Source organism: Mobula hypostoma, unplaced genomic scaffold (assembly GCF_963921235.1).
Source record: "Mobula hypostoma unplaced genomic scaffold, sMobHyp1.1 scaffold_130, whole genome shotgun sequence".
In the NCBI taxonomy this organism is placed as follows: domain Eukaryota; kingdom Metazoa; phylum Chordata; class Chondrichthyes; order Myliobatiformes; family Myliobatidae; genus Mobula; species Mobula hypostoma.
The window spans coordinates 1-72,089 of NW_026948240.1; the positions used below are offsets into that span (position 1 = coordinate 1).

General features: G+C 52.4%; 1 protein-coding gene and 1 long non-coding RNA gene across 3 annotated transcripts; one reads left to right on the forward strand and one right to left on the reverse strand.

Annotated features, from left to right (window-relative positions):
- The first annotated feature begins 711 nt into the window (after positions 1-711).
- Positions 712-41,366, forward strand: LOC134342144 (NACHT, LRR and PYD domains-containing protein 3-like). Of its 2 annotated transcripts, XM_063040118.1 has the most exons (11): positions 712-827; positions 2,926-3,210; positions 4,086-4,252; positions 11,069-11,240; positions 11,350-11,415; positions 37,702-39,439; positions 39,956-40,042; positions 40,198-40,368; positions 40,524-40,694; positions 40,850-41,017; positions 41,182-41,366. In XM_063040118.1, the coding sequence occupies exons 1-11, from the start codon at positions 818-820 to the stop codon at positions 41,267-41,269; spliced, it is 3,123 nt and encodes a 1,040-aa protein (XP_062896188.1). In that variant the 5' UTR covers positions 712-817; the 3' UTR covers positions 41,270-41,366. The 2 variants fall into 2 exon arrangements, with proteins under 2 accessions (XP_062896188.1, XP_062896190.1); XM_063040120.1 differs by lacking the exon at positions 40,524-40,694.
- Positions 11,423-41,454, reverse strand: LOC134342145 (uncharacterized). The gene is made up of 4 exons (XR_010016960.1): positions 41,366-41,454; positions 15,031-15,082; positions 14,317-14,385; positions 11,423-11,908 (listed from the first exon to the last, which is right to left on the reverse strand). It is a non-coding gene; the product is annotated as an uncharacterized LOC134342145 (long non-coding RNA).
- Positions 41,455-72,089: the final 30,635 nt, after the last annotated feature.

Here is a 72,089-nt window from a genome sequence, read left to right on the forward strand (position 1 = left end):
TCCGAAGAGAGCAAGTTGGACTTATTCAAAATTAGCTTCAAGGTAGCAAGCAAAAAGTGCTGGTTGAAGGTTACTCCTCGCAATGGAGGCGAGTAATCAGTGGTGTGCCGCCAGGCTACAGGTTGGGACCTTTGATATTCGTTGTTTTATTTTATAGCAATGATTTGGATGCGTTTGACCAAGGCTTACTTGACTGGTTAGTTCGTAGAATGCACAAAATTAATAGTTGCTGTTTACAGAGAAGTTTATCGTAGCATATAGGGGATATAAATGGACAGGGGGTGGTAAAGAGATTATAAAACCAACCAGAGCAGCAACGGATTCATGCAGATGTTGGGGATTACGTGGAGGAAACAGCCAGGGGATATGGATGAGGCAGGCACAGTCGCATAATTCAAAAAGCAACTGGGATGTGTAGATGGAGTAAAAAGGCCAGGAGGGAAATGGGCCCATCACAGCAAATTGTGACCATCTCGGTGGGCACTGTGGTTGGCATTGTCTCATTGGGCTGAACGGTCTGTATTTGTGCTCTATTGCCCTGTGACTCTTTCAGTAGATGCGCCAGGTATCACTGGACAGACTTACAGACATGGAGTGGGTGTTGTTGTTAACGGGGAATGTTTAGTCCCCAAGCCAACTGCTGCTCTGATAAAGGGGATGGAAGTACTGTCATATTTGCTGAGTAATCTACTCTCTCTGAGTCACTGTCTGCTTGCTGTGTGTAATTCAGGGCATCACCAGCAGGTGGAGCTGTCCTGAACCGCGACCAAAGTGTAAACAAGACGACGACAATCAACAATCGCCAGTCACAATCAGAATGGACAAAGGTATGATCACAGGGATCTTTGAATTAAACTTTTGTCACGTTTCTACACAGTACTTCAGATGAAGAAACTGACATAGATGTTAACAGGGCATAGAAAAGTTTCATCAAGCAGTATCACTTATCCCACTGGTAAAGCGGCATTGAGTAATTCATCAACCTAACAGATCGAGCGCAGGGACCTGACAACAGTAATGGTCGAATCACTCCACTCACCATGCAAAGCTTCAGCTGAGTGAAAGGAACAGGGACTCCTGAATCAGGTGGTTGTGAGTGAAACACAGACAGGAATGTGACAGCAGTCTTGTGGTTTATGTAAATATTCAGGGTCAGGGTCCGTTTCACTTCCAGACAAGTACTGAGGTGTAAGATATCTCCAACTTCCATTTATAAAATATAGAACCAGATAATAGGAGCATTTCCTGGATTTCAGAAATTCTGTGATAACACAGCATTTCAGAATTTGGAAGGAAAGCTATCAACTCCCCCCTGGTTTTCCTTGCCTGCTGCACAAAGAAGAGGGGTGTTTCCAAAATCTGTTTTCTGTAGCAGAGCCGTGGATATTGCCAGTGTTGGGAATGGTTGAGGATCAGGAGGCAGCTTATTGTAGATACATTTGTGTGATCTGCTTCTGTGTTTTAATACCCCAGTGAATATCCGGGCTGTGGAGAAATGGTGAATGTGAGTTTCTAAATATTTCCCACTTGAGTTGATCTTCTACCTGAATTTAAATTCCCAGGATCTCTGCTGGGAATCCCGGCATAACGAATAACCAAATGTCTCTGTCACCTGTAGGCATTGTGATTGTGCTCAAATCTGTGATTCCAGGTGGAATAAAAATATATTACAGCCTGGAAACGGGTCCTTCGGCCCATCTAATTCACGCTGATCTAAATGTCTAAGCCTGTCCTATTTTCCTGCAGCTTTTCAAAAATTCCCTTTGTAAACTTCTTCTTCCTGTCCACATGCTCTCAACTTTGTAATTTTATCTGTGTTTGCAGCCTTCTCTGACTGCACGTAATTTATACCCTTCACCCACCACATGAAAAAATACCCCTTTGGTCCCTTTTAAATCTCTGCCCTCAAGTCTCAGACTCCCGCACCCCGGGAAAAAGACTGTGACTATCTACCCTATCTACGCCCCTGATTATTTTATGTTCATATACGTGTGTAAGGTCTCCCTTCAAGCCCCTGAGCTCCAGGACAAACTGTCCTAGACGAACCATATAACACAAAAAACATCACCCTAGCCCAGAACCGTAGTGGTCATTCTCCACTACACACATTCCAGCTTAATCACTTCCATCCTTTAGATTAACAACTGCAACTACACGCAAAGCTCTCTAAACGAGACATTGCCAATGACTTGCATAGTTGTTACATGATGATCATCAGGCGGGGGATAAGAAGGCAACCAGGGGAGCAGACAGCATAGATCTCATGGTAATGGTCAGCCTGCGACCCAGGGTACCGGGCGATGTGCGTCTCAGGGGAATGGTCAGTCTGTGACCGAGGGGACTGGACATCGTGTGACAAAGCGATTGGAGAATGTGTGATCCAGCAGACCGGACCATGTGTAATCCCGTTGCTGGTCTGTGTGTGACACTGACTACTGGACAGGAAGTGACCCTGGGAGATTTTAGCATGTCGAAGATAATCGCGGTGATATTTCCCAGTATCACCGGACACTGCTGCATTAAGATCCCGTGGTCATCCGTGTGTTCAACTGCTGTGAATTCAGTGATCAGTATTACTGTGTCTCTCCTGTTATTTTACTGGGAGTGAATGTGCTCAGACACCGGCTTATTGGGATGGTCAGCTGGCAAGATGTATGGTTGACATTACCCAGCACAGTTCCACTCCAAATCTGGTCAGCCAGAGTCTCAGTTTTACTGTGTCTCTCCTGTTATTTTACTGGGAGTGAATGTGTCCAGTCACTGGCTTATTGGGATGGTCACCTGGCAAGATGTGCGGTTCACATTCACCAGCACAGTTCCACTCCAAATCTGGTCACCCAGAGTCTCGGCTCCATTGCAGTCTGAATCAGTTTTGCTCAGATCTAAATCATACTCGTATAACCTGCAATTCATCACTTATTTCAGGTAGGAAATGGAAGGGAATAGGGAAACTGAAGAGGATTTTACCAGGCGGATCATCGAGGGAAGATGATCGGGACACGGGAAACAAGGTACCAAAGCAGGGTCAGATTGAGAGCAATGTCCCAATGGAATGCGGTCCGGCCGCAGCGGAAGTGGAGCAAATTCAGCCCAGAGACAGTGACGTCAGAGACACTGAGCAGGACCCTGGAACCGGTACAAGTGAGGCGACTGTCTGTCAACTCGGAAGCTCATTGGACACGGAATTGTCAAGTGTCCAACAAGGAGCAGGTGAGTGAAATATGAGGGTGATGGGTTCGTAAAATGTGGCAGGGAGGAGGGTAAAGGTGAGGCCTTGTTGGAGGGTTGGTCAAAGGAGAGGGGGAATGTGTGGGTGTGGTACATGTGATGTAGTGGGCAGTTTGCTACCCCACTACAGGAAATGTACTACCTGCTCTGATGAGTTCCGGGATGTCTATTGGAGGAAATGCAACTGTCCAGATTAAGAGAGTATGTCCAGGATATGTGTTCGCCAGGATGGTTTGTATTAAATGTGGTCCTTCTGGTAAGGTAATGCCCAGAACATTGTTGGGTCGGTTTTAATGCCAGTATTTGGGGATAAGCATGACGTGTTCACAGAATGTGGCAGGGAGGAGGGTAAAGGTGAGGCCTTGTTGGAGGGCTGGTCAGATGAGATGGGAAATGAGAGGTACATGTGGTGCAGAGAGGCACCCGCTACCCCATTACAGTAAATGTACTACTGGCTCTGAGGATTTCCAAGATGTGTATTGGAGGAAATGCAGCTGTCCAGTTAAGGAGAGTATTTCTGGGATGTGAGTCAAGGGAAGTGTATTCGCCAGGATGGAGAAAGGATTTCTGGGAAGCGAATATTACCCACAGTCCCAACATTTATTGCTTATCCAGAATTGAAATAGGTGAGTGGGCGGGATGGGGGATTGACTGGTTTGCATTAAATGTGGTCCTCCTATTAATGTAATGACCAGAACATTGTTGGTTCAGTTTTTAGTCCAGTATTGGTGATGGGGAATTAATTCATTTTTGTCTGTAGGCATGTTCAAGACACATTTTGTTGTGGAGTTGCATGAGAGCGGTGGAGACGAGGGATATCTGAGTTCAAACCTACATTTTCCTTTTTATATTAACAGAGCCAGGGTTTACAATCTCTGACCTCCTGGCAGAGGGGGAGGAATATCGACTGTACCAACTGACAAATTTCTACAGGGACAGACTCCAACAAGCGATTGAAGAAAAGGTTGAAAGACTCGGCTGGATGTTGACAAAGGAGGGACATTTCAGTAGAGAAGAAAATGAGGTGAGTGTAGTTTGTGTATTGTCACAGAAATGCTGGGAATAGTGACCAAAGTTAACCTCCTGCACGTTCTAGAAGTTCTACATCGGAATGGAGACTTTGATCTCTGACTTGTCTCTCACAGATCTGGTCTCAGCTGTTAAGATGGGGAGCACTGGGAACTACAGGTTCAACGTCACCTTTTCCTCTCACACCTGCTGTATTTATCAGTGTGATATAAGAGCAGTGGCTGCATATCTGGACCTTGAAGAGGCATTCAGTCTTAAACTAATTTCAAATCTTGTCTGAACAGTCAGGCAGATTCACCTCAGCTCATTAATCCAGGATGAATATTAAACTGTCAGATTGTAAATTGGGACAACTGGCTTCACTGCGGTACTTGAGGGAGGGAAACCTGCTAACCACAGCTGGTCTGGTCTCCATCTGAGTTCCCAAACAATGTGTGGCTGACTTGTCATAGTCATAGAAAAGTACAGCACAGAAACAGGCCTTTTGGCCCATTTATTCCATGCTGGTCTACTTAAACTACCTATTCGCATTGACCTTCACCGGGCCATGGCGCTCTATCCACTCATTAAACATTTATCTATCCAGACTTCTCTTAACCTCTTGTACTACTTGCGCTGCTGGCTAGTTTCACACTCTTAGCACCCTCTGAGTCAACATGTTACACGTTTGAACCCTTTGAATTTTTCACCTTTCACCCTTTACTGTTGTTGTAGTACCTCTTTACCTCAGTACAAAATGCCTGCTTGCATTTATCCTCTCTATACCCCATGTAATTGTGCACACTTCTGTCAAATCTCCCCTTAGTCTTCCATGTTCCAATGAATAAAGTCCTAACCCGTTCACTCTTTTCTTATAACTTAGGTCTTCCAGTACCGGCAACATCCTTGTAATATTTTCTGTATTCTTTCAAACTTATCTCCATCTGCGCTATAGGTAGGTGAGAAGAACTGCACATAATATCAAAATTAGGCCTCACCAACGTCTTATACAACATCATATCCCATCCACTGTACACAATATTTTCATTTATGAAGTTTAATGCGCTAAGAAACGTTCTTTCAGAGCCTATCAACATTTGCCGCCAATTTCAATGACTTATGCATCTGTATTCCCAGATCACTTTGTTCTACCGGTCGCTGTGTAAGATCGACCCTGCTTGGTCCTCCCAAAGTGCAGCATCTTGCACCTGTCTGCATTACATTGCATCGGCCCATTTTAAACCCATTCTCCAGTTGGTCTAGGTCTCATTGCAAGCTCTTGTAGTCTTCCTCTTTGTCCACTGCACCATCCCAATGTTGGTGTCATCCGCAAATGTGCTGATCCAGTTTGTTGTGGGGTGGATGAAATCTCCGGAAAGACAGAGTTACTGGTAGATACAATGCAGCTCCTTTATTCGACAAAACAAGGTACGGCAGGCATCATACGGATGGAGGCACTTCCGGTGGAAAGGTCTGTTAGCCCAATGTGGGCTCGATTTTTATATGCTAAACACAAAGGGCAATCCCTATTTACAAAGTTATAGACAATGCATAGACAATGCTTTCTTTAGAAGCCACATACAAAACATCACATCTTCTGACTTCATCCTCTCCTCCTGACGCCCACATGTCTGGGTTGGTACTCACAGCCTTCAGGAATGCAAGTTAAATCCACAATACATTTGTCTGGCATTGTACGTGCTAACATAGAGGACAATTAATATTTATATAGTATAGATAAGACTGTCTTCAAAACTACCTGTAAACTTCACACTTCCACCCGCAGCGTCTGGGCTGGTATTCCAGTAAAACCTTTCCAATTCCCTGCCGGTAACTTTTCGAGGAATCAATCATTATAAGCCTAGTCGATCCAGTCTTTCATCATATGAAAGTCCTTATTTCTCAAAGTAATTTGATTGTTTGCCGTAGAGGGAGTACAAAGAAGGTTCACCAGATTGATTCCTGGGATGGCAGGACTTTCACATGATGAAAGACTGGAGCGACTCGGTTTATACTCTCTGGAATTTAGAAGATTGAGGGGGGATCTGATTGAAACGTATAAAATCCTAAAGGGATTGGACAGGATAGATGCAGGAAGGTTGTTCCCGGTGTTGGGGAAGTCCAGAACGAGGGGTCACAGTTTGAGGATAAAGGGGATGCCTTTTAGGACCGAGATGAGGAAAAACTTCTCCACACAGAGAGTGGTGAATCTGTGGAATTCTCTGCCACAGGAAACAGTTGAGGCCAGTTCATTGGCTATATTTAAGACGGAGTTAGATATGGCCCTTGTGGCTAAAGAGATCAGGGGGTATGGAGGGAAGGCTGGTGCAGGGTTCTGAGTTGGATGATCAGCCGTGATCGTACTGAATGGCGGTGCAGGCTCGAAGGGCTGAATGGCCTACTCCTGCACCTATTTTCTATGTTTCTGTGTTTCTAATGTCCTAAGCCCATCCATCTTCAGTTGCATCCTCGATTACCTTAATTGCATCATAGGTGTATGTTGCTTGAAGACTATTCAATGCTTAATTCATAACTTCTCAATTAATCAGGAAGCCCATGCCTTCCTTCAGAAACTGATCATCATTTTACAGCGTGAGCTCCAGGCAGTAACCGTCTGCATCATGAGGCAGCCGCACTGACATTCCTTAATGTTCTGTTGCCTTTACACATCATAAGACCATAAGGCATTAGAGCACAAATGGGGCCATCGATTCTGCTTCGCCATTACATCATGGGTGATTTACTATCCCTCTCAACTCCATTATCCTGCCTTCTCCCAATGAACTTTGCTGACCTAATTAATCAAGAAGGTACCAAACTCTGTTTTAAATACACCCAATGACCTGGTCTCTGCGGCTGTCGGGGTCAATGAATTCTACAGATTCACTACTCTTCGGCTGAAGAATCTCCTCATCTCTGTTCTAAATGGGCATCCCTCTATTCTGAGGCTGTTCCATCTGGTTCTGGACTCCCCCACTTTGAAACATCATCTCCACATCCTCTCAGAGCCTATCGATATTCCACAGGTTACAAGTAGATCCCTCCCCCCCCCCCCCGCCCCCCCATCCTTCCACACTCCAGCCAGTACAGGCTCATCCAGGAATCATTCTCATCAAAATCAGGTTTAATATCTCCAGTTCTGTTAGTTTTGATTCCTCCCTGGTCTTTCCACAATGCCATTACATATTTTCTCTCATCAGGGAACTAAAACCGTTCACGATATGCCAGTGCGAAGTAACCAGTGCTTGTTCTTATATTCTAATCCTCTCGAAATGAAAACAAACATTGTTTTTACCTTTCCTAACACCGACTCAAACTGCAAGGAATCCTGTACTCATTCTCCTGAGACTCTTTACAACTCTGATTTCTGATTTTTCTCCCAGATTCAAAAATAGTCTATGTCTTCATTATTTCTGCCAAAGTGTATGGCCACCTACCTCCCTATACTACATTCTAATTGCCACTGATTTGTCCATTTTTTTATTGGTCTCTGTCCTCAGGCAAAATCCCTGCCTCCTCAACGCTTCCTGTCCTTCCCCCTATCTTCGTAACACGTGAAATCTTGGCCATAAAGCCTTCAAATCATTGACATAACAGAAAAAGAAACTGTCCCTAAACCAACCACTCCAGAACACCAACATCTGATAAGAAAAAGCTCTATTTGTTCCCATTCTGTGTTTCCTGACAGTCGGACAAAATCTGTCTGGAGAAAAACATGGATTCTCTTTCCATGCTAGTGTCTTTCTTGTCCTACTGTCGGCCCCTGTCTTGTTAAACGGTGTCATGTGCGGCACCTAGTCAAAGGTCCTCGGGAGGTCCAAGTAAACAACTTGCACTGACTCTCCGTTCTCCACCCAGCATGCTATCTTCTCCAAAAATTCCAACAGGCCTATCAGGCAAAATTCCCTTCCATGGATTTTGGCCTTTTTTATCATGTGCATTCAAATGCCCCGAAACCTTATCCTCAATTATCGACTGCTGACATCTTCCCAACGTTGATCAGACTAACTGGCCTACAAATTAAAATAGTCGGTCCTCCGGAACCACTCCAAAATCTAGTGATACTTGAGCAATCATTACTAATGTCTCCACAATCTCTTCAGCCTCCCCTTGCAGAAGCCATCGGGTGCGGTTGATCTGGACTCATCAATCTTAAGATCAGAAGACCATAAGACAAACAAGCAGAAATCGGCCAGTCGGCCCATCGAGTCTGCTCCGCCATTTTATCATGAGCGGATATATTTTCTTATTTAGTCCCAATCCCCCGCCTTCTCACCATAACCTTTGATGCCCTGGCTACTCAGATACCTATCAATCTCTGCCTTAAATGCACCCAATGACTTGGCCTCCACTGCTGCCTGTGGCAACAAATTCCATAGTTTCACCACCCTCTGGCTAAAAAAAATTCTTCGCATCTCTTTTCTGAATGGGCGCCCTTCAACCCTTAAGTCATGCCCCCTCGTATTAGACTCCCCCATCATGGGAAACAACTTTGCCACATCCACTCTGTCCATGCCTTTCAACATTCGAAATGTTTCTATGAGGTCCCCCCTCATTTTCTAAACTCCAAGGAATACAGTCCAAGAGCGGACAAATGTTCCTCATATGTTAACCCTCTCATTCCCGGAATCATTCTAATGAACCTTCTCTGTACCCTCTCCAACATCAGCACATCCTTTCTTAAATGAGGAGACCAAAACTGCCCACAGTACTCCAAGTGAGGTCTCACCTTGTACAGTTTCAACATCACATCCCTGCTCCTTTACTCTATTCCTCTAGAAATGAATGCCAACATTACATTTGCCTTCTTCACCACAGACTCAGCCTGGAGTTTAACCTTAAGTGTATCCTGCACGAGGACTCCCAAGTCCCGTTGCATCTCAGAACTTTGAATTCTCTCCCCATTTAAATAATAGTCTGCTCGTTTATTTCTTCTGCCAAAGTGCATAACCATACACTTTCCAACATTGTATTTCATTTGCCACTTATACTTTTCAGAACTTTCAGCTTCCCGAGCGCCTTCTCCTTAATAATTGCAAATACACTCAATTCTGCCACCTGACGTTCTCAAATATCTGGCACGTTCTAGTGTTTTCTACAGTGAAGACCGATGCAAAATACTTACTAATATCTCCGCAATTTCCTTGTCCCCTGACAGTATCTCTCCACTGTCATTTTCCAGCGGCCCAATATCTACTTTCCTCTCTTTCACTCTTCATATATCAGACGGACCTTTTGGTAAGCTATTTTAAATTATTCGCTAGCCTACCTTCATATTTCATATTTTCTCTACTAACGGCTTTTAAATTGCCTTCTGTTGGTTCCTAAAAACATCCCAGTCCTCCAGCTTTCTACTATATTTTCTGATATTCTGTGCCCTCTCCTTTGCTTTTGTGCTGCTTTGACAACCTCGTCAGCCACGGTTGATCATCCTCCCTTCAGAATGATTCTTCATCTTTGTGATCATTTGTCCTGCACCTTCTGAATTGCTCCAAGAAACTTCAGCCATTCCTGCTCTGCCATTGTCCTTGTTAGTGTCACTTCCGAGTTTATTTTTGCCTAGCTCCTCTCCAATGCTTCTGTAATTCCTTTATCCAACTGCCATACTGACACATCTAACTTAACCTTCTCCCTCTCAAACTGCAGTGTGAGTTCTGCTATTTTCTGATCACTGCCTCTTAAGGGTTTATTTACCTGAAGCTCCCCAATCAAATCTAATGCAGACTCCAGATAATAAAGGCATCCGTTAGTCTTGCGAGACCATGGATCTGCGTCTGGAAAGTCTTCACTCTCCGGGGCGCAGGCCTGGGCAAGGTTGTATGGAAGACCAGCAGTTGCTCATGCTACAAGTCTCCCCTCTCCACGAGACCGATGTTGTCCAAGGGAAGGGCATTAGGACCCATACAGCTTGGCACCAGTGTCGTTGCAGAGCAATGTGTGATTAAGTGCCTTGCTCAAGGACACAACACGTTGCCTCGGCTGGGGCTCGAACTCACGACCTTCAGGTCGCTAGTCGAATGCCTTAACCACTTGGCCACGTGCCCAAACAGACTCCAGATACGCCTTTCCTATAGTGGACTCAACCAAAAGCTTCTCTCAAAAGCGATTTCATAGGCATTCTATAAATTCTCTCACTTGGGATTCAGCACTGACCTGATTTTCCAAAGCTCCCTTCATATTGAAATTCCCAATGACTATTTTCACATTCACCTTTTTCCATGCCCCTTCTCTCTCCCGTTGTAAATTGTAGCACACATCCTGGTTACTGTTAACAGGCCTGTATGTAATTTCCATCAGGGTCATTTCACCTATGCAGTTTCTTAACATCTCCATCGTCCAATTTGATATCACCTCGTTCTCAGGACCTATCATTTTTAATGGCAACAGATTCAACCCAACCCTTTCACCTACCTGCCTATCCTTTCTATTCAATATTTATGCTTGGATGTGAGCACACAAATATGATCTTCTTTCAGTCACGATTCAGTGATGCCCACCATCCATTTTATTTTGCTCTCTCGCTCTCCCCTCTCTTCTATCCTTGTTGTCAAATCTTGTTGATGCAATGCTACACATTGACAGATCGAGGAAATTAATCACATTAAATATACTGTAGGGTGTCAGTAAATCCTTATTCTTACACAATATTGATTTATAATTTCCTTCATTTACTGTTTCATTGTTAAAGACTAAACCCAGAGGGGATCAGCAGCAACCCAGGGACTGCATCTGTTCTGAAGCTACTGGGGCCATGAACAGATATTTTCCTCCACATTCTCCATGTACGTCTGACTGTCTGCTCCGCGGTAAATTTATTACTTTCCTTTTCTAGAAAGTCACTGAGCTGACAGAGAAGGGAAACCGGGCAGAGAGTTCCAGACTCTTCCTCAGTTTGGTGATGGGCAAAGGCTCCCAGGCTCGCAGAGCAATGTGGGAATCCTTTGTGACTTGGAGGACTGAGTTACCGAAGTTGGTCAGAATACTGAGGGAAATACAGGACCTCGGTATGTTAAAAATACGCACTGAACACAAAGGCACATTGAAATAAACATTTTAGTTATTTTAGTTGTTTTAGCTCTGCTTCCATGGATTTTTTTTTTAATATTTAAACAGGTCCTGATCCACAAGAATACATAAGCATTGGCGAAGGGTTATCTGAATTACCCACTCAACTGATAGGTGAGTGATGAAATGCACAGTTCAAACCACATGTCAAATGTTAGTCTGTGACTTGGCGAAACCTAGGAATCAAAATTCACCATCAGACATTTGCTGATCTCTGGATGCATGTAACAATTCAAAGAATCTCTCTTTGCAGCCTGAATATTCTACATTTTATTTTTCCATTAATCCATCTGTTGGTTCTGCTGAAGCCTTCACTCCAGGTCCTAATGCTCTGGGAATGCCCACACACCCCAGGCAGGCTCCTGATACACTGTATGACCCAGTCCAGGTGACTTTTCTATCTTCAGATCTTTCATCTTCCAAGCTCCTTTTCCTTATTAATAGCACTACATGCAATTCTGTTCGCTGATTTTCTTTACCTTTTGTAATTCCGCTAGTGACTTCCACAGAGTTTGTCTGGCATTTCTTTTTCACCTGTTACTGCAACTACAACAGCATTTTCCAGTGGTCCGATATCGACCTTCTCCCTTCTTTCCTCTTTATATATCTGGTGAAAGAAAAAAAAATACTTTGGTATCCTTTCTTATATTATTGATCATATCCTTGCATTTCCTGCACATTCATGTATAACTAGCAGCATCTCTAACATAGTTGCCTCCGACATGACCCTAGACACTAGAGTACTACAGCACAGTACAGGCCCTTTGCCCTCGATGTTGTGCCGACCCATACAATCCTTAAAAAACGTACTAAACCCACACTACCCCGTAACCCTCTATTTTTCTTTCATCCACATGCCTGTTAAAGAGGCTCTTAAATACCCCTAATGTTTTAACCTCCACCACCATCCCTGGCAAGTCATTCCAGGCACCCACAACCCTTTGTGTAAAAAACATACCCCTGATGTCTCCCCCAAACTTCCCTCCCTTAACTTTGTACATACGCCCTCTGGTGTTTGCTATTCGTGCCCTGGGAAACAGGTACTGGCTCTCCACCCTATCTATGCCTCTCATAACCTTGTAGACCTCTATCGAGTCCCCTCTCATCCTTCTACGCTCCAAAGAGAAAAGTCCCAGCTCTGCTAACCTTGCCTCACAAGACTCATTTTCCAATGCAGGCAACATCCTGATAAATCTCCTCTGCACCCTCTCCATAGCTTCCACATCCTTCCTATAATGAGGTGGCCAGAACTGAAAACAATACTCTAAGTTTGGTTGCACCAGAGATTTGTAGAGTTGCAACATGACCTCTCTACTCTTGAACTCAGTCCCCCTATTAATGAAGTCTAGCATCCCACAGGCCTTCTTAACTACCCTATCAACCCATGCAGCGACCTTGAGGGATGTATGGATTTGAACCCAAGGTCCCTCTGTTCATCCACACTCTTAAGTAACGACCATTAACGCTGTACTCAGCCTTCTGGTTTGTCCTTCCAAAATGCATCACCTCACACTTAACCGGATTGAACTCTATCTGCCATTTGTCTGCCCAACTCTGCATCCTGTCTATATCCTCTTGTAACCTTCGACAACCTACAGTTCCATCCACAACTCCTCCAATCTTTGTGTCATCCACAAATTTACTCACCCATCCTTCCGCCTCTTCATCCAGGTCATTTACAAAAATCACAAAGAGCAGGGGTCCCAGGACAGATCCTTGCGGCACTCCACTAATCACCGACCACCAGGCAAAATACTTTCCTTCCACTACTACCCTCTGCTTTCTTCCTGTAAGCCATTTTTTTTTATCCAAACAGCAGAGGTTCCACTGATCCCATGCCTCATGACTTTCTGGATGAATTTCTCGTGGGGGACCTTGTCAAATGCCTTGCTAAAATCCATGTAGACCACATCTACCACCCTACCCTCATCAATTTCTTTTTGTTACCTCTTCAAAAAACTCAATTAGGCTCGTGAGGCACGACCTTCCCTTCACAAAGCCATGTTTTCCCAGACGAATTCCAGGCACCCACAACTCTGTGAAAAAATCTACCCATAATTGCTGTAAATTTACCCCATCTCACCTTAACGAAATGCCCTCTGGTATTAGACACCAGTCTTATGTAAAAAATAACAAACAAACAAAACACAGGCTGTCGACCCAAACTCTTATCTCTCAAACTTGTACACCTCTGTCAGATCTCTGTTCTAACTCCAGAGTAAACAAACCAAGTTTATCAAACCTCTACTTGTAGCACATGCCACCGAATCCAGGCAACACCCTGATGAACCTGTTCTGTACTCCCTCCAATCCTTTCCAATAGCTGGACCATCAGAAGCGAATACAATACTCCAGATGCTCCCTAAAACCAGAAGACTTAAGAATTAAGCCAATCGGCTCAGTGAATTTGCTCCTCAATTTCTCTCAACCCCATTATCCTGCCTTCTGTAACAGTTGACGCTCTTCCGAATCAGGAAGATACCGATCTGCATTTTAAATATATCCAATGACGTGTCTTCCTCACCGTCTATGACAACAATTTCACAGATTCACCGCCCGCCAGCCAAGAAATTTCTCCCAGTGTGGGACCCCGTCAGCCAGGAAAATTCATACAGTTCCCAAGCATATTAATTTTCTGTATGAGTTTCCCATGTGGGACCTTGTCAAAGACTACCAATATACAAGTAGACAACATCCATGTGTAACTTCATCCATCACCTTTGTCTCCTCCTGGAGGAACTCAATCAAGTTGGCAAGACGCAAACCCCGCCCAACGCCTTGCTGCTGAGCCCCAAACCACCTCAAACATTCTCTCTTTCATACTCCCTTGGGGCAGAAGATATAAAAGGCTGAATGTATGTACCAAAAGCCTCAGGGACAGCTTTAATTCTGCATTTATAAGACCATTGAATAGTTATTATTGGCTCTTAATAACAATAAGACAATTATATAATTGTAGCATCGTGCATCTTGTAACTAATAACAAACTCACTTAGATAACCATAATATACTCACAGGACAGCAGAAAGAATACCGTTCGGGTATGAACAACAGATAACAGATTATGTAATTCTATTTCCAACCCTGTGGAAAGCAGAAATCTTTCAATGTTATACTGTCTATCAAAAACATTTGATTCTCTACAACATCTGATGTAGCATTGGTGTAAAATAATCGTCCTATTAACAACCATAAAGAAAGAACCACCATTATCAAAATAAATTGAGGGATTTTCCAGAGAGACTCACTAAGGCTAGTATGGTTTTGTTTGGCTATAAACCTGCTCATAATTTACTGAAACGGACAAAAATCAGGTACCAAATCAGGTAAAAATACGAATTATGCCTTTGCACAGCGATACATTGATGATTTGAAATTATTTGCTCTTGCATCAGCAAAGCTAAAACGAATAATTCAAATAATGGAACTAATTTCCAAAGATATAAGCATAAACTTTAGACTTGAAAAGTACAGAGCATGAAACATAAAGAATGTTGCAATAGAGCCAGTAGAATATCAAACAGAGCTTCAGGATACAATGCAACAGAATATGAAGCATATATTTAGGATATCAATAAGCAAAGAAAATAGATAATCGTGTGATAAAGAAAAACCTTCCAACAAAATTTACTTCAAGTCTGAAGAAAATCTGAATTTACATCAAGGATCAAGAAAATCTGCCAAACAGAGCTGAACAGTAAAAATATAACAAAGGTAGTAAACACTCACTATGCCCATATTGACGTATAATTTTGGTTTAATATCCTGGTCAGAAACAGATCTGGAAAATATGCAAAGAAAAATAAGAACTTAAACAACAGTTTCTAGAAAACACCACGTGCACTGGAGCATACTTAGATTGATATGAACGAGGACAGTATGAGTATGATGAATAACAGATCTAAAAAAATGAGATAACAGCCAGATAAAAATTCTCAGAATCAGAGTTAATATCATGGACACATGTCCTGAAAATTGTTTTTCTGTGCCAGCAGCACAATTACAGTAAAGTGTGCTCGGTGAGTGTGTGTTTATGTATACACTTGTAGAAATAGAGTTGTATCAGCGTGAATTGATCAGTCTGATGTCCTGGTGGAAGAAGCTGTCCCGGAGCCTGTTGGTCCTGGCTTTTATGCTACGGTACCGTTTCCCGGATGGCAGCAGCTGGAACAGTTTGTGCTTGGTGAGACTTGGGTTCAGAATGATCCTTCGGGCCCTTTTTACACCCTGTCTCTGAAATGTCCTGAGTAGTGGGAAGATCACATCTGCAGATGCACTGGGCTGTCCGCACCACTCTCTGCAGAGTCCTGCGATTAAGGGAAGTACAGGTCCCATACCAGGCAGTGATGCAGACAGTCAGGATGTTCTCAATTGTGCCCCTGTAGAAAATCGTTATCATTTGGGGGCTCATACCAAACTTCCTCAACCATCTGAGGTGAAAGAGGTGCTGTTGTGCCTTTTTCACCACACAGCTGGTGTGTACAGATCACGTGAGGTCCTCAGTGACGTGAATGCTGAGGAACTTAAAGCTGTTCACCCTCTCAACCCCAGATCCATCGATGTCAATAGGGGTCAGCCTGTCTCCATTCCTCTTGTTTTCGCGACATTGTGACCAGCTCCTTTGCTTTTGCGACATTGAGGGAGAAGTTGTTTTCTTGACACCACTGTGTCAGGGTGATGACTTCTTCTATGTAGTTTACCTCGTTATTATTTGAGATTTGGCCAATCCATATAGTATCGTCAGCAAATTTAATTAGCAGATTGGAGCTGTGGGTGGCGACACAGTCATGTGTATACAGAGAGTAAAGGAGGGAGCTTAGGACACTGCCCTGAGGGGCACCTACATCGAGTGTCAGAGGGGCAGAGGTGAGGGAGCCCACTCTTACCACCTGCTGGCGATCTGACAGGAACTCCACGATCCAGCTGCACAAGGCAGGGTCGAGGCCGAGGTCTCTGAGCTTCTTGTCAAGCCTGGAGGGAATGATGGTGTTGAATACTGAACTGTAGTCCAAGAACAGCATTCTCACATAAGCATCACTCCTCTCCAGATGTTCAGAGGCACTGGCTGTCCACTCTATCTATTCCTCTTAATATCTTGTACACCTCTATCATGTCTCCTCTCATCCTCCTTCTCTCCAAAGAGAAAAGCCCTAGCTCCCTTAATCTCTGATCATAATGCATAATCTCTAAACCAGGCAGCATCCTGGTAAATCTCCTCTGTACCCTTTCCAATGCTTCCACATCCTTCCTATAATGAGCTGACCAGAACTGGATACAGTACTCCAAGTGTGGCCGAACCAGAGTTTTATAGAGCTGCTTCATTACATCGCGATTCTTAGACATTATCCCTCGACTTATGAAAGCCAACACCCCATAAGCCTATCTACCTGTGAGGCAGCTTTCAGGGATCTGTGGACATGTAACCCAGATCCCTCTGCTCCTCCACACTACCAAGTATCCTGCCATTTACTTTGTATTCTGCCTTGGAGTTTGTCCTTCCAAAGTGTACCACCTCACACTTCTCTGGGTTGAACTCCATCTGCCACTTCTCAGCCCACTTCTGCATCCTATCAATGTCCCTCTGCAATCTTTGACAATCTTCTACACTATCTACAATACCACCAACCTTTGTGTCGTCTGCAAACTTGTCAACCCATCCTTCTACCCCCACATCCAGGTCGTTAATAAAAATCACGAAAAGTAGCGGTCCCAGAATAGATCCTTGTGGGACACCACTAGTCACAAACCTCCAATCTGAATGTACTCCCTCCACCACCACCCTCTGCCTTCTGCAGGCAAGCCAATTCTGAATCCACCTGGCCAAACTTCCCTGGATCCCATGTCTTTAGACTTTCTGAATAAGCCTACCATGTGGAACCTTGTCAAACGCCTTACTAAAATCCATGTAGATCACATCCACTTCACTACCCTCATCTATGTGCCTGGTCACCTCCTCAAAGAACTCTATCAGGCTTGTTAGATACGATCTGCCCTTCACAAAGCCATGCTGACTATCCCTGATCAGACCATGATTCTCTAAATGCCCATAAATCCTATCTCTAAGAATCTTTTCCAACATTTTTCCCACCACAGATGTAAGGCTCACTGGTCTACAATTACCCGGACTATCCCTACTACCTTTTTTGTACAAAGGGACAACGTTCGCCTCCCCCAATCCTCCGGTACCATTCCCGTTGACAACGAGGAAATAAAGATCCTAGCCAGAGGCTCAGCAATCTCTTCCCTCACCTAATGGAGAAGCCTGCGGAGTATTCTGTCTAGCCCAGGGGACTTATCCGTCCGAATGTATTTTAACAACTCCAACTCCTCCTCTCCCTTAATATCAACATGCTCCAGAACATCAACCTCACTCATATTGTCCTCACCATCATCAAGTTCTCTCTCATTGGTGAATACTGAAGAGAAGTATTCATTGAGGACCTCGCTCACTTCCACAGCCTCCAGGCACATCTTACCACCTTTATCTAAATGGACCTAGCTTCGCTCCTGTCATCCTTTTGTTCTTCACATAATTGAAGACTGCCTTGGGGTTTTCCTTTACCCTACTCGCCAAGGCCTCCTCATACCCACTTCTTGCTCTTCTCAGCCCCTTCTTAAGCTCCTTTCTTGCTACCCTAAATACCTCCATAGACCCATCTGATCCTAGCTTCCTAAACCTCATGTATGCTCCCTTCTTCCACCTGACTAGATTTTCCACCTCACTTGTCATCCATAGTTCCTTCACCCTACCATTATTTATCTTCCTCACCGGGACAAATTTATCCCTAACATCCTGCAACAGATCCCTAAACATTGACCATATGTCCATAGTATATTTCCCTGCAAAAGCATCATCCCAATTCACCTCCGCAAGTTCCAGCCTTATAGCCTGATAATTTGCCCTTCCCCAATTAAAGATTTTCCTGTCCTCTCTGATTCTATCCTTTTCCATGATAATGCTAAAGGCCAGGGAGCGGTGGTCACTGTCCCCCAGATGCTCTCCCACTGAGAGATCTGTGACCTGACCCGGTTCATTACCTAGTACTAGATCTAATATGGCATTCCCCCTAGTCGGCCTGTCAACATACTGAGACAGGAATCATCCTGGACACACTTAACAAACTCTGCCCCATCTAAACCCTTGGAAATATTCAGGTGCCAATCAATATTAGGGAACTTAAAGTCAACAATGATAACAACCCTGTTATTTTTGCACCTTTCCAAAATCTGCCTCCCCATCTGCTCCTCTGTATCTCTGCTGCTACCAGGGGGCCTATAGAATACCCCCAATATGGTAACTGCTCCCTTCCTGTTTCTGACTTCCACCCATACTGACTCAAAAGAGGATCCTGCTGCATTACCCACCCTTTCTGTAGCTGTAATAGTATCCCTGACCAGTAATGCCACCCATCCTCCCCTTTCCCCCCATCTCTATCCCTTTTAATGCACTGAAATCCAGGAATATTGAGAATCCATTCCTGCCCCGGTGCCAGCCAAGTCTCTATAATGGCCATTACATCATAATTCCATGTATGTATTCAAGCTCTCAGTTAATCACCTTTGTTCCTGATGCTTCTTGCATTGAAGTACACACATTTCAGCCCTTCTACCTTACTGTCTTTACACCGTTTATTCTGCTTCTCTTTTCTCAAAGCCTCTCTGTATGTTCGATCTGGCTTTACTCCATGCACTTCTTTCACTGGTCTATTGCTCCGGGTCCCATCCCCCTCGCAAATTAGTTTAAACCCTCCCGAACCATGCCAGCAAACCTACCTGCAAGGATATTGCTCCCCCTGGAGTTCAGGTGCAACCCATCCAATCTGTACAGGTCCCACCTTCCCCAGAAGAGATCCCAATGATCCAAAAATCTAAAACCCTGCTCCCTGCACCAACTCCTCAGCCACGCATTCAACTGCCATCTCCTCCAATTCTTACCATCACTGTCACGTAGCACTGGCAGCAATCCTGAGAACGCCACACTTGAGGTCCTGTTCTTCAGCCTTCTGCCTAGTTCCCGAAACTCACACTTCAGGACCTCATCCCTCTTCCTGCCCATGTCGTTGGTCCCAACATGTATCACCACTTCTGGTTGCTTTCCCTCTCGTACCAGGATGTTGTGCACCCGGTCAGAGACATCCCAGACCCTGGCACCCGGGAGACAACAAACCATGCGGGTGTCCTTCTCATGTCCACAAAATCTCCGGTCTGCTCCCCTGACTATAGAGTCTCCAATGACGACAGCTCTCCTCTTCTCCGTCCCACCCTTCTACACCACAGGGTCAGACTCAGTGCCGGAGGCCCTGCCACCGTGGCTCACACTTGGTCGGTCGTCCCCGCCAACAGTATCCAGGACGGTAAACTTATTATTCAGGTGAATGGCTGACACACACCCCTGACAACATCCTGTAAAACTATTAGACCCCACACACCCCTGACAGGCTCCTGACACACTGTGAAACCCCACACACACCTGGCCAGCCCCTGACACACTGTGAGACCCCAGACACACACAAGACAGGGTACTGACACACTGTGAGACACCTCCCACCCCTGACAGGCTCCTGACACACTGTGAGACACGATACAAACCTGGCCGGCTCCTGACACACTGTGAGACCCCACACACACAAGACAGGGTACTAACACACTGTGAGACACCTCCCACCCCTGACAGGCTCCTGACACACTGTGAGACAGGACACAAACCTGAGAGGGTCCTGAAACACTGTCAGAACCCACACACCATTGGCAGGGTCCTGACACACTGTGAGACCCCACACACATCTGACATGGACCTGACACACTGTGAGACCGCACACACCCCTGACAGGGTTGTGACACATTGTGAGACCCCACACACTCCCAACAGGGTCCTGACACACTGTGATACCTCAAATACCACTGAGAGGGTCCTGACACACTATGAGAACGCACCGACCCCTGACAGGTTCTTGACACACTGTGAGACCCCACACACCCCTGACAGGGTCCTGACACACTGTGAGACCCCACACACCCCTGACAAGGTCCTGTCACACTGTGAGACCCCACACACCACTGACAGGGTCCTGACAGACTATGAGACACCACACACACATGACAGGGTCCTGACACACTGTGAGACCCCTCACACCTCTGACACGGTCCTGACACACTGTGAGACCGCACACACCCCTGACAGGGCGGTGACACACTTCGAGACCCCACGCACCCCTGACAGGGTCCTGACACACTGTGAGACACCACACACCCCGGACAGGGTCCTATAGAAAATAGACAATAGACAATAGGTGCAGGAGTAGGCCATTTGACCCTTCGAACCAGCACCACCATTCACTGTGATCATGGCTGATTATCCACTATCAGCATCCAGTTCCTGCCTTATCCCCATAACCTTTGATTCCACTATCTTTAAGAGCTCTATCCATCTCTTTCTTGAAAGCATCCAGAGACTTGGCCTCCACAGCCTTCTGGGGCAGAGCATTCCATATATCCACCACTCTCTGGGTGAAAAAGCTTTTCCTCAACTCCTTTCTAAATGGCCTTCTCCTTATTCTTAAACTGTGGCCTCTGGTTCTGGACTCACCCATCAGCGGGAACATGCTTCCTGCCTGCAGCGTGTCCAATCCCTTAATAATCTTATGTTTCAATAAGATCCCCTCTCAGCCTTCTAAATTCCAGAGAATACAAACCCGGCCGCTCCAATCTTTCGACACATGACAGTCCCGCCATCCCGGTAATTAACCTTGTGAACCTACGCTGCACTCCCTCAATAGCAAGAATGTCCTTCCTCAAATTTGGAGACCAAAACTGAACACAATACTCTAGGTGTGGTCTCATCAGGGCCCTGTACAACTGCAGAAAGACCTCTTTGCTCTTGTACTCAATTCCCCTTGTTATGAAGGCCAGCATGCCATTAGCTTTCTTCACTGCCCTGCTGTACCTGCATGCTTGCTTACACACTGATGACACACAGTGAGGCCCCACAAACCCCTAACAGGACCCTGACACACTGTGAGACCGTACACACCCCTGACATAGTTCAGAAGCACTGTGAGACCCCACACACTCCTGACAGGTTTATGACACAGTGTGAGACCCCACACACTCCTGACATGGTTCAGAAGCACTGTGAGACCCCACACACTCCTGACAGGGACTTGAAACACTGTGAGACACAACACACCCCTGACAGAACCTGACACACTGTGAGACGCCACACACCACTGACAGCGTCCTGACACACTGTGAGACACCACACACCCCTGACAGGGTCCTGACACACTGTTTGACCCGAAACCCCCAGACAGGACCCTGACACACTGTGAGACCCCACACACCCCTTGGCAGGGTACTGACACACTGTGAGATCCCAGACACTACTGTCATTGTCCTGACACTCTGTGAGACCCCACAAACCACTCACAGGGTCCTGACACACTGTGAAAACTCACACATCCCTGACAGGGTCCTGTCACACTGTGAGACCCCATACACCACTGACATGTCCTGACACACTGTAAAACCCCACACACCACAGACACGGTCCTGACACGCAGTGAGACCCCACACACCCATGAGAGGTTCCTGACACATAGTGAGACCTCACACATCACTGACAGGGTCCTGAAAAACTGTGAGGCCCCACACACCACTAACAGGGACTTGACACACCGTGAGACCCCACACACCACTGACAGGGACCTAGCACAATGTGAGACCCCACACACCCCTGACAGTGTCCTGACACACTGTTCGACCCCACACACCCCTCACAGGGTCCTGACATACTGTTCGACCCGAAACCCCCTGACAGGACTCTGACACGCTGTGAAAACCCACGCACCCCTGACAGGGTACTGACACACTGTGTGATCCCAGACACTACTGACATTGTCCTGACACTCTGTGAGACCCCACAAACCACTCACAGGGACTTGACACACCGTGAGACCCCACACACCACTGACAGGGACCTAGCACAATGTGAGACCCCACACACCCCTGACAGGGTCCTTACACACTGTGAGACCCCACACATTCGACGGCGACCTGACATACTGTGGGACCCCACACACCCCGGACAGCATCCTGACACATTGTGAGATCCGGCACACCCCTCACAGGGTTCAGAAACACTGTGAGACCCCACACACCCCAAAAGAGTCCTGACGCACTGTGAGACGCAACACAGCCCTGACGGGGACCTGACGCACTGTGAGATGCCACATGCCACTGACAGGGTCCTGACACACATTGTGATCCCACACACATCTGAGAGGGTTCTGACACACTGTGAGATACACGATAACAGCGTCCTGACACACTGTGAGAGCCCACACAACCCTGGCAAGTTACTGACACCCTGTGAGACGCGACATACAACTGACAGGCCCCTGACAATGGTCAGACACTACATATTCCTGACAGGGTCCTGACACACTGTTAGACCCCACAAATGCCTGACCATATCCTGACACATTGTGATACCCCACACACCTCTGAGAGTGACCTGACAGACTGTGAGACACCACACACCCCTGACAATGTCCTGTCGCACTGTGAGACCCCGCACACCCCTGACAGGGTCCTGACAAACTGTGAGACCCGATGCACCCCTGAGAGGGTCCTGACACTCTGTGAGACCCCACACACCCCTGACAGCGACCTGACACACTGTGGACGCCGCACACACCTGACAGGGTCCTGACAAACTGTGAGACCGCACACACCCCTGACAAACTGTGAGACCCCACACAACCTTGACAGGGTCCTGACCCACTGTGAGACCCCACACACCCCAAAAGGGTGATGACACACTGTGAGACCCCACACAACCTTGACAGGGTTCAGAAACACTGTGAGACCACACACACTCCAAAAGGGTCCTGACGTAGTGTCAGACCCAACGCACACCTGACGGGGACCTGACGCACTGTGAGATGCCACATACAACTAACAGCGTCCTGACACACATTGCGATCCCACGCACATCTGAGAGGGTTCTGACACACTGTGAGACCCCACACACCCCTGACAGGGTCCTTACACAGTTTTTGACCCCACACACCCCTGACAGGGACCTGACACACTGTGAGACCCCACAGACACCTGACAGGGTCCTGACACATTGTGAGACCAAACACACCCCTGACAGGGTCCTAACACACTGTGAGACCAAACACACCCCTGACAGGGTCCTGACACACTGTGAGACCCCACAGACACCTGACAGGGACCTGACACACTGTGAGACCAAACACACCCCTGACAGGGTCCTGACACACTGTGAGACTACACACATTCCTGAGAGTGTCCTGAAGCACTGTGAAACACCACACACACCTGACAGGGTCCACCCACTGTGAGACCCCACACTCCCCAAAAGGGTGATGACACACTGTGAGACCACACACACCCCGCACAGGGTTCAGAAACACTGTGAGACCACACACACTCCAAAAGGGTCCTGACGCAGTGTCAGACCCAACGCACACCTGACGGGGACCTGACGCACTGTGAGATGCCACATACAACTAACAGCGTCCTGACACACATTGCGATCCCACGCACATCTGAGAGGGTTCTGACACACTGTGAGACCCCACACACCCCTGACAGGGTCCTTACACAGTGTTCGACCCCACACACCCCTGACAGGGTCCTGACACACTGTGAGACCCCACACACCCCTGACAGGGTCCGAACACACTGTGAGACCCGAAACCCCCTGACAGGACCCTGACACACTGTGAAACCCCACGTACCCCTGACATGGTACTGACACACTGTGTGATCCCAGACACTACTGACATTGTCCTGACACTCGGTGAGACCCCACAAACCACTCACAGGGTCCTGACACAGTGTGAGACCCCACAAACCACTCACAAGGTGCTGACACACTGTGAAAACTCACACATCCCTGACAGGGTCCTGTCACACTGTGAGACCCCACACACCAGACGGCGACCTGACACACTGTGGGACCCCACACACCCCGGACAGCATCCTGACACACTGTGAGATCCGGCACACCCCAAAAGGGTCCTGAGGCACTGTGAGACACAACACACCCCTGACGGGGACCTGACGCACTGTGAGACGCCACATGCCACTGACAGGGTCCTGACACACATTGTGATCCCACACACATCTGAGAGGGTTCTGACACACTGTGAGACCCCACACACCCCTGACGGGGACCTGACGCACTGTGAGACGCCACATGCCACTGACAGGGTCCTGACACACATTGTGATCCCACGCACATCTGAGAGGGTTCTGACACACTGTGAGATACACGATAACAGCGTCCTGACACACTGTGATACCCCACACACCCACGACAAGATCCTTACACACTGTGAGAGCCCACACAACCCTGGCAAGTTACTGACACCCTGTGAGACGCGACACACAACTGACAGGCCCCTGACAATGGTCAGACACCACACATTCCTGACAGGGTCCTGACACACTGTTAGACCCCACAAACGCCTGACCATATCCTGACACATTGTGATACCCCACACACCTCTGAGAGTGACCTGACAGACTGTGAGACACCACACACCCCTGACAATGTCCTGTCGCACTGTGAGACCCCGCACACCCCTGACAGGGTCCTGACAAACTGTGAGACCCGATGCACCCCTGAGAGGGTCCTGACACTCTGTGAGACCCCACACACCCCTGACAGCGACCTGACACACTGTGGACGCCGCACACACCTGACAGGGTCCTGACACACTGTGAGACGCCACACACCCCTGACAAACTGTGAGACCCCACACAACCTTGACAGGGTCCTGACACACTGTGAGACCGCACACACCCCTGACAGGGTGATGACACACTGGTAGGCACCACACACCCCAGACAAGGTCCCATAGAAAATAGACAATAGACAATAGATGCAGGAGTAGGCCATTCGACCCTTCGAGCCTGCACCTTCATTCACTATGATCATAGCTGATCATCCACAATCAGTATCCAGTTCCTGCCTTCTCCCCATAACCTTTGATTCCTCTATCTTGAAGAGCTCTATCCATCTCTTTCTTGAAAGCATCCAGAGACTTGGTCTCCACAGCCTTCTGGGGCAGAGCATTCAATATATCCACCACTCTCTGGATGAAAAAGCATTTCCTCAACTCCGTTCTAAATGGCCTATCCCTTATTCTTAAACTGTGGCCTCTGGTTCTGGACTCACCCATCAGCGGGAACATGCTTCCTGCCTCCAGCATGTCCAATCCCTTAATAATCTTATATTTCAATAAGATCCCCTCTCATCCCTCTAAATTCCAGAGTAACAAGCTCAGTCGCTCCAATCTTTCGCCATATGACAGTCCCGCCATCCCGGGAAATAACCTCGTGAACCTCCGCTGCACTCCCTCAATAGCAAGAATGTCCTTCCTCAAATTTGGAGACCAAAACTGAACACAATACTCCAGGTGTGGTCTCACCAGGGCCTTGTACAGCTGCAGAAGGACCTCTTTGCTCTTGTACTCAATTCCCCTTGTTATGAAGGCCAGCATGTCATTAGCTTTCTTCACTGCCTGCTGTACCTGCATGCTTGCTTTCAGTGACTGATGACATACTGTGAGACCCCACAAACCCCTAACAGGGACTTGAAATACTGTGAGACACAACACACCCCGACAGGACCTGACACACTGTGAGACGCCACACACCACTGACTGGGTCCTGACACACTGGGAGACGCCACACACCCGACAGGGTTCTGACACACTGTGAGACCCCACACGCCCCTGAAAGGGACGTGACACACCGTGAGATCACACACACCACTGACAGGACCTGACACACTGTGAGATCCCACACACCCCCGACAAGATCCTGACACACTGCGAGAAACCACACACCTGAGAGGGACCTGACAGATGGTGAGACCCCAGACCCTGATGGCAGGATCCTGACACACTGTGAGACCCCACACACCCCTGACAGGGACCTGACACACTGTGAGACCCCACAGACACCTGACAGGGACCTGACACACTGTGAGACCAAACACACCCCTGACAGGGTCCTGACACACTGTGAGACCACACACATTCCTGAGAGTGTCCTGAAGCACTGTGAAACACCACACACACCTGACAGGGTCCTGACCCACTGTGAGACCCCACACACCCCAAAAGGGTGATGACACACTGTGAGACAGCACACACCCCGCACAGGGTTCAGAAACACTGTGAGACCACACACACTCCAAAAGGGTCCTGACGCAGTGTCAGACCCAACGCACACCTGACGGGGACCTGACGCACTGTGAGATGCCACATACAACTAACAGCGTCCTGACACACATTGCGATCCCACGCACATCTGAGAGGGTTCTGACACACTGTGAGACCCCACACACCCCTGACAGGGTCCTTACACAGTGTTCGACCCCACACACCCCTGACAGGGTCCTGACACACTGTGAGACCCCACACACCCCTGACAGGGTCCTGACACACTGTGAGACCCGAAACCCCCTGACAGGACCCTGACACACTGTGAAACCCCACGTACCCCTGACATGGTACTGACACACTGTGTGATCCCAGACACTACTGACATTGTCCTGACACTCAGTGAGACCCCACAAACCACTCACAGTGTCCTGACACACTGTGAGACACCACACACTCCTGACAGTGTCCTGACACACTGTTCGACCCCACACACCCCTCACAGGGTCCTGACATACTGTTCGACCCGAAACCCCCTGACAGGACTCTGACACGCTGTGAAAACCCACGCACCCCTGACAGGGTACTGACACACTGTGTGATCCCAGACACTACTGACATTGTCCTGACACTCTGTGAGACCCCACAAACCACTCACAGGGACTTGACACACCGTGAGACCCCACACACCACTGACAGGGACCTAGCACAATGTGAGACCCCACACACCCCTGACAGGGTCCTTACACACTGTGAGACCCCACACATTCGACGGCGACCTGACATACTGTGGGACCCCACACACCCCGGACAGCATCCTGACACATTGTGAGATCCGGCACACCCCTCACAGGGTTCAGAAACACTGTGAGACCCCACACACCCCAAAAGGGTCCTGACGCACTGTGAGACGCAACACAGCCCTGACGGGGACCTGACGCACTGTGAGATGCCACATGCCACTGACAGGGTCCTGACACACATTGTGATCCCACACACATCTGAGAGGGTTCTGACACACTGTGAGATACACGATAACAGCGTCCTGACACACTGTGATACCCCACACACCCACAACAAGATCCTTACACACTGTGAGAGCCCACACAACCCTGGCAAGTTACTGACACCCTGTGAGACGCGACACACAACTGACAGGCCCCTGACAATGGTCAGACACTACACATTCCTGACAGGGTCCTGACACACTGTTAGACCCCACAAATGCCTGACCATATCCTGACACATTGTGATACCCCACACACCTCTGAGAGTGACCTGACAGACTGTGAGACACCACACACCCCTGACAATGTCCTGTCGCACTGTGAGACCCCACACACCCCTGACAGGGTCCTGACAAACTGTGAGACCCGATGTACCCCTGAAAGGGTCCTGACACTCTGTGAGACCCCACACACCCCTGACAATGTCCTGTCGCACTGTGAGACCCCGCACACCCCTGACACGATCCTGACTCACTGTGAGGCACCACATACCCCGGACAGGGTCCTATAGGAAATAGAAAATAGACAATAGGTGCAGGAGTAGGTCATTCGGCCCTTCGAGCCAGCACTGCCATTCACTGTGATCATGGCTGATCATCCACAATCAGTATCCAGTTCCTGCCTTCTCCCCATAACCTTTGATTGCACTATCTTTAAGAGCTCTATCCATCTCTTCCTTGAAAGCATCCAATGACTTGGCCTCCACAGTCTTCTGGGTCAGAGCATTCCATATATCCACCACTCTCTGGGTGAAAAAGGTTTTCCTCAACTCCGTTCTAAATAGCCTGCCCCTTATTCTTAAACTGTGGCCTCTGGTTCTGGACTCACCCATCAGCGGGAACATGCTTCCTGCCTGCAGCGTGTCCAATCCCTTAATAATCTTATGTTTCAATAAGATCCCCTCTCAGGCTTCTAAATTCCAGAGTATACAAGCCCAGTCGCTCCAATCTTACAGCATATTTCAGTCCCGCCATCCCGGGAATTAACCTTGTGAACCTACGCTGCACTCCCTCAATAGCAAGAATGTCCTTCCTCAAATTTGGAGACCAAAACTGCACACAGTACTCCAGGTGTGGTCTCACCAGGGCCCTGTACAGCTGCAGAAGGACCTCTTTGCTCTTGTACTCAATTCCCCTTGTTATGAAGGGCAGCATGCCATTAGCTTTCTTCACTGCCTGCTGTACCTGCATGCTTGCTTACACACTGATGACATACTGTGAGACCCCACACACCCCTGACAGGGTCAGGACAAGCTGTGAGGCCCCACACACCCTTGACACTGTCCTGTCAAACTGTAAGACCCCACAACTCCATGACAGGGTCCTGTCACACTGTGAGACTGCACACATCCCTAACAGGGTCCTGACACATTGTGAGACCCCACACACCCCTAACAGGGACTTGACAAACTGTGAGACCCCACACAACCTTTGCAGGGTCCTGACACACTGTGAGACACCACACACTCCTGACAAGTTCCTGACACACTGTGAGACCCCACACACCCCTGACAGGGTCCTGACAAACTGTGATACCTCACACACCCCTAACAGCATCCTGACACACTGTGAGACCCCACACACACTTGAGAGGGACTTGACACACTGTGAGACCCCACACAACCCGACAGGGTCCTGACACACTGTGAGACCCCACACACCCATGACAGCGACCTGACAGATTGTGAGACCCCACACACCCCTGACAGGGACCTGACAGACTGTGAGACATCACACACCCCTGACAGGGTCCTGACACACATTGATATCCCACACACACCTGAGATGGTCCTGAAACTGTGAGACCACCCCTGACAGGGTTCTGACACACTGTGAGACCCCAGACATGCCTGACAGGGTCCAGACATACTGCGTGACCCCACACACCCCTGACAATGTCCTGTCACACTGTCAGACCCCACACACTCCTGACAGGGTCCTGACACACTGTGAGACCCCACACACCCGACAGGGACTTGACGCACTGTGAGATGCCACAAACCCCTAACAGTGTCCTGACACACTTTGCGATCCCACACAACCCTGGCAGGTTCCTGACACACTGAGAGACCCCACACACCCCTGACAGGGTCCTGGCACACATTGTGATCCTACACACATCTGATAGGCTTCTGACACACCGTGAGACCTCCTACAACAGTGTCCTGACACACTGTGAGACCCCCCACACCCACAAAAAGATCCTGACACACTGTGAAACCCCACAAACCACTCACAGGGACCTGACATACTGTGAGCCCCACAGGCCCCAAAAGCGTCCTCACACACTGTGATACCTCAAACAACCCTGAGAGGGTCCTGACACACTGTGAGACACCACACACAACTGACAGGGTCCTGAAACACACTGAGATCCCACACACACCTGAGAGGGTCCTGACGCACTGTGAGACCCCACACAACCCTGGCAGGGTCCTGACACACTGTGAGACCCCACAAACCCTGGCAGGGTCCTGACACACTGTGAGACCCCACACACCCCTGACAGGGTCCTGACACACATTGCGATCCCACACAACCCTGGAAGGCTCCTGACACACTGTGAGACCCGACACACCCCTGACAGGGTCCTGATACACTGTGAGACCCGACACACCCCAAAAGGGTCCTGACACACTGTGAGACCACACGCATCCCTGACAGGGGCCTGACACACTGTGAGATGCCCCCCCTGACAGTGTCCAGACAAACTGTGAGACTACACACACCCCTGGCAGGGTCCACACTGTGAGACCCCACACAACCCTGGCAGGGTCCTGACACACTGTGAGACCCCACACACCCCTAACAGGGACCTGAAACACTGTGAGACACCACACGGACCTGACAGCAACCTGAGATACTGTGAGACCCCACACACCCCTAAAAGGGTCCTGACACACAGTGAGACCCCACACACTATTGACACGGTCCTGATACTCTGTGTGACCCCACACACCCCTGACAGGGTCCTGACACACATTGCGATCCCACACACATCTGAGAGGGTTCTGACACACTGTGAGACCCCCCACACCCACAACAAGATCCTGACACACTGTGAAACCCCACAAACCACTCACAGTGCCCTGACACACAGTGAGACCCCACACAACCCTGGCAGGGTCCTGACACACTGTGATACCTCACACACACCCGAGAGGGTGATGACACACTGTGAAACCCAGACACCCCTAACAGGATCCTAACACACTGTGAGACCACACACACCCCTGAGACGCCACAGACAACTGACAAGGTCCTGAAACACACTGAGATAGCACACACACCTGACAGGGTCCTGACACACTGTGAGACCACACACACTATTGACACGGTCCTGATACTCTGTGTGACCCCACACAACCCTGACAGGGTCCTGACACACATTGCGATCCCACACACATCTGAGAGGGTTCTGACACACTGTGAGACCCACAGGCCCCAAAAGGATCCTGACACACTGTGAGACCCCACACACCCCTGACAGTGTCCTGACGCACGGTGAGACACTGACGCACTGTGGGTCCTGACACACTGTGATACCTCAAACAATCCTGAGACACTGTGACACACCACACCCCCCGACAGTGTCTTGACACACTGTGAGTCCACACACACTCCTGACAGCGACCAGACACACTGTGAGATGCCACACACAACTGACAGGGTCCTGAAACACACTGAGATCCCACACACACCTGACAGGGTCCTGACACACTGTGAAACCCCACGAACCACTCACAGTGTCCTGACACACAGTGAGACCCCACACAACCCTGGCAGGGTCCAGACAGACTGTGAGACCCTACACAACCCAGGCAGGGTCCTGACACGCTGTGAGACCCCACACACCCCTAACAGGGCATACTGTGAGACCCCACACACTATTGACACAGTCCTGACACTCTGTGAGACCCCACACACCCCTGACAGGGACCTGCCAGACTGTGTTGACCAAACACACCCCTGACAGGGTCCTGACACACTGTGAGCTCCCACACACTATTGACACGGTCCTGACACACTGTCAGACCCCACACACCCTGGATAGGGTCCTGACATTCTGTGAGATCCAACACACCCCTGAGAGGGTCCTGACACACTGTGAGATCCCACGGGCCCCAAAAGGGTCCTGACACACTTTGAGACCCCACACACACCCGAGAGGGTGATGACACACTGTGAGACCCCACACACCCCTGACAGAGTTCTGACAAACTGTGATACCTCACACACCCCTGACAGGGTCCTGACACACAGTAAGACCCCACACACCCCTAACAGGGTCCTGACACACTGTGAGCACCCACGGACTATTGATACAGTCCTGACACACTGTCAGACCCCACACACCCTGGATAGGGTCCTGACATTCTGTGAGATCCAACACACCCCTGAGAGGGTCCTGGCACACTGTGAGACCCCACGGGCCCCAAAAGGGTCCTGACACACTGTGAAACCCCACAAACCACTCACAGTGTCCAGACACGCTGTGAGACCCCACACACCCTGGATAGGGTCTGACACACTGTGAGACACCACACACCTCAAAAGGCTCCTGACACACTGTGAGATCCAACACACCCCTGACAGGGTCCTGACACACTGTGAGACCCCACACGACCCTGGCAGGGTCCTGACACACTTTGAGACCCCACACACACCTGAGAGGGTGATGACACACTGTGAGACCCCAGACACCCCTGACAGGGTTCTGACAAACTGTGATACCTCACACACCCCTGACAGGGTCCTGACACACAGTAAGACCCCACACACCCCTAACAGGTTCCTGACACACTGTGAGCTCCCACACACTATTGACGCAGTCCTGACACACTGTCAGACCCCACACACCCTGGATAGGGTCCTGACATTCTGTGAGATCCAACACACCCCTGAGAGGGTCCTGACACACTGTGAGACCCCACACGACCCTGGCAGGGTCCTGACACACTGTGATACCTCACACACACCCGAGAGGGTGATGACACACTGTGAAACCCAGACACCCCTATCAGGATCCTAACACAGTGTGAGACCACACACACCCCTGACAGCGACCTGACACACGGTGAGACGCCACAGACAACTGACAGGGTCCTGAAACACACTGAGATAGAACACACACCTGACAGGGTCCTGACACACTGTGAGACCCCACACACTCCTAACAGGGACCTGACACACTGTGAGACCCCACACACCCCTGACAGTGTCCTGACGCACGGTGAGACACTGACACACTGTGCGTCCTGACACACTGTGATACCTCAAACAACCCTGAGAGAGTTCTGACACACTGTGAGATCCCACACACCCCTGACAGGGTCCTGACACACTGTGAGACCCCACACAACCCTGGCAGGGTCCTGACATACTGTGAGACCCCACACACCTCCGACGGGGACCTGACAAACTGTGAGACCCCACACGACCCTGGCAGGGTCCTGACACACTGTGAGACCCCACACACCTCCGACGGGGACCTGACAAACTGTGAGACCCCACACGACCCTGACAGGGTCCTGACACACATTAAGATGCCACACACACCTGAGAGAATCCAGACACACTGTGAGACCCACAGGCCCCAAAAGGGTCCTGACACACTGTGAAACCCCACAAACCACTCACAGTGTCCTGACACACTGTGAGACCCCACACACCCTGGATAGGGTCTGACACACTGTGAGACACGACACACCTCAAAAGGGTCCTGACACACTGTGAGATCCCACACACCCCTGGCAGGGTCCTGACACACATTAAGACCCCACACACACCTGACAAGTTCCTGACACACTGTGGGACCCCACACACCCCTGACAGAGTCCTGACACACATTAAGACCCCACACACACCTGACAAGTTCCTGACACACTGTGAGACCCCACATACCCCTGACAGAGTCCTGACACACATTAAGATCCCACACACACCTGACAGGGTACTGACACACTGTGAGACATCACACACTGCTGACAGGGACATGACAGACTGTGAGATCATACACACCCCTGACAGGACCTAACACTGTGAGATGCCACACACACCTGACAAGGTCCTGACACACTGTGAGACCCCACACACGGCTAACAGGGACAGAACAGACTGTGAAACTCCACACACCCCTGACAGCAACCTGACACACTATGAGACCCCACACACTATTGACACGGTCCTGACACTCTGTGAGATCCAACACACCCCTGTGAGGGTCCTGACACACTGTGAGCCCCACAGGCCCCAAAAGGGTCCTGACACATTGTGAGACCCCACACACCCCTGACAGTGTCCTGACGCATGGTGAGACACTGACACACTGTGGGTCCTGACACACTGTGATACCTCAAACAATCCTGAGAGGGTTCTGACACACTGTGTCACACCACACCCCCCGACAGGGTCCTGACAGACTGTGAGACCACACACACCCCTGACAGCGACCAGACACACTGTGAGACGCCACACACAACTGACAGGGTCCTGAAACACACTGAGATCCCACACACACCTGACAGGGTCCTGACACACTGTGAGATCCAACACACCCCTGACAGGGTCCTGACACACTGTGAGACCCCACACGACCCTGGCAGGGTCCTGACACACTTTGAGACCCCACACACACCTGAGAGGGTGATGACATACTGTGAGACCCCAGACACCCCTGACAGGGTTCGAACAAACTGTGATACCTCACACACCCCTGACAGGGTCCTGACACACTGTGAGCTCCCACACACTATTGACGCAGTCCTGACACACTGTCAGACCCCACACACCCTGGATAGGGTCCTGACATTCTGTGAGATCCAACACACCCCTGAGAGGGTCCTGACACACTGTGAGACCCCACGGGCCCCAAAAGGGTCCTGACACACTGTGAAACCCCACAAACCACTCACAGTGTCCTGACACACTGTGAGATCCCACACACCCTGGATAGGGTCTGACACACTGTGAGACACGACACACCTCAAAAGGGTCCTGACACACTGTGAGACCCCACACACACCTGACAAGTTCCTGACGCACTGTGAGACCCCACATACCCCTGACAGAGTCCTGACACACATTAAGATCCCACACGCACCTGACAGGGTACTGACACACTGTGAGACATCACACACTGCTGACAGGGACATGACACACTGTGAGACCCCCCACAACAGCGTCCTGACACACTGTGAAACCCCACAAACCACTCACAGTGTCCTGACACACAGTGAGATCCCACACAACCCTGGCAGGGTCCAGACACACTGTGAGACCCCACACATCCCAAACAGGGTCCTGACACGCTGTGAGACCCCACACACCCCTAACAGGGACCTGACACACTGTGAAACCCCACACACCCCTAACAGGGTCCTGACACACAGTGAGACCCCACGCACCCCTAACAGGGTCCTGACACACTGTGAGCTCCCACACACTATTGACACGGTCCTGACACTCTGTGAGATCCGACACACCCCTGACAGGGTCCTGACACACATTGCGATCCCACACAACCCTGACAGGCTCCTGACACACTGTGAGACCCCACACACCCTGGATAGGGTCCTGACACACTGTGAGACCCGATACTCCCCAAAAGGGTCCTGACACACTGTGAGATCCCACACACCCCTGACAGGGTCCTGACACACTGTGAGACCCCACACAATCCTGGCAGGGACCTGACACACTGTGAGACCCTACACACCCCAGAGGGTCCTGACACACTGTGAGACCCCACACACCCCTGACAGGGTCCTGACACACTGTGAGACCCTACACACCCCAGAAGGGTCCTGACACACTGTGAGAACCCCCACACCCACGACCAGATCCTGACACACTTTGAAACCCCACAAACCACTCACAGTGTCCTGACACACTGTGAGACCCCATACACCACTGACAGGGTCCTGACACACTGTGAGACCACATACATCCATCACCAGATCCTGACACACTGTGAAACCCCACACAACAGCGTCCTGACACACTGTGATACCCCCCAACACCCACAACAAGATCCTGACACACTGTGAAACCCCACAAACCACTCACAGTGTCCTGACACAGTGTGAAACCCACACACCCCTGGCAGGGTCCTGACACACTGTGAGACCCCACACATACCCGAGAGGGTGATGACGCACTGTGAGACCCCAGACACCCCTAACAGGATCCTAACACACTGGGAGATCTCAAAAACCCCTGACAGTGTCCAGACAAACTGTGAGACCCCACACACCCCTGGCAGGGTCCTGACACACTGTGAGACCTCACACACCCTGGATAGGGTCCTGACAGACTGTGAGATCCGACACACCCCTGAGAGGGTCCTGACACACTGTGAGACCCCACGGGCCCCAAAAAGGTCCTGACACACTGTGAGACGGCACACACCCCTGACAGTGTCCTGACACACTGTGAGACGCCACACACAACTGAGAGGGTCCTGACACACTGTGAGATCCCCCACAACAGGGTCCTGACACTTTGTGAAACCCCACAAACCACTCACAGGGTCCTGACACACAGTGAGACCCCACACAACCCTGGCAGGGTCCTGACACACTGTAAGAATCCACACACCCCTGGCAGGGTCCTGACACATTGTGATACCTCACACACCCCTAACAGGGACCTGACACACTGTGAGACCCCACACACTATTGACACGGTCCTGACAGACTGTGAGATCCGACACAACAGGGTCCTGACACAGTGTGAAACCCCACAAACCACTCACAGGGTCCTGACACACTGTGAGACCCCACACACCTCTGACGGGGACGTGACACATTGTGAGACCCCACACACCCCTGACAGGGACGTGACACATTGTGAGACGGCACACACCCTTGACAGTGTCCTGACACATGGTGAGACACTGACACACTGTGGGTCCTGACACACTGTGAGACCTCAAACAACCCTGAGAGGGTTCTGACACACTGTGACACACCACACCCTCCCAACAGGGTCCTGACACACTGTAAGACCACACACACCCCTGTCAAAGTCCTGACACACTGTGAGACACCACACACCCGACAGTGTCCTGACACACTGTGAGACCCCACACAGCCGACAGTGTCCTGACACACTGTGAGACCCCACACACCCCAAAAGGGTCCTGACTCACTGTGAGACCCGACACACCCCAAATGGGTCCTGACACACTGTGAGACCCCACACACCACCGAGAGGGTGATGACACACTGTGAGACCCCACACACCCCCGAGACGGTGATGACACACTGTGAGACCCCAGACACCCCTGACAAGATCCTGACACACTGTGAGTCACCACACACCCCTGACAGGACCTGACACACTGTGAGACCCCACACACCCCTGGCAGGGTCCTGACTCACTGTGAGATCACACACACCCCGAACAGGGACCTGACATACTGTGAGACCCCACACACCCCTGACAGAGACCTGACACACTGTGAGACACCACACACCCCTGAGAGGGTCCTGACACACCGTGAGACCCCACACACTCCTGACAAGGTCCTGACATGCTGTGAGACTCCAAACACCACTGACAGGGACCTGACACACTGTGAGACACCACACACCCCTGAGAGGGTCCTGACACACCGTGAGATCCCACACATCCCGGAGAGGGTCCTGAAACACTGTGAAACACCACACACCCCTGACAGGGACGTTACACATTGTGAGACACCACGCAACCCTGACAGGGTCCTGACACACTGTCAGACACCGCACATCCCTGACAGGGTGATGGTGAGAGGGGAGGGGGAGCTGTGATTCCCGGACCTGTTCCTTTCACTGAATGCCCACTATCCTTTTCTCCATCTCCAGATGCCACATCAACAATGGGGACTAAAAGTTTATTCCACAGGAAAAAATGACACCTCTGATAGTGGGGGGGGGGGTTTCCAGTACAGGACAGTTGGGGGTCAGTGAACTACCAGGGAAATACTCACCTTCACAGCACAGTTAATTGTGAAATGTGATGATCTGGTGTTTATCTGGACCAGGCCTCTCTGTCCAGTCAGGGGTCTGTTAATGGAATTTACTTTACTGTTCGAGCATCCATTGATGAATCCAATTAATGCAATAGCTTTGAGCTAACTCTTGTGTGCTTAAATACTAAGTTCTGAGTTGAGGCATCTAACAGTTTGTCCACTGTCTGTTCCCATGGAAGATGTTCAACAGAAACACAAGGAGACTCTGCGGGTACAAACTGAAACGCTGAGAGTGAACACGATCCTGATGAGGGAGAAGGTGAAGGTTTTCCAGCTGGTTGATCGATACGCTAAGCTCACGGTCATTTCTACTGTTCGAGATCGGAGACTGGTGGAACATGAGCTGCTGGCAAGAGGCAGAGACCACGAGGAGTGGAGAGAGGAACATCTCCGCGGAGAGCTGGAAAAAATCCGGACTGATCAGTTGTTCCAGAGCAGCTTTTCCCGGAGTAAATCCAAATCTGGGAGTTCGGCAGCAGTGGCCGGAGTCGCAGGGATCGGGAAAACAGCAATGGTACAAAAGATTGTTTATGACTGGGCCACGGGGAAAATATACCAACAATTCCAGTTTGTCTTCAGTTTCAAATTCCGAGATTTAAACTCCATTAACTGCAGAATAAACCTGAGGGAACTGATCCTGGATCAGTATCCTTACTTTGGGAATATCCTGAGAGAGGTCTGGAAGAACCCAGAGGGATTGCTGTTTATATTCGATGGTTTGGATGAATTCAAGCACAGAATTGATTTTGCTGACAGTCGGAGAGATACAGAACCCAAGCACCAGTGTCCAGATCCCGAGTGGTGGTGTGAAGTGTCTGACATTGTGTACAGTTTAATCCAGGGCAAGCTGCTCCCAGGGTGTTCAGTGCTGGTGACCACCCGTCCCACTGCGTTACATTTATTGGAAAAGGCAATGATCAGTATCTGGGCTGAAATCATGGGATTTGTTGGTGAGGAACGGAAGGAATATTTCATCAGGCATTTTGAAGATCAGACGGTGGCAGAAGCTGTTTTCAAACACGTGAAGGAGAACGAGATCCTGTACACCATGAGCTACAACCCCTCCTACTGCTGGATCCTCGCTCTGGCACTGGGCCCCTTCTTCACACAAAGAGTCAGGGACCCGCAGCGAGTTCCCAAGACCATCACCCAACTGTACTCCTACTATATTTACAACATCCTGAAAAACCACGGCCGTGAGATTGAGAACCCCCGTGATGTGTTACTCAGGGTTGGTCAGATGGCCTTCAGAGGAGTGTCCCAGAAGAAGATTGTGTTTACAGATGGAGATTTGATCAAGTACAATCTGCAGCCTTCCCCGTTCCTGTCTGGGTTCCTGATGGAGCTTTTGGAGAGAGAGGATTCTGCCCGGAGCGTGGTGTACACATTCCCACACCTCACCATCCAAGAGTTTGTAGCTGCAGTCGCACAATTCCTGAATCCACATCCCGGGGATATCCTGAAATTCCTCACTGAGGCCCACAGCATGACAGATGGGCGATTTGAGGTATTTCTTCGTTTTGTTGCTGGTCTCTCCTCCCCAATGACAGCTCGGGGCCTGGAGGAGTTTCTGGGTCCATTTCCTCATCAAACAACCTGCCGGGTGATTGACTGGGTGAAGGAGGAGGTTAAACGTCAGAGTGGAAACACAGAGAGTGAAGCTGGTAAAAGGAGCCTCCTGAACACATTGCACTACCTGTTTGAGTCTCAGAATCGTGGACTGGCTCAGGCCGCACTGGGATCAGTGGAAACACTTTCATTCTGTGGAATGACACTGACCCCGATTGACTGTGCGGTCCTGTCTCATGTCATCGGACTGTGTGATACAATAAAATACCTCGACCTGGGTGTTTGCAACATTCAGTGTGAAGGAATCCAGCGGCTGGGACCCGGGCTGCACAAGTGCCAGGAGTTGAGGTAACTTGATTTATCTTTCATGTGAACTGTGAAACTGTTCCATTGTGTTGTTTCAATGTAAAGGGATTTGGGGAAAACTATAGTAAGTACGATTGTGAAGAATTGTAACAAATGCCATCCCCCTTCGTCCTGTGGGATCTCTGTTCCCCTTCCCCCTTCCTCCTTTTTCTTCCATCATCTCCCATCGATATTTCCCCATTCACAAATCTTCTTCACTGCGGGATTTTCTCCCCTTCATCCCTGCCCATCCCGACCCTCTCACATCAGGAACACTTTTCTAACCATCGGGGAATGAGACAGAATATGTGGATTTTACAGAGTCACACCGACAGACTAAATTACTGACATTCGGTGAATACCCTGGAGCTGGGCAGTGAGGGACATTGACAGTGATGGGAACTCCGATCAGTGATTTACTGAAGGGTTTAATGTTTCCTGAAATATCCGAGTGAGAGAAACTCCCTCAGACCCACGGTTTGAATCACTTTGTTCATCAATTTGTCTGTTTGTGTTTAGACTGAGTGGTAATGAACTGGGAGATTCAGGAGTGAAGCTGCTGTCTGCGGCTCTGAGGAACCCGGAGTGTAAAATACTGAAACTGTGGTAAGTACCAGACTGTGGGAGATTGTGTTTACAGTCACTGGGTGTCTGACACTGAACATTAATGTGATCAGTAATTGTGTTACTGATAAACACTGGGGATTTGTACCATCTCCTGTCTCTCTGTGTCCTTCACCCTCACTCTCTCTCATCTCCAGGCTGGAGGATGTCGATCTCACAGATTCTGGTGCCGAGGATCTCGCCTCCGCTCTCAGTACAAACCCATCACTGACGGAGCTGGACCTGGGTTATAATAAACTGGGAGATTCAGGAGTGAAACTGGTGTCTGAGGCTCTGAGGAACCCGGAGTGTAAAATACAGAAACTGGAGTAAGTACCAGACTGTGGGAGATTGTGTTTACAGTCACTGGGTGTCTGACACTGAACATAAGTGTGATCAGTAATTGTGTTACTGATAAACACTGGGGATTTGTACCGTCTCCTGTCTCTCTGTGTCCTTCACCCTCACTCTCTCTCCTCTCCAGGCTGGACGGTGTCGGTCTCACAGAATCTGGTGCCGAGGATCTCGTCTCCGCTCTCAGTACAAATCCATCACTGACGGAGCTGAACCTGAGTATTAATGAACTGGGAGATTCAGGAGTGAAACTGGTGTCTGCGGCTCTGAGGAACCCGGAGTGTAAAATACAGAGACTGTGGTAAGTACCAGACTGTGGGAGATTGTGTTTACAGTCACTGGGTGTCTGACACTGAACATTAATGTGATCAGTAATTGTGTTACTGATAAACACTGGGGATTTGTACCATCTCCTGTCTCTCTGTGTCCTTCACCCTCACTCTCTCTCATCTCCAGGCTGTGGGGTGTCGGTCTCACAGATTCTGGTGCCGAGGATCTCGTCTCCGCTCTCAGTACAAACCCATCACTGACGGTGCTGGAACTGGGATTAAACTCGCTGACAGACGGATCTGTCCCCGCTCTCCGCCGCCTCATACTGACCCTCCCGAGTCTGGAGCTGATCCGGTGAGTGTTTGTGTTAATGTTCAATGTGATAAAATATCAGCGGATCCGCGGGTTTTCTGGTGATATTTGTCTGTGAGTGTTGTTGAAACATTAACCCCAGTCCCCTGTTACTGACACTGTTGTGTAATCTGTTTATTTCATCTTTATTCTCCCATCTGTTTCAGGCTGTGGAACAATCGGTTCAGTGAGACCGGGGAGAAGGAACTGAGATCTCTGCAGGAACCCAGACCCGGACTGACAGTGATCGTGTGAACATCTGAATGTGTGAACATCCCCGCCCGCGGGATGGGGACATTTTGGCCGATTCCCCACCCTCCCCTTTAACCCCGCCCCCCACCTTCCCCTTACCTTTAATGGCCACGCGCCAGGTTTAATTCCCAACGGATTTTACCGGAACTGGCTTCAGCCTCGCGCTGTGTGCCGTTCGCTGGTCTCCCGTGGTGACGTATTTCCTCCTCCTGTCCAGCGGCGCAGCTTCCGCCGGATGTGCGGGTTCGAGACCCTGGGGAATGACACAGACAGGAAGAGCCCGGGGGCCGGGGCTCAGTCTGGGACACCGGTGTCCCGGGGTGGGATTATCCCGGGAGTACGTAATGCTGGCTGGCCTGCTGCGTTCACCGGCAACTTTTACGTTTGATGCCGGGGAATTACACAGACAGGAAGGGCCCGATGATGGCGGGGTTTTTTTCTGAGACACGGGTGACTCCTGACCGGAGTGGATAACTTCACTCACATCATCTCTGAACTGATTCCACAACCTACGGACTCACTTTCAAATAATTTACAACTCATGTCATTATTATTTAATATTTTATTTGCACAAATTTTCCTTCCTTTGCACGTTGCTTGTTGGTTAGACTTTGTTTTTCTATAGTTTTTCATAAATTCTGCAAAAAAGATCGATTGTCCTGTAAATGACTGCAATAAAAAGAATCTCAGGGTAGTATATGGTGACAAATAAGTACTTTGATAATAAACAACACGCATCAAAGTTGCTGGTGATCGCAGCAGGCCAGGCAGCATCTCTAGGAAGAGGTATAGCCGAGACCCTTCGTCAGGACTAACTGAAGGAAGAGCTAGTAAGAGATTTGAAAGTGGGAGGCGGAGAGGGAGATCCAAAATGATACGAGAAGACAGGAGGGGGAGGGATGGAGCCAAGAGCTGGACAGGTGATTGGCAAAAGGGATTTGAGACGATCATGGGACAGGAGGTCCGGGGAGAAAGACAAGGGGGAGAGGGAAACCCAGAGGATGGGCAAGGGGTATAGTGAGAGGGACAGAGGGAGAAAAAAGGGAAATAATAAATAAATATGTCTGGGGCCCTGACTGTCCCATCACACACTCTCGGGGTCAGACACAGCGTGAAGCTCCCTCCGCGCTGTCCCATCACACACTCCCGGGGTCAGAAACAGAGTGAATCTCCCTCCACACCGTCCCATCACACAATCCCAGCGACTCCCTTGTCCATTCGTTTCCCCCCACCCCGCATCCCTTCCGACCAATCTCCCACCCAGCACTAATGCTTGTAAGGGGAACAAGTGCTACACATGCCCTTACACTTCCTCCCTTACCACCATTCAGGGCCCCAGACAGTCCTTCCAGGTGAGGTGACACTTCACCTGCGAGTCGGCTGGGGTGATATACTGCGTCCGGTGCTCCCGATGAGGCCTTCTATATATTGGCGAGACCCGACGCAGACTGGGAGACTGCTTTGCTGAACATCTACGCTCTGTCCGCCAGAGAAAGCAGGATCTCCCAGTGGTCACACATTTTAATTCCATGTCCGATTCCCATTCTCTCATGTCTATCCACGGCCTCCTCTACTCTAAAGATGAAGCCACACTCAGGTTGGAGGAACAACACCTTATATTCCGTCTGGGTAGCCTCCAACCTGATGGCATGAACATTGACTTCTCTAACTTCAGTTAATGTCCCACCTCTTCTTTATACCCCATCCCTTATTTATTATTTATTATCATTATTATTTTTCCCCATTTTTTCTCTCCCTTTTTTTCTCCCTCTGTCCCTCTCACTATAGTGGGTTCACCTCCCACTTTCTTTTTCCCTAGGCCTCCTGTCCCATGACCCTCCCCTTCTCCATCTCTGTATACCTTTTGCCAATCACCTGTCCAGCTCTTGGCTCCATCCCTCCCCCTCCCCCTCTCACTTTCCAATCTCTGACTATCTCTTCTTTCAGTTAGTCCTGACAAAGGGTCTCGGCCTGAAACGTCGACTGTACTTCTTCCTAGACATGCTGCCTGGCCCGCTGCGTTCACCAGTATTTTTGTGTGTGTTCCTTGGTTAATGTGGCCGCCAGGGATGGAGTGAGACACTGACTTACAATGGCCACTGTCGCACACAGAATCTATGGCGAAGGAACATGCGGTGCCCGTGGATACAATCCCGGGATCGAGTGTGTTATTGATTGTAATAACATTATTTTAATGTGTGTTTTATATAGTCTTGTATATGTGTTTTAATTCTCATAATGTTGTCATTGAATAAACTAATGTATACATCTCAGATATTCACACATACACATATACACGTGGGTTTTGGGGAGGAGGGGTGAGGGATTTGGGAGGAAGAGGAGTGACGGGATGAGGAGTGGACTGATGAGACGGTGACCATGGCGAAGTCAATAGGGGATGAAAAGGGGAGGCGAGAGTTCCTGTCACAAACTGGTGGTGACGTGGATCAGATAGAGTCGGGGTGAGGAGGAGTGAAACGACAGGAAGGGAGCGGGAGTGATGTGACCAGGAAGGAGGGAAAGTTATGGGACGAGCTGGGAGGGGATCTGATGGGACGGGAAGGGAGGGGAAGTTGCAGGACTAGGAGAGAGGGGTCTGATAGGACAGGGTGGGCAGGAACAGGATGGGGAGTGTGGGGGAAGGGTGGGTGGTTACGATCCTTCGCAAATAAGATGGACGGCAAGAAGTGGGGTGTGGACGGGGGAAAGGGGGAGCGAGGGGTCGAGACGCGATCAGGGCTGATGGGACGGAGAGTTGAGTGTCTGAACGGAGGGAGAGGGGAGAGACTCACTCAACGAGAGAGGGAAGGGATCGGGTGAGGGAGCGAAATTTCCCATCGGAAAATGTTCACCACCCAGGATATGTTGGATGGCGGGAGAAAGGACAAGGGGACGGAGAGGAGAGGGTGTCAGGAGTGACGGGGTGGGTAGGGGAGAGACTCACTGGGTAACAGAGAGAGAGGGCGATGAGGAGAGGAGAAAATTGGCATCGCAAAATGGCAGCCATCCAGCGTAAGTTGAACAACATCGAGGTGGCGGGGAGAGGAAAGCGAGGGGAGGGGTTTGCGAGAGATGGGATGGGAAGGAGGGTGACAGGATGGTGAGTGAGGGAGTGACTCACAGTGTGGAGGGAGGGGAGGGGGTTGTGAGTGATGTGATGGGAAGGAGGGTGACAGGATGGTGAGGGTGAGGGAGTGACTCACTGAGTGGTGGAGGGAGGGGGAGTGATGGGAAGGAGGGTGACAGGATGGTGAGTGAGGGAGTGACTCACTGAGTGTGGAGGAAGTTGGAGGGACGGGGAGTGATGGGATGGGAAGGAGGGTGACAGGATGCTCAGGGTGAGGGAGTGACTCACTGAGTGTGGAGGGAGGGGAGGGGGTTGTGAGTGATGGGATGGGAAGGAGGGTGACAGGATGGTGAGGGTGAGGGAGTGACTCACTGAGTGGGGAGGGAGGGTGAGTGATGGGATGGGAAGGAGGGTGACAGGATGGTGAGGGTGAGGGAGTGACTCACTGAGTGTGGAGGGAGGGGGAGTGATGGGATGGGAAGGAGGGTGACAGGATGGTGAGGGTAAGGGACTGACTCGCTGAGTGTGGAGGGAGGGGAGGGGGTTGTGAGTGATGGGATGGGAAGGAGGGTGACAGGATGGTGAGGGTGAGGGAGTGACTCACTGAGTGGTGGAGGGAGGGGGAGTGATGGGATGGGAAGGAGGGTGACAGGATGGTGAGTGAAGGAGTGACTCACTGAGTGTGGAGGAAGTTGGAGGGACGGGGAGTGATGGGATGGGAAGGAGGGTGACAGGATGCTCAGGGTGAGGGAGTGACTCACTGAGTGTGGAGGGAGGGGAGGGGGTTGTGAGTGATGGGATGGGAAGGAGGGTGACAGGATGGTGAGGGTGAGGGAGTGATTCACTGAGTGTGGAGGGAGGGGGAGTGATGGGATGGGAAGGAGGGTGACAGGATGGTGAGGGTGAGGGAGTGACTCACTGAGTGTGGAGGGAGGGGGAGTGATGGGGTGGGAAGGAGGGTGACAGGATGGTGAGGGTGAGGGAGTGACTCACTGAATGTGGAGGGAGTGATAGGGTGGGAAGGAGGGTGACAGGATGGTGAGGGTGAGGGAGTGACTCACTGAGTGTGGAGGGAGGGGAGGGGTTTGTGAGTGATGGGATGGGAAGGAAGGTGACAGGATGGTGAGGGTGAGGGAGTGACTCACTGAGTGGTGGAGGAAACGGGAGGGAGGGTCACACCCGGTCACTGAGTGTCTGTCTGCAGAAGGTTAAATGGAGAGTTGGGAGAGCTGGGGGTGGGGGGGTGGGGAGGGGAGGAGGGATGAGGAGTTGAGATTGAATAAACAGGGAGGGAAGTGAGTGGGAGGTGAGGAGAAGGGTGTGACTATTTCTCCGGTGCTGGGGGAGCAGTTGTCAATGATAACCATCACAGAATGGCCGCCAGACAGGGTGAGACGGGCGGTGATAGAGGGGACAGAGAGCGGAGTGTTTCAGGAGTGACCGGATGCCGAGGGTGGGAGAGGGCGACTCGTAACAAGGGAGCTGGAACTGGGGGGTACCCACGGGGAGGAATGTGACCACGGGAATGTTACCCACCAACCCCCACCCCCCCAACTCCGTCTCCAAAATCCCGCCTTGATTTTCCTTTCAGGCCGCTCGGCCCGAATCCTTCGGGCTGTCCCATGGAGCGGGGAACGTGACGTCACTGGGGCCCGTCAGAGGCCGGGGTGGGCGCCGGTTTGCTGGAGAAGATGGAGGCGAGGTCCGGCGGTGCGGGCTGGTTAGCGTGGATCACCATCATCCTCTGTGGGTGGGGGAGAGGGAGGGATCAGATTGAGGAGGGGAGGGGAGAAAGAGAAGGTGAGGAGAGGAGACGGGATCCACTACCCCACTCCCTCAGCCTCTCTCTCCCTCCGTCCCCTCTCTCCACCCCCTCTGTCCCCTCTTCTCCCTCCATCTCTTCCCCCCACCTCTCTCTCCCTCTCCCTATCCTCCTCGCCCCACCCCTCTCATTCCCTTTCTGCCCCCATCTCTCTCTCTTGCTCCCTCCGGTCTCTCCCCACCCTCTTTCCATCTCCCCCCGTCTCTCCCACCCACGTCCCATCCCCCGCCGCCCACACCCCCCGGTGCACAGGAAGATCCCACTCACCACCGGAGGCCGCGCGGCGCAGCACTGGAGGTTCCCGCAGTTGACGATGGCCGTGAGGACGGACATCACCAGGGAGACCAGGCAGTTCACCAGCAAAATCACCGTCACCCCGCTCACAAACCTCTGCCAGAGGGAGAGAGGGAGACAGGGGTGAGAGAGAGAGAGAGGCTCGGGCCGGGGAAGAGAGAGACAGAAGAGGGGGGCAGAGGGTAGGGTTGGGAGCGGGAGTGTGGTGTAGGCGGAGGTGGGAGACCCAGACGGGGAGGAAGAGATTGGGGGGCGATGGGTGAGGAAGAGAGGGGATGGGTAGGAGAGAGATGGGGAGAAAGAGGAGAGGGGGCAGGGAATAGTTGATAGAGGGAGAGTCAGACAGGGGAGAGAGAGGGAGAGAGATTAGTGAGAGACAGGGTAGAGAGAGGGGGGAGGGAAATGTGAGAGGCAGGAGATGAGAGAGGTCGGACAGGGAGGGAGAGAAAGGTGGAGAACAGAGGGGGGAGAGACGGAGAGGGGATGAGGGACAGAGAGGGGTGAACGAGGGAGAGGGGAGTGAGGGGGTGAGAGACGGAGAGGGGGAAAGGGGGTGAGAGACAAAGGTGAGCAGAGAGGAGAGATAGAGTGCGGGACAGAAGGGGAGAGTGTGAGAGAGAAGAGGGGGTAGTTCCGAGGGAGGGGAAGAGAGGGGTGACAGAGGAAGGGATAGTGAGGGGGGAGTGAAGAGGGAGAGATGGCCGGTAAGAAAGAGGAGGGGGAGAGTTGTTTGGGTATGAGGGTAAAGTCGGGGGAGAGGGAAGGAGCGCGTTGGGTGGGGAGAGAGGGGGAGTGTGGGAGAGGGAGATGTGTTTACAAGTGTTGGGGGGAGTGGAGAGAAATCTCTGTTAACTCCTGTCTCAGGAATGTAGCTTTCTCTTCACGGAACACACCAGGTTTTGGGTGACGGTTCCCTGAAAGTGGGGTGACGGGGAGACGGGGCGGTGAAGGCGGCGTTCGGCATCCCCGCCATCGTCGGACCGGACACCGGGAACAGGAGACCGGAGCTCCCGGGGATTTACGGGGATGTCGTTGGGACTGGAGGGACTGAGTTACGGAGAGAGGTCGGGCGGGTTGGGAATTTATTCCCGGGAGTGTCGGGGTGACCTGACAGGGGTGTGTAAATCCACCAGGGGTACAGACAGGGTGAATGAGCACAGACTGTTTCCCCTAGGGTCGGGGAATCGAGAACTAGAGGGCGCAGGTTTTAGAGATTTAATAGGAGACCCCGAGGGGAAACTGTTTCACCCAGAGGGTGGCCCGTCTGTGGAAGGAGCTGCCGGGGGAGGGGACGCTACAACCGAGGGGAGGGAGGGTTCTGAGGGAGCTTGGCGTGGAGGGAGGGAGCGCTACCGGGAGGGAGGAAAGCGTCGCGGGAGATGGGGAAGGCCGAGTGGGGATCTCCGGGGGTTGAGGGGGGAATGAGGGCTGGTTCGCCAGTGTGTTGGGGGTGGGGTGCGGAACACTCACCATCCGACACCCGGTGTAGCAGTACCCGATGCAGGGGAAGACCCGGACGTTCAGCGAGTACAGGATGACGGCGGGAGTGCAGGCGAGAGCGCAGATCACATTCGCCACCAGGCAGGCGATGGTCTGTCGCAGAGAGAGAGAGTGAGAGAGAGTGAGAGTGAGAGAGAGTGAGAGAGAGAGAGAGTGTGTGTCTGTGAGAGAGAGTGAGAGAGAGAGAGAGAGTGTCTGTGTGAGAGAGAGAGAGAGCGAGGAAGTGTCTGTGAGAGAGAGTGAGAGAGAGAGAGAGAGAGAGAGAGTCTGTGAGAGAGAGTGAGAGAGAGAGAGAGTGTGTGTCTGTGAGAGAGAGTGAGAGAGAGAGAGAGAAAGTGTCTGTGAGAGAGAGTGAGAGAGAGAGAGAGAGAGAGAGTGTGTGAGGGGGGGACAGAGAGAGAGATAGACTGAGAACAGACAGAGGGACGCGGGGTGGGGAGGGACAGTGATGGGAGAGAGAGATAACGGACGGGGGGGATGGACGGAGAGAGAGAGAGACTGGAAAGGAGGAGGGCGGCGAGAGGAAGGCAGGAAGTCGAAAGGAAGAACGGATAGGAACAAGGTGGGAGAGAGAGAGATATAGAGAAATTGGAATGGAGAGCGGGAGAAAGATGAAAATGGAGAGGGGTGAGAGAGTGTGAATGAAGGGAGGAGGGACAGAGAGGGATAAAGCCAGAGAGGGGGGAGAGAGAGGTGGAGGGATGAGAGAGGGGAGGGAGGGGGGATGGGATGAGAGGGGGGATGGGATGAGAGGGGGATGGGATAAGGGGGGAGGGAGAGGGGGGGATGTGATGAGAGGGGGAGGGAGAGGGGGGGATGTGATGAGAGGGGGAGGGAAAGAGGGGGATGGGATGAGAGGGGAATGGGATGAGAGAGGGGAGGGAGGGGGAGGGAGAGAGGGGGATGGGATGAGAGGGGGAGGGAGAGAGGGGGATGGGATGAGAGGGTGATGGGATAAGTGGGGAGGGAGGGCGATGGGATGAGAGGGGGAGGGAAAGAGGGGGATGGGATGAGAGGGGAATGGGATGAGAGAGGGGAGGGAGAGAGGGGGGATGAGAGTGGGAGAGAGGGGGAGGGAGAGAGGGGGATGGGATGAGAGGGGGATGGGATGAGAGGGGGATGGGATGAGAGAGGGGAGGGAGGGAGCGAGGGGGGATGGGATGAAAGGGGGAGCAAGAGAGGGGGAGGGGTGAGGGAGAGGTGAAGAGTGAGAGAGAGAGGGGACAGAGGGGGAGAGGAGGGGGAAGTAGATAGGGGAGGGAGAGAGCGGGGAGATAGGGGAGGGAGAGAGGGGGATGGGATGAGAGGAGGATGGGATGAGAGAGGAGAGGGAGGGGGAATGGGAGAGAGGGGAGAGGGGGATGGGATGAGAGGGGTGAGAGAGGAGGAGGGAGAGGGGAAGAGTGGGAGAGAGAGGGGGGAGGGAGAGGTGGGAGGGGAGGGGGAGGGAGATAGAGGAGGGAGAGCGGGGAGAGGGGAGGAAGAGAGGCGGATGGGATGAGTGAGGGGAGGGAGGGGGAGGGGAGAGGGGGATGGGATGAGAGGGGTGAGGGGGGAGAGGGGGGGATGAGAGGGGTGAGGGGGGAGAGGGGGAGAGAGAGGGGGAGGAAGAGAGGGGAGCGGGAGAAGGTGGAGGGAGGGAGATGGGGAGGGAGAGGGGGGAGAGAGAGAGGGGAGGGAGAGAGAGGGGAGGGAGGGGGGAGAGAGGGAGAGGGAGAGAGAGAGGTGCGGAAAAAGAGAAGGGGAGACAGAGCGAGAGAGAGGGAGAATGTGGAAAGGGAGAAGTAGAGGGAGACAGAGCAAGGAGACACAGACCGAGAGGACTGCAGGGGGACAGTGGGAATGTAGAGGGGCGAGTGAGAGAGAGAACGTGGAAGCAGAGAGAGGTGTGGAAAGAGAGGGGCGGGAGAGAGAGGAAGAGAGGGGGAGAGCAGTTGGAAAGGAAGGGCAGAGATAGAGAGGGGGGAGCGAGAGAGGTGGAATGGGAGAAGGGAGAGCCAGGGAGGGGAAGAAAGAAAATAGAGAGGGAGAGGGGCTGGGGACAGAGAGAGAGAGAAAGAGCGTGGAGATTAACAGAGAGAGGGAGAGTGGAAAGGCAGAGGGGCGAGTGCGAGCGGGGGGGGGAGTGAAGAAAGTGAAAAGGGAGAGAGGGAGGGGGAAACAAAGGGAAGGAGAGGGAGGGGGAAAGGACGGAGGAGAGACGGGTGGAGAGAGAACTGGAAAGGGAGGGGGCGAGTGACGGGGTCGAGGATGAAAGGGAAAAAGTTGAAAAGGATGGCAGCGAGTGAGAAGGGGGGAGAGGGAGAGTGGAAAGGGAGATGCGGGTTGGTCGTCCCAGGGATGGAAAGAGAAGTGGGAAAGAGATAGGGGAGAGACAGGGGAAGTGAAAATGGAGGGGAGACGGGGAGACCCAGAGCGGGAGAGAGAGAGAGGGGGAGCGTGACACGGCGATGGGGGATAAAGAGAGGGGGAGGGAGGGAGAGAGAGAACGAACACGAAAGGGAACCGTGTGCGGTAAAGCTCCCGGTGTGTGGGAGCGGGGGGACCCGGAGACCGGGAACCGTAAACCCACCGTGGATTTGTTCGGCGACTGGCGAACGGCCATGATCAGCATCCCGGCCACTGTGGACTGAATAAACAGGGGTCAGACTCACAACTCCGACTCCCTCCCTCCTGCCCTCCTCGCCGCTCTCCCTCCGCACTCCCTACCCTTTCCCTCAGCCCTCCCACCTGCCCCTCCTGGGTTCCGGCCCGAAACGTCAAACCGATCTTTTCCCACGGATGCTGCCCGACCTGCTGAGTTCCTCCGGCGCGTTGTGACTCCTGCCCTCCTCGCCGCTCTCCCTCCGCTCTCCCTACCCTTTCCCTCAGCCCTCCCTCCTGCCCCTCCTGGGTTCCGGCCCGAAACGTCAAACCGATCTTTTCCCACGGATGCTGCCCGACCTGCTGAGTTCCTCCGGCTCGTTGTGACTCCTGCCCTCCTCGCCGCCTCTCCCTACCCTTTCCCTCAGCCTCTCCACCTCCCCCTCCGCCCCCTCCTCCTCGCAGACCCGCCTCTGCCCGAGGGGGTCGGGGGAGCCCCCACTCACGATGACTCCGGTCCACCAGGGGGCGCCCACCAGCATGGCGTAGCCCAGCCGCCAGCGGGCGGTGAACAGGATGAGGAGGCCCAGCAGAGCGCTGGAGACCCCCGAGGCCATCTGTCCGAACTGCGGGGCAGAGAGACAGACAGAGCGGAGGGAGGGGGGAGTGGAGAGGGTGGGGGGGTGTTGAGAGGAGACCAAGGGGAGAGCGGGCAGGGGTGAGGGAGGGGAGGAGAGGAGTGACGAGAAGCGGGTAAGGGGGGTGGGTGAGAGGGAGAGGGTGGGGAGCGGGGACAGAGAGAGAGAGACAGAGGGTTAGAGGGGGTTGCACAGGGGGACCTCGGGGTACGAGGGTGGGACACGCACCATGAACGGTGGGGTGTGTGAGAGGGACGGGGGAACTCGGGGTACGAGGGTAGGACACGCACCGTGAACGGTGGAGAGTGTCGAGGGACGGGGGGACCTCGGGGTACGAGGGTGGGACACGCACCGTGAACGATGGGGAGTGTCGGGGGACGGGGGACCTCGGGGTACGAGGGTCGGACACGCACCGTGAACGGCGGGGAGTGTCGAGAGACGGGGGAATCTCGGGGTACGAGGGTGGGACACTAACTGTGAACGGTGGGGAGTGTCGAGGGACAGGGGGGACTCGGCGTACGAGGGTGGGACACGCACCGTGAACGGTGGGGAGTGTCGAGGGACAGGGGGGTCCTCGGGGTACGAGGGTGGGACACGCACTGTGAACGGTGGGGCGTGTGAGAGGGACGGGGAAACTCGGGGTACGAGGGTGGGACACGCACCGTGAACGGTGGGGAGTGTCGAGGGACAGGGGACTCGGGGTACGAGGGTAGGACACGCACCGTGAACGGTGGGGAGTGACGAGGGACAGGGGACTCGGGGTACGAGGGTAGGACACGCACCGTGAACGGTGGAGAGTGTCGAGGGACGGGGGGACCTCGGGGTACGAGGGTGGGACACGCACCGAGAACGGTGGGGAGTGTCGAGGGACAGGGGAACCTCGGGGTACGAAAGTGGTACACGCACCGTGAACGGTGGGGAGTGTCGAGGGACGGGGGGACCTCGGGGAACGAGGGTGGGACACGCACCGTGAACGGTGGGGAGTGTCGAGGGACAGGGGACTCGGGTTACGAGGGTAGGACACGCACCGTGAGCGGTGGGGATTGTCGAGGGACGGGGGACTCGCGGTACGAGGGTGGGACACGCACCGTGAACGGTGGGGATTGTCGAGGGACAGGGGACTCGGGGTACGAGGGTAGGACACGCACCATGAACGGTGGGGATTGTCGAGGGACAGGGGACTCGGGGTACGAGGGTAGGACACGCACCGTGAACGGTGGGGATTGTCGAGGGACAGGGGACTCGGGGTACGAGGGTAGGACACGCACCGTGAACGGTGGAGAGTGTCGAGGGACGGGGGGACCTTGGGGTACGAGGGTGGGACACGCACCGAGAACGGTGGGGAGTATCGAGGGACGGGGGGACCTCGGGGTACGAGGGTGGGACACGCACCGAGAACGGTGGGGAGTGTCGAGGGACGGGGGAATCTCGGGGTACGAGGGTGGGACACGCACCGTGACCGCTGGGTTGTGTCGAGGGACGGGGGGACTCGGGGTACGAGGGTGGGACACGCACCGTGAACGGTGGGGAGTATCGAGGGACGGGGGGACCTCGGGGTACGAGGGTGGGACACGCACCGAGAACGGTGGGGAGTGTCGAGGGACGGGGGAATCTCGGGGTACGAGGGTGGGACACGCACCGTGAACGCTGGGGAGTGTCGAGGGACGGGGGGACTCGGGGTACGAGGGTGGGACACGCACCGTGAACGGTGGGGAGTGTCGAGGGACAGGGGGACTCGGGGTACGAGGGTGGGACACGCACCGTGAACGGTGAGGTGTGTCGAGGGACAGGGGGGACCTCGGGGTACGAGGGTGGGACACGTACCGTGAACGGTGGGGACTGTCGACGGACAGGGGGACCTCGGTGTACGAGGGTGGGGCACACACCGTGAACGGTGGAGAGTGTCGAGGGACAGGGGGACTCGGGGTACGAGGGTGGGACACGCACCGTGAACGGTGGGGAGTGTCGAGGGACGGGGGGACCTCGGCGTCCGAGGGTAGGACACACATCGTGAACGGTGGGGAGTGTCGAGGGACAGGGGGACTCGAGGTACGTGGGTGGGACACGCACCGTGAACGATGGGGAGTGTCGAGGGACGGGGGGACTCGCCGTACGAGGGTGGTACACGCACCGTGAACGATGGGGAGTGTCGAGGGACGGGGGGACTCGAGGTAAGAGGGTGGGACACGCACCGTGAACCGTGGGGAGTGTCGAGGGACAGGGGACTCGAGGTAAAAGGGTGGGACACGCACCGTGAACCGTGGGGAGTGTCGAGGGACAGGGAGGACTCGGGGTAAGAGGGTGTGACACGCACCGTGAACGGTGGGGAGTGTTGAGGGACAGGGGGCTCGCCGTACGAGGGTGGGACACGCACCGTGAACGGCGGGGAGTGTCCCTTCCTTCCCCCGCCCCCGCCCCCCCCCCCAATATCGGCCCGACCCCGCGGCGGAATCCTGGCCCACCCACCGCCAGGTTTCTCAGCTTCTTCCTGGTCGCCTCCCTCTCCGCCTCGGCCGCCTCTTCCTCGAGGCCGGGGATCAGGTAGGTCCCCGGCGGGAGCTGCGCGCTGGCGTAGGACGGCGGAAACCCCGGGATCTGGCACAGCGGCTCCGTCACCAGGATCGGCGTGTCCGCCTTCGCCGGGATCGGCGTCATGGAGAGAGGCTGGGCGGGCCGGGGGGCGGGGGGAACAGGGTGGAAGGAAGAAGAGGGTCTTTGACCGGGGTACTGTCCATCAAACCCGATAAAGTTGCAACATAACCCGTTGACTTTTGAACTCAGTACATCAAACGCAAGCATCCCGTGAGGCAGCCTCCTGATCCGCCTTGTCGATCTGTGCAGCCGCTTTCCAGCAGCGATGAACCTGGGTCGCAAGATCTCTCTGCTCAGCGACGCTGCTAAAGACCTTGCCATTAACAGCGGGCTTTCAGAAAAAAAACATCTTTGTCTCCTCCAATTTCTCTCGCATTTTGCCCCACTCGACCCTCCCTGAATTCACGCTAATATCTCCCCAGCAGCGAATCCCACAGATTCACCCGCAACATAAATTCCTCCTTATCTCTGTTCTAAATGGACGCCCATCTATTCTGAGGCTGTGTCGTCTGGTCTTAAACTTTCCGACTACAGGAAACATCCTCTCCACATTCACTCTATCCGTGTCCTCTGGTCCGAGACTCCCCCACTACAGGACACATCCTCTCCACATCCACTCTATCTGTGTCCTCTGGTCCTAGACTCCCCCCACTATAGGAAACATCCTCTCCACATCCACTCTATCTGTGTCCTCTGGTCCTAGACTCTCCCACTACAGGAAACATCCTCTCCACATTCACTCTATCTGTGTCCTCTGGTCCTAGACTCTCCCACTACAGGACACATCTTCTCCACATCCACTCTATCTGTGCCCTCTGGTCCGAGACTCCCCCACTATAGGAAATATCCTCTCCACATCCACTCTATCTGTGTCCTCTGGTCCTAGACTCTCCCACTACAGGAAACATCCTCTCCAGATCCACCCTATCTGTGTCCTCTGGTCCTAGACTCCCCCACTATAGGAAACATCCTCTCCACATCCACTCTATCTGTGTCCTCTGGTCCTAGACTCCCCCACTACAGGAAACATCTCTCCATATCCACTCTATCTGTGTCCTCTGGTCCGAGACTCCCCCCACTACAGGAAACATCCTCTCCACATTCACTCTATCTGTGTTCTCTGGTCCTAGACTCTCCCACTACAGGAAACATCCTCTCCACATTCACTCTATCTGTGTCCTCTGGTCCTAGACTCTCCCACTACAGGAAACATCCTCTCCACATCCACTCTATCTGTGTCCTCTGGTCCTAGACTCCCCCACTATAGGAAACATCCTCTCCACATCCACTCTATCTGTGTCCTCTGGTCCTAGACTCTCCCACTACAGGAAACATCCTCTCCACATCCACTCTATCTGTGTCCTCTGGTCCTAGACTCCCCCACTACAGGAAACATCCTCTCCACATCCACTCTATCTGTGTCCTCTGGTCCTAGACTCCCCCACTACAGGAAACATCCTCTCCACATCCACTCTATCTGTGTCCTCTGGTCCTAGACTCCCCCCACTACAGGAAACATCCTCTCCACATTCACTCTATCTGTGTTCTCTGGTCCTAGACTCCCCCACTACAGGAAACATCCTCTCCACATCCACTCTATCTGTGTCCTCTGGTCCTAGACTCTCCCACTAGAGGAAACATCCTCTCCACATTCACTCTATCTGTGTCCTCTGGTCCCAGACTCCCCCACTACAGGAAACATCCTCTCCACATCCACTCTATCTGTGTCCTCTGGTCCTAGACTCCCCCACTATAGGAAACATCCTCTCCACATCCACTCTATCTGTGCCCTCTGGTCCCAGACTCCCCCACTATAGGAAACATCCTCTCCACATCCACTCTATCTGTGTCCTCTGGTCCTAGACTCCCCCACTATTGGAAACATCCTCTCCACATCCACTCTATCTGTGTCCTCTGGTCCTAGACTCCCCCACTATAGGAAACATCCTCTCCACATCCACTCTATCTGTGTCCTCTGGTCCTAGACTCCCCCACTATAGGAAACATCCTCTCCACATCCACTCTATCTGTGTCCTCTGGTCCTAGACTCCCCCACTACAGGAAACATACTCTCCACATCCACTCTATCTGTGTCCTCTGGTCCTAGACTCCCCCCACTATAGGAAACATCCCCTCTACATCCACTCTGTCTGGAACATTCAATATTCGATAGGTTTCAATGAAATTCCTCCCCCCGCACCACACCACCACTAACTCATTCTTCTAACCAGCGAGTTCAGGCCCGGAGCCACCAATCGCTCCGCATACGTTAACCTTTTATGTCCCTGCATTATTCTCGTGAACCTCCTCTGGGCCTTCTCCAATTGCCAGCGCACATCCTTTCTCGAATGATTAGAATACTCCAAGTGCGGCCAAAGCAATGGCGTCCATCCTCAGCATTCCCAGCCTGGTGCGTCAGTGCATGGCCTCCTCTCCTGCCCCGATGGGGGCCTCACTCTGTTTGCAAGAGCAACACCTTATATTCCATTTGGGTAGCAACCAACCTGATGGCATCAGCGTCGATTTCCTCCTGCCGCATAATTCCCTACTTCCTCGCCTTCACCAGTCCCCTTCCCGTTCCCCTCCCCACCTCACACCTCTTCTCCTTGCCTGCATATTTCCGCTCCCTGGTGTTCCGCCCGCTTTCCCTTTTTCCATGCTCTTCTGTCCTCCCCCCTTCTCCAGCCCTGTACCTCTTTCACCAATCAGATACCCCCTTCTCCAGCCCTGTACCTCTTTCACCAATCAGATACCCCCTTCTCCAGCCCTGTACCTCTTTCACCAATCAGATACCCCCTTCTCCAGCCCTGTATCTCTTTCACCAATCAGATACCCCCTTCTCCAGCCCTGTACCTCTTTCACCAATCAGATACCCCCTTCTCCAGCCCTGTACCTCTTTCACCAATCAGATACCCCCTTCTCCAGCCCTGTACCTCTTTCACCAATCAGATCCCCCTTTCTCCCGTCCTTCTCCCCGTTTACCAATCAGAGCACCCCTTTTCCAGCCCTGTATCTCTTTCACCAATCAAATCCCCACTTCTCCAGCCCTGTACCTCTTTCACCAATCAGATACCCCCTTCTCCAGCCCTGTACCTCTTTCACCAATCAGATACCCCCTTCCCCCGTCCTTTACCCCGTTTACCAATCAGATCCCCCCTTCTCCAGCCCTGTATCTCTTTCACCAATCAAATCCCCACTTCTCCAGCCCTTTACCTCGTTCACCAATCAGATCCCCCCTTCTCCAGCCCTGTATCTCTTTCACCAATCAGATCCCCCCTTCTCCAGCCCTGTATCTCTTTCACCAATCAGATCCCCCCTTCTCCAGCCCTGTATCTCTTTCACCAATCAGATCCCCCCCTTCTCCAGCCCTGTATCTCTTTCACCAATCAGATCCTCCCTTCTCCAGACCTTTATCTCTTTCACCAATCAGATCACCCCTTCTCCAGCCCTGTATCTCTTTCACCAATCAGATCGCTCCCTTCTCTCGTCCTTTACCTCGTTCACCAATCAGATCACCCCCCTTCTCCAGCCCTGTATCTCTTTCACCAATCAGATCCCCCCTTCTCCAGCCCTGTATCTCTTTCACCAATCAGATCCCCCCTTCTCCAGCCCTGTATCTCTTTCACCAATCAGATCCCCCCTTCTCTCGTCCTTTACCTCGTTCACCAATCAGATCACCCCTTCTCCAGCCCTGTATCTCTTTCACCAATCAGATCATCCCTTCTCCAGCCCGGTATCTCTTTCACCAATCAGATCCCCCCTTCTCCTGCCCTGTATCTCTTTCACCAGTCAGATCCCTCCTTCTCCAGCCCTGTATCTGTTTCACCAATCAGATCCCCCCCCTTCTCTCGTCCTTTACCTCGTTCACCAATCAGATCACCCCTTCTCCAGCCCTGTATCTCTTTCACAAATCAGATCCCCCCTTCTCCCGCCCTGTATCTTTTTCACCAATCAGATCTCCCCCTTCTCCCGTCCTTTACCTCGTTCACCAATCAGATCCCCCCCTTCTCCAGCCTTGTATCTCTTTCACCAATCAGATCCCCCCTTCTCAAGCCCTGTATCTGTTTCACCAATCAGATCCCCCCTTCTCTCGTCCTTTACCTCGTTCACCAATCAGATCACCCCTTCTCCAGCCCTGTATCTCTTTCACCAATTAGATCGCTCCCTTCTCTCTTCCTTTACCTCGTTCACCAATCAGGTCATCCCTTCTCCAGCCCGGTATCTCTTTCACCAATCAGATCCCCCCTTCTCCTGCCCTGTATCTCTTTCACCAGTCAGATCCCTCCTTCTCCAGCCCTGTATCTCTTTCACCAATCAGATCCCTCCCTCTCTCGTCCTTTACCTCGTTCACCAATCAGATTCCCCCTTAACCATCTCCTTCTTCTCTTTCACCAATCAGATTCCCCCTTCTCCAGTCCTTTCCCTCTTTCACCAATCAACCACGCTCTTGACTTCAGCCTCTCCCGGGTTCACCAATCACCTGCCACCATGTACTCCTTCCTCCGCTCCCCTCCCCCCACCTTCTAACTCTGAATGCTCCCCTCCTCGCTCAGCCCTGATAAAGGGTCTCGGCCCCCCCGAGACATCGACTGTTCACTCTCTTCCACGGATGCTGCCTGGCCTGCTGAGTTCCTCCAGCATTTTCTGTTTGTTCGTGTTTCTTTGGACTTACAACTTCCGCTGGCTTTCACGTGTATATTGGACTCTTACTAACCCAATGGAACAGCAGCGGGGCGGGTTCATCGCTCAGCGATCAGCACCGTCGTTTCCACAGTCCTGATAGAGAAGTTGCAGAACTTGGGCCTCTGTACCTCCCTCTGCAATTGGATCCTCGACCTCCTAACCCGAAGACCACAATCTGTGCGGATTGCTGATCACATCTCCCCCTCGCTGACGATCAACACTGGCGCACCTCAGGGCTGTGTGCTTAGCCCACTGCTCTACTCTCTCTATATATCCATGACTGTGTGGTTAGACATAGCTCAAATACCATCTATAAATTTGCTGACGGTACAACCATCGTTGGTAGAATCTCAGATGGTGACCAGAGGGCGTACAGGAGTGAGATATGCCAACTGGTGGAGTGGTGTCACAGCAACAACCTGACACTCAACCTCAGTAAGACGAAAGAGCTGATTGTGGACTTCAGGAAGGGTAAGACAAAGGAACACATACCAATCCTCATAGAGGGATCAGAGGTGGAGAGAGTGAGCAGCTGGGTATCAAGATCTCTGAGGATCTAACCTGTTCCCAACATATCGATGTCGTTATAACGAAGGCAAGACAGCAACTATACTTAATTAGGAGTTTGAAGTGATTTGGCATGTCAACAAATATGCTCAAAAACTTCTACAGTTGGTCCGTGGAGAGCATTCTGACAGGCTGCATCACTGTCTGATATGGAGGGGCTACTGCACAGGACCGAAAGAAGCTGCAGAAGGTTGTAAATCTAGTCAGCTCCATCTTGGGTACTAGCCTACAAAGTACCCAGGACATCTTTAGGGAGCGGTGTCTCAGAAAGGCAGTGTCCATTATTAAGGACCTCCAGCACCCAGGGCATGTCCTTTTCTCACTGTTACCATCAGGTAGGAGGTACAGAAGCCTGAAGGCACACACTCAGCGATTCAGGAACAGCTTCTTCCCCTCTGCCATCCGATTCCTGAATGGACATTGAAGCTTTGGACACGACATCACTTTTTTTTTAAATATACAGCATTTCTGTTTGTTGCACAATTTTAATCTATTCAATAAACGTAATTGAGTTATTTATTATTATTAATTTTTTCCTTCTATATTGAACTGCTGCAGCTAAGTTAACGTGCTGGTGGACATGCCGGCTTGCCGGGAGTCACACTCACGTCCCCATCTACATCAACGGAGCTGTAGTGGAGCGTGTGTCAACCTTCAAATTCCTTGCTGTCCACATTTCCGAGGATCTCACCTGGTCCCTGAACTCCTCCATCCTAATCAAAAAGGTGCAATAGCGCCTTTACTTCCTGCAGAGTATCAATAAAGCTCACCTCTGTCCCAGGATACTGACGGACTTTTAACGCTGTACCATTGAGAGCATACTCACCAACTGCATCTCAGTGTGGTATGGCAATTGTCCCATATCGGACCGCAAAGCACTCCAGCGTGTGGTGAAAACTGCCCAGCGGATTATCGGCACCTAATTGTCCACCATTGAGAACATCTACCAAAAACGCTGCCCAAGCAGGGTGAAAATCATTATCAAGGATGCATCTCACCCTAACCATGGACTTTTTACTCTCCTCCCATCCGGTAGGCGCTACAGGAGCCTCCGCTCCCACACCAGCAGGCACAGGAAGAGCTTCTTCCCTGAGGCTGTGACCCTGCTGAACCTCACATCACAGCGCTAAGCAGTATTGCACCCATATTGTACTGTCTCAGTACTTTTATATTTGTGTGCTGTAGCACTTACTTTTTATTTATTCGAAGTTATTTTGTGAATAACAAAAGGTGTTCTTGTACATCAGTCACTGAAAGCAAGCATGCAGGTACAGCAGGCAGTGAAGAAAGCTAATGGCATGCCGGCCTTCATAACAAGGGGAATTGAGTATAAGAGCAAAGAGGTCCTTCTGCAGCTGTACAGGGCCCTGGTGAGACCACACCTGAAGTACTGTGTGCAGTTTTGTTCTCCATATTTGAGGAAGGACATTCTTGCTATTGAGGGAGTGCAGCGCAAGTTCACAAGGTTAATTCCCGGGATGGCGGGACTGTCATATGTCGAAAGATTGGAGCGACTGGGCTTGTATACACTGGAATTTAGAAAGCTGAGAGGGGATCTTATTGAAACATATAAGATTATTAAGGGATTGGACACGCTGCAGGCAGGAAGCATGTTCCGCTGATGGGTGAGTCCAGAACCAGAGGCCACAGTTTAAGAATAAGGGGTAGGAACGAGGTTGAGGAAAAACTTTCTCACACAGAGGGTTGTGGTTCTGTGGAATGCTCTGCCTCAGAAGGCAGTGGAGGCCAATTCTCTGCATCCTTTCAGAAAAGAGTTAGAGCTCTGAAAGATAGCGGAGTGAAGGGATAAGGGGAGAAGGCAGGAACTGGATACTGATTGTGGATGATCAGCCGTGATCACAGTGAATGGTGGTGCAGGCTCGAAGGGCTGAATGGCCTACTCCTGCACCTATTGACTGTTGTCTATTGTCTAACACTATTCTTTGCATTTCTGGTCAGATGCTAGATGGATTTCATTGGTTTTGTGTCTGCAGTCGGCACAAAGTTGAATCTAATCTAATCCGCTAAACCTGAACACAAGGAATTCTGCAGATGCTGGAAATTCAAGCAACACACATCAAAGTTGCTGGTGAAATCAGCAGGCCAGGCAGCATCTCTAGGAAGAGGTACAGTCGACGTTTCAGGCCCAGATCCTTCGTCGGCACTAATCAACCTGATTTTGATTCTGACAGCGGGAGCGTGCGAACTCTGACGGCAGTCCCAGCCTTGTCCAGCAGAGGGCGCCGCTGCACCGTGAATTTTACACGGGGGAGACAGTCTGCGCCTTTGCAAGACCAGGCAACTCCTCAGACTATCGTACATCCGCCCTGACCCCTTAACCTGTCCGTTTCGAAGGGGAACGCAGGCAGGCAGGAGGGCGGTCAAGAGCGTGGTAAATCTGCGGCGCTAGCCAAGTCCGTGGGTATATTTAAGGCGGCCAGGGCACGAAAGGATATGGCGAGAAGGCAGCTGCGTGGGGTCGACTGGGACCCGGGACTCGATGGGCTGTGTGGTGAGCAGTTTCAGGTTCCGAAGACCCACCCTGGGTCCGACCCGCCGGTGCCGTTGCAAAGAAGGCCTCTTGAGAGACTCCTGGACGGGTGCACGGAGCTTAGGAAGACAGAGGGCCACAGGGGAGCCCGAGGTAATCTCTTAAAGCGAGTACGTGGTCGGCACAGCATTGCGGGCCGAAGGGCCTGTGTGGGGCGGCCGGCTCCCCGCGTCGCTGAGGCGCGGCGGCGGCGAGGCTGGGATTCTGAGGAACCCCGGGGACACCGCCACAGCACCGCACCTTCCTGTAGTGGGGCGACCAGAAGTGTGCGCGGCGCTCCAGATGTGGCCGATTGCGACGTCGCAACCCCGCCCCTCCCGGCTCTTGGACGCAAGAAGCCCCGACGAGAGCGCTCCGTAAGCCGGGCAAGTTTGTACAGACCTCCCGTGGGAGTTGGGGCCGATCTGATCGGCCGCAGCCCCGCCTGCGGACGGAGGGTGGCGCCACTGAGCGGGGTCGGACGAAGCCGCGGGGGAGTTGCAATCCCCAGCCCGCGCCAGCAGGGGGCGGCAGCCTCCCAGCGTCCGGGACATGGGCAAAAGATGATGCAGGACCTCAAAACTTATTTAGGACCCCCACCTCCCAGGACTTGTCCTCTTCTCGCTGCTGCCATCGGGAAAGAGGTACAGGAGCCTGACTATTCAAGGAGCAGCACCTTCCCCTCCGCCATCCGCTTTCTGAACGGAGGTCGAACCCGTGTGAACAGAGCCTCGTGTTTTTTTGCTTGTACTGCTAATTTAATTTGATTCTGAACTTCCCGTAAAAGTTTAACTTCAACGGAGTGACGGAGATAGGGACGATGAGGGGGTCCGGGGGAAGGGAATGGGGAGAGTGCGAAATGAGTGAGGAGTGGAGGGGGAAAAGGGAGGGGTTAGGATTTGAGGGAGGTGGGATGAGGAGATAGGGAGGAAGTGAGGCGGACACGGAAAGGGAGTGGAGATTTGGAAGTGAGTAAGGGGTGGAGGGAAGAGGGAGGAGGTGGGATTTGAGGGAGATGGGTGAGGGAAGGGGAGGAAGGGGGTACGGGGAGAGGGAGGGGAGAGTCGGAAATGAGTGAGTGGAGGGAAGAGGGAAGAGGTGGGATTTGAGGGAGATGGGGTGAGGGGAATGGGGAGGGAGAGGGGGGCACGGAGAGGGAAGGAAAAGTTGAGAATGAGTGCTGAGTAGAGGGAAGAGGAAGGAACTGGGATTTGAGGGAGATGGGGTGAGGAGGATAGGGAGGACGAGGGAGGGGAGAGTCGGAAATCTGAGTGCAGTGGAGGGACGAGGTGGGGTTGGAGGGAGGAAGTGAGTAAGGAGTGGTGGGTTGAAGGAGGAGAGTGGGATTTGAGGGAGATGGGGTGAGGGACGGGGAGGGAAGAAGGAGGGGAGGGGTGAGTGAGAAATGAGTAAGGAGTGGTGGGAAGAGGGAGGGGTGGGACTCGAGTTAGGTGGGGTGAGGGGGAGGGGGAGGGGGAGAGTGCGAAGGAGTGGAGGGCAGAGGGGGGAGGTGGGATTTGAGGGAGATGAGATGGATAGGGAGGAAGAGGGGGACTGAGAGGGAAGGGAGAGTCAGAAATGAGTAAGTGGAGTGGAGGGAGGAGGGGAATGAGGGAGATGGGGTGAGGGAGGGGGAGGAAGAGTCGGAAATGAGTGAGTGGAGTGAAAAGGGAAGAGGTGGGATTTGAGGGAGATGGGGTGAAGATGATAGGAGGAAGAGGGGAGATTGAGAAATGAGAACGGAGTGGAAGGAAGAGGGAGGAAGTGGGATTTCAGGGAGATGGGGTGAGGGGTATAGGGAGGAAGAGGGGAGGGGAGAGTGAGAAGGAGCAGAGGGAAGAGGGAGGAGGTGGGATTTAAGGGGATAGGGTGGAAGAAAGTGGGGAGTGGAGGGAAGAGGGAGGGGTGGGACTTGAAGGGGGTAGGGAGGAAGAAGGGAGGGGGAGAGTGAGGAGTGGCGGGCAGAGGGAGGAGGTGGGATTTGAGGGGGTAGGGAGGAAGAGGGGAGGGGGAGAGTGAGGAGTGGAGGGCAGAGGGAGGAGGTGGGATTTGAGGGGGTAGGGAGGAAGAGGGGGAGGTGGAGAGTGAGGAGTGGAGGGCAGAGGGAGCAGGTGGGATTTGAGTGGGGTGAGGGAATGGGGTGGACGAGGAGGACGGGGAGAGGGGAGGCGGGTTGGAGGGGGCAGAAAATGAGTTACGGGATGGAGGGAAGGCAGAGGAGGGGGATCTACGAGAGATGAGCCACTTACCCTTCGCACGGGACATGGAAGGGGCGACCACCGGGGAGAGACGGTTCCCGTGAAAACTCGCTGTCGCTCGCCCCCCCGTGAAAAAGCGCGTTCGCTTACCTGCTGGTTCTCCGGCCCCTGGCTCGCCATCTCGTCCCGGGTGAGTCGCAGCCGCCGACGGTCAACCCGGCAGCCTCGGTGCGCTCGGAGTCGAGTGCGGGGCGGCGGACGCTGGACCGGGAGGGCGTTCCGACCGTCTGCGGGTGTTTCTGTGTGTATGTGTGTATCTGTCACGGGACAGGCCGTGTCCCCGAGTGGGATATTTTCCACTTGTTTACCAGCGATCGCCTCTCTCCCCCAGGGGTTGACCACGGACTCGGGAGGAGGCTGATAAACAGGGAGACTCGAGGGAGCAGAGGTCAGGTCAGAGGGAGAGGGAGGGGGCGTCACGTTGAAAGAGAGAGATCACGGTGGGAGAGAGAGATCACGGTGGGAGAGAGAAAGGCTTTACACCGCTTACACTCCCCTGCAACGCCCCCCCCATCTCCGTCACCCCCACCCTCCCCTACGCACCTCCCCGTCTCCGCCACACCCTCCCTCCCCTACACCCCTCCCCGTCTCCGTCACCCCCTCCCTCCGCTACACCCCTCCCCGTCCCCCTCACTCTCTCCCTCCCCTACACCCCTCCCTGTCTCCGGCACCCCTCCCTCCCCTACGCCCATCCCCGTCAACGGCACCCCCTCCCTCCCCTACACCCCTCCCCGTCGTCGTCACCCCCTCCCTCCCCTACACCCCTCCCCGTCGTCGTCACCCCCTCCCTCCCCTACACCCCTCCCCGTCGTCGTCACCCCCTCCCTCCCCTACACCCCTCCCCGTCTCCGTCACCCCCTCCCTCCCCTACACCCCTCCCCGTATCCGTCAGCCACTCACTCCCCTACAACCCTCACCGTCTCCGTCAGCCCCTCGCTCCCCTCCACCCCTCCCCGTTTCTGTCACCCCTTCCTCCCCTACACTCTTCAACGTCGCCGTCACCCCTCCCTCCCCTAAACCCCACCGCGTCTCCGTCACCTCCTCCCTCCCCTACATCCCTCCCCGTCTCCGCCACACCCTCCCTACCCTACACCCCTCCCCGTCTCCGTCACCCCCTCCCTCCCCTACACCCCTCCCCGTCTCCGTCACCCCCTCCCTCCTCTACACCCCTCCCCGTCTCCGTCACCCCCTCCCTCCTCTACACCCCTCCCCGTCTCCGCCTCACCCTCCCTCCCCTACACCCCTCCCCGTCGCCGTCACACCCTCCCTCCCCTACACCCCTCCCCGTCGTCGTCACCTCCTCCCTCCCCTACACCCCTCCCCGTCTCCGTCACCCCTCCCTCCCCCTACACCCCTCCCCGTCTCCGTCACCCCCTCCCTCCCCTACACCCCTCCCCGTCGTCGTCACCCCTCCCTCCCCTACACCCCTCCCCGTCTAGAGGGAAGAGAATCAGAGAGAGAGGCGAGAGAGAGAAAGTGATGGAGAGCAGGAGGAAGTCAAAACGGAGAGAGTGAAGGAAGTGGGATGGGAGAGAGAGAGAAAGAAGGTGAAAATGGAGAGCGAAGAGTGAAAGTGGGAAGTGAAAGGGAGGAGGGATAGAGAGAAAGGGGCAAGAGAGAAGATAAGAGGGGAACTGAGAGAGGAAATGGAGAGGAGGATAGACAGAGAAAGAAAGTGGAAAGGGATAGAGTGGAGAGAGTTGACGGGGGGAAGTCGAAACGGAGCGAGTGCAAAGGCAGAGGAGCAGGGAAAGAGGGGAGGAAGAGAGAGGCGGAGAGAGGAAATGGAAAGTGAGGGAAAGACAAGACAGGGACAGAGAGGGGCAGAGACAGAGAGAGAGAAACAGAGGGAAGAGACTGAGAGAGGTGAGAGACAGACGGAGTTGAGAGAGAGGGAGGTGTTAGACAGAGAGAGGTGACAGACAAAGAGAGAGCTGAGAGAGAGACAGAGAGAGGGAGAAAGTGGAAAAGAGATAGGGGAGGGAGAGTGAGAGAAAGAGAGAGTGACGGAAAGGAAAGAGACTGGAAATAGAGGGCAGCGAGAGAGTGAGGAGTGAGTGTGAGAGTGAGTGAACGTAGCAAGGCAGAAGGGAGATCGGAGGGAGACAGAGGGAGAGGGAGTGATGGAGAGAGGTGAGAAACGGAATGAAATGTAAGGAGAGAGAGAGGGACGGAAAGGAGAAGGGGAGAGACAGAGCGAGAGAGAGGGAGAACGTGGAAAGGGAGAAGTAGAGGGAGACAGAGACAGCGAGAGAGCAAGGAGATAGAGACAGAGGATGGAAGGAGGTAGCAGCAGAGAGAAAGCGGAAATGTAGAGGAGCGAGTGAGAGAGAGAACGTGAAAACAGAGGGAGGGAGAGAGGGATGGAAAGAGAGAAGCCGGAGAGAGAGAGGGGGAGAGGAGTTGGAAAGGAAGGGGAGAGATAGAGAGAGAGGAGAGCGAGAGAGGTGAAATGGGAGAAGGGACAGCTAGAGAGGGGAAGAAAGAAAATAGAGAGGGAGAAGGGGTGGAGATAGACAGAGAGAGGAAGAGTGGTAAGGGAGAGGAGAGAGTCAGAGAGAAAGTGAAAAGGGAGAAGGACGAGTGAGAGAGGTGGAAGAAAGTGAAAAGGGAGAGAGGGAAGGGGAAACAAAGGAAAGGAGAGGGAGGCGGAAAGGACGGAGGAGAGACGGGTGGAGAGAGAACTGGAAAGGGAGGGGGCGAGTGACGGGGACGAGGATGAAGGGGAAAAGTTGAAAAGGACAGCAGCGAGTGAGAAGGGGGGAGAGAGAGAGTGGAAAGGGAGATGCGGGTTGGTCGTCCCAGGGATGGAAAGAGAAGTGGGAAAGAGATAGGGGAGAGACAGGGGAAGTGAAAATGGAGGCGAGACGGGGAGACCCAGAGGGGGAGAGAGAGACGGGGAGCGTGAGAGGGCCAAGACAGAAAAGACAGGAGCGGACAGAGGCAGAGGGAGAAGGTGTAGAGGAGGGATGAAGAAAAGGGGGAGAGATGGAGATCAGGGAAAAGGGAGGGGAAAGAGAGAGAGGGAACAGTCGGAGAAAGAGGGAGGAAGAGGAGGAACAGAAATGTGAGAGATGGCGGGTGAGAGACACGGCGATGGGGGATAAAGAGAGGGGGAAAGAGAGAGGCGGAGGGAGGGAGAGAAGAGGGGCAAGTAGTGAGAGGAAAGGAGAGAGAGAAGAGGGAAGGAGAGACAGAGAGAAGGGGTGAAGGAGTGAGTGAGAAAGGGGAAGGAGAGAGAGCGAAGGGAGAGGAGAGAGAGAGGGGGAAGGAGAGAGAAAGCAGAAGGAGAGAGAGGGGGAAGAAGAGAGAGAGAGAGAGAGAGAGAGAGAGAGAGAGAGAGAGAGAGAGAGAGGGAGAGAGAGTGAGAGAGAGAGAGAAAACACGAAAGGTGTATGGTAAAGCTCCCGGTGTGGGATAAGGAGACCGGGAACTGTAGTGTCAGACTCGCAATTCTGAGCAGATACAACTCCCTCCTCCTGCCCTCCTCGCGGCCTCTCACAACTCACCACGCTCCCTCTCCTTATCCTTTTCCTCAGCCCTCCCTCCCTATCGCCCCTCACCTCCCCCTCCGCCCCTTTCCCACACACAGTCCCTCGTTGCCGCCCCCTACTCGCTGACCCGCCTCTGCCCGAGGGGAACCGCACTCACAGTGACGCCGGTCCGCCAGGGGGCGCCGATCAGCATGGCGTGACCCAGCGGCCAGCGGGCGGTGAAGAGGATGCGCAGGCCGAGCAGAGCGCTGGAGATCCCCGAGGCCATTTGTCCGAACTGCGGGGCAGAGAGAGGGAGGGGAGGAGACAGGGAGAAGGGGTGAGAGAGAGCGGAGGGAGAGAGGGGGGAGGGAGGGGTTGAGACGTGCGCAAGAGGAGAGCGAAAGGGAGGGGGAGGGCGGTAGGGAGGTGAGGAGAGAGGGATGGTGGGAGAGAGAGGTGAAGGAGAGGCGGGAAAGAGGGGTAGTGGGTGAGAAGGAGAAGGTGGGGATGGTGGCAGAGAGGGGGAAAGAGTGGGGACAGAGTGAGATAGAGGGGGTGAGAGGGGGAAGACAGAGCAGCAAATAGTGCAGGGTCATTCGGCTACAAAGTAGGGCCGACTCTCATCCCTTGTGTCCACAAAATGCCCACAGTCATCAATTTTTCATCCATTCAGTACAGGGGGACCTCAGCGTATGAGAGTCGGACACGCACCGTGAACGGTGGGGGGTGTCGAGGGACGGAGGGACCTCGGTGTATGAAGGTAGGACAAACACTGTAAATGATGGGGGGTGTCGAGGGACGGAGGGTCCTTTTTATCCGAGGGTAGTACACCCTTCGTGAACGGTGGGGTTTATCCCTTCCCTCCCCCCGATATCGGCAGAAACCCGCGGCGGATCCCTGGCCCAGCCACCGCCAGATTTCTCAGCTTCCTCCTGGTCGCCTCCCTCTCCGCCTCGGCCGCCTCTCCCCCGAGGCCGGGGATCAGGTAGGTCCCCGGCGGGAGCTGCGCGCTGGCGTAGGACGGCGGAAACCCCGGGATCTGGCACAGCGGCTCCGTCACCAGGATCGGCGTGTCCGCCTTCGCCGGGATCGGCGTCATGGAGAGAGGCTGGGGGAGGAAGAAGAGGGTTTTGACTGGTTACTGTCCGTTAAATCCTCCCTCAATCCATCTTATATTCCCCTCCCCGTGTCATAGATCATAGAACATAGACCAGTACAGCACAGGAACAGGCCATTCGGCCCACAATGTTGTGCTGACCCAGCTAAAAAGCAGATCAAAAACACCCAAACACTAATCCCTCCTCTCTACACCGTCCTTATCCCTTCATCTTCCTTACATCCACGTTCCTATCCAAACATCTCCTAAAAGCCTCTAATGTATTTGCCTCCACCATCAAAGCATTGCAGGACCACCACTCACAGAGTAAAATATTTATCCTCACATCCCTCTTGAACCTACCCCCTCTCACCTTCGATGCCTGCCCTCTGGGATTAGACATTTCAACCCTGGGAAACAGATACACTCTGTCCACTCTATCTACGCCTCTCATAATCTTATAAACTTCTATCAGATCTCCCCTCGGCCTCCGGCGCTCCGGAAAACCGACCCAAGTTTACCCGGCCCCTCCTGAGAGCACATGCCCTCTAAACCGGGCAGCGTCCTGGTGAACCTAGACTGCAGCCTCTCCGAAGCCTCAGCATTTTCCTGTGGTGGGACGATCAGAACTGTACACAATACTCCAGGTGTGGCCTAACCAGAGTTTGATAAGGTTGCAATATAACCTCCTGAATTTTGAACTCAAAGCCTCGACTAATACAAGCAAGGATCCCGTAGGCCTTCATAACCACCTAATCGACCTTTGTCGCCGCTTTCGAGGAGCCATGAACTTGGATTGCAAGGTCTCTCTGCTCAGCGACACTGTGAAGGATCTTGCTCTTAACAGTCAACATTAAACACTCCATCACTCGAATATCTCTCCCATTTTGCCCCCTCAACCCTCTCTGAATCCACTCTAATATCTCCCCAGCTGCGTCGTCTAGGCATTCCTTATCTGCTCTAAAATCCCCCTGCTCTGAGTCCTCTGAACACCCCGCGAATCTGCTTTCTCATCCACAATTCTCCGCCTCCTGATCTTTGAAGTCCCTGCAATATCACCCTGTGACAGACGCCTGTAACCTCTTCCTTAATAGTCTGTAATATTGGCCGCACTCTTACCCCCCAATTCTCCCTGAATCGCCCAGTTACTCTCTCTACTGAGCCTGAAAGCCTGCCTGAAACTCCAGGTTAGACCATAAGACATAGGAGAAGAATTGGGCAATTCCACCGTGGCTGATTTACACTCCCTCTCGACACCATTCTCATGCCTTCTCCCCGTAACCCTTAACCAGATAACTAATCAAGAATTTATCAACCTCCACTTTAAGTATACCCAACGACTTTGTCTCCACAGCCGCCCGTGGTAATGAAATCCACAGATTCACCAGCCATTTGCAAAATAAATTCCTCCTCATTTCTGTTCTAAGTGAAAGTCTGAGGCTGTGTGCTCTGGACTTAGACAAGCCCAACACAGTAAACATCCTCTCCACATCCACTCTCTCTGTGCCTTCTGATCCTAGACTCCTCCACTATAAGGAACATCCTCTCCACATCCACGCCATCTGTGTCCTCTGGTCCTAGACTCCCGCACTATAGGAAACATCCTCTCCACATCCATCTGTCGATTTCATCCATCAGGCGAATCAGCTGTTTTGCTCTTTGTAGTTTCGGAATGAACATAATGGGTCCCAAGGAGTAATTCCCTTGGCTGTTTATCCCGGTGAGGTGAAATTGGGTGATGTGGGGTATTATGAGGTCGGGTTTTATTGTTCCCGCGAGGTGAAATTAGTTGATGTGAGAATTATGAGGACGGGTTTTATTTTTTTCTGGCATTCCAGGCGATGTGAAATTGGGCGATGTGGAGAATTAGTGGACGTTTTTTTTTTCTGACGTTCCAGGCTCAGTGAAATTGGGCGATTTGGGAATGATGAGGGCGGGTTTTATTTTTCCTGGCCAGGTGAAATTTGGCGATGTGGAGAATTATCAGGACGCCAGGATGATCCAATGCAATTTGATGAATCTCGATGTCTGTGAAAATTCATGGCAATTAAAAAAAAATAACGTGGACAAAAGGAATGTAGGGAAACGAAATGCTACCAAAATAGCGATTTCCATAATATACTGGAAATTCCTCGTGTGCCAATTCTCAGGTCACTTGCAACACTGTCCACTGTTCACGTGTAAATAGGGCAACCAATTAGATTCAGAGATGTTCAGTTGATATTCTCAGCAAGTAACTTTTATCCCACTGTCAGAGTAATGTTTTCCTACTCCAGCTTCGTCTCGACATTATGAGGCAAAAATTGTTGTATCGTGTGCAACTTGTGCTCCTTGCTTAAGAAATGCCTGCTCTCATTGCAGGAATGTTCGCCATCTTGGCTTCTGACGTGGCGGGACTGTGACGGGAATTGGATTACGTGGACTGAACGCTCTGTCACCAAGCTGCTTCATTCAAACAATGACTCGAGCATTCATTCACACTGAGCAAGATGAAAGATTTGCAAATATTGCAGGTAATCTCCATCTGAGTTTACATGGTTGGCACAACATTGTGGGCCGAAGGGTCTGTAATGCGCTGTAGAGTTCTGTGATTCTATGACTGACTGTCTGGGTTCAGGGAATATGTATCCTGCACCGTGCAGTCGAGGCCGATGAGGCAAAATTTCAGAAGAATAAATACACTGCTCACGACGGATATCAGTCGAAACTCCTTAATGCTCGTGATTGGTGAATCATTGTATTCCGATAGCTGTGAATCTGAGGTTAACAGTAACTCAATCTTACCCTAGATGGATAGTGGAGGGCAGTTAAGTTGGGGGTGCCTGATAGCGATTCATAATGTTTATGTCATTCCGTTCTGTTTCTCCAGTGAATTTAGTGGCGATTGTGATCCTGTCCCGGGGAAAGTGCGGTCTCTCCTTCTGCACCACACGGTACCCGGTGGGAATGGCAGCGGCGGATCTACTGGTCATTATCACTGAGGACGTTTTGTATCAACTCAATAATCATTATTTTCCCGTTTGTTTCCTGAACGTCACCTCTGTGTGCACTGTTCTCCGTGTCCCGTCCCGCATTGCCGTGAACTGTTCCGTCTGGTTCACCGTCACTTTCACCTCCGATCGGTTTGTTGCCATTTGCTGTCAGAAACTGAAAACAAAGTACTGCCCGGGGAGAGCGGCGGCCGTGGTTCCAGCGCCATCTAGCGGTCTGTTCTGTCCACTCCACTTCACTCACGGGCCCAGAGAGATCTTTAACAATGTACCATGGTTCTGCTATCCGAAGCCAAGTTACTTCACTGAACCGGCGTGGGTGGCGTATGACTGGTTTGACATCATTTAAACTCTGTTCCTCCCATTCGGTGTAATTCTGCTGCTCAACGCTCTGACAGTCAGGCACATTTTAGTGGCGAGTGGGGTCCGTAGGGGGCTGAGGGGTCAGAGCAAGGGGGTAAACAGCAGTGACCCAGAGATGGAGAGCCGGAAGAGGTCTGTGGTTTTACTCTTCACCCTCTCCGGCAGCTTCATCCTCCTGTGGTTGACAAATGTTGCAGAATTTATCTACTATCACATCACTGGAATAGGAACACAGGAATAACTAGGAAATTATGTTCGCCTATGCCGGGTATTTGCTAAGGATTTTCAGCGGCTGCACGAACACATTCATTTACGCCGCCACTCGGTCCAGATTCCGGGAGTAGGTGAAAAGCGCGGTGAAATT

Coding starts and splice junctions, on each gene's coding strand:
- LOC134342144 (XM_063040118.1), top strand. Junction 11,416..37,701: donor ATTACCCACTCAACTGATAG/GTGAGTGATGAA, acceptor TTCCCATGGAAG/ATGTTCAACAGAAACACAAG. Junction 40,369..40,523: donor TGTAAAATACAGAAACTGGA/GTAAGTACCAGA, acceptor TCTCCTCTCCAG/GCTGGACGGTGTCGGTCTCA.